At 32.8% G+C, this 51,492-nt stretch overlaps 8 protein-coding genes and 2 long non-coding RNA genes across 13 annotated transcripts; 5 read left to right on the top strand and 5 right to left on the bottom strand.

Annotated features, from left to right (window-relative positions):
- Positions 1 to 270: 270 nt before the first annotated feature.
- On the bottom strand, positions 271 to 2,021 carry LOC108839039 (E3 ubiquitin-protein ligase PUB22). Its single transcript, XM_018611884.2, has one exon. It carries the CDS (start codon positions 1,865 to 1,867, stop codon positions 557 to 559), a length of 1,311 nt encoding a protein of 436 aa, XP_018467386.1. The 5' UTR covers positions 1,868 to 2,021; the 3' UTR covers positions 271 to 556.
- Positions 2,022 to 9,309: 7,288 nt separating this feature from the next.
- On the top strand, positions 9,310 to 10,780 carry LOC108809940 (NDR1/HIN1-like protein 10). Its single transcript, XM_018582071.2, has 2 exons — positions 9,310 to 9,487; positions 9,693 to 10,780. Exon 2 carries the CDS (start codon positions 9,737 to 9,739, stop codon positions 10,646 to 10,648), a length of 912 nt encoding a protein of 303 aa, XP_018437573.2. The 5' UTR covers positions 9,310 to 9,487; positions 9,693 to 9,736; the 3' UTR covers positions 10,649 to 10,780.
- A 2,109-nt stretch (positions 10,781 to 12,889) lies between these two features.
- Positions 12,890 to 15,134, top strand: LOC108807388 (tyrosine aminotransferase). The gene is given in 8 exon segments (XM_018579669.2): positions 12,890 to 13,245; positions 13,484 to 13,572; positions 13,575 to 13,822; positions 13,921 to 14,139; positions 14,226 to 14,285; positions 14,410 to 14,565; positions 14,645 to 14,738; positions 14,815 to 15,134. Coding segments are annotated over 8 exon segments (1,260 nt in total). The 5' UTR covers positions 12,890 to 12,973; the 3' UTR covers positions 14,937 to 15,134.
- A 5,667-nt stretch (positions 15,135 to 20,801) lies between these two features.
- On the top strand, positions 20,802 to 22,750 carry LOC108807133 (uncharacterized). 4 transcript variants are annotated; one of them, XR_001942670.2, is made up of 6 exons: positions 20,802 to 20,960; positions 21,136 to 21,232; positions 21,358 to 21,475; positions 21,660 to 21,748; positions 21,926 to 22,209; positions 22,379 to 22,750. It is a non-coding gene; the product is annotated as an uncharacterized LOC108807133 (long non-coding RNA). The 4 variants fall into 4 exon arrangements; XR_001942674.2 differs by having other exon boundaries at positions 21,926 to 22,229; XR_001942671.2 differs by having other exon boundaries at positions 20,806 to 20,960; positions 21,130 to 21,232.
- A 3,234-nt stretch (positions 22,751 to 25,984) lies between these two features.
- On the top strand, positions 25,985 to 26,961 carry LOC108809217 (NDR1/HIN1-like protein 12). Its single transcript, XM_018581362.2, has one exon. The coding sequence runs from the start codon at positions 26,083 to 26,085 to the stop codon at positions 26,707 to 26,709; it is 627 nt and encodes a 208-aa protein (XP_018436864.2). The 5' UTR covers positions 25,985 to 26,082; the 3' UTR covers positions 26,710 to 26,961.
- A 1,245-nt stretch (positions 26,962 to 28,206) lies between these two features.
- Positions 28,207 to 29,326, bottom strand: LOC108809792 (uncharacterized). Its single transcript, XM_018581936.2, has one exon. The coding sequence runs from the start codon at positions 29,079 to 29,081 to the stop codon at positions 28,458 to 28,460; it is 624 nt and encodes a 207-aa protein (XP_018437438.2). The 5' UTR covers positions 29,082 to 29,326; the 3' UTR covers positions 28,207 to 28,457.
- Positions 29,327 to 32,129: 2,803 nt separating this feature from the next.
- LOC108808454 (uncharacterized) lies at positions 32,130 to 34,633 on the top strand. Its single transcript, XM_056987351.1, has 5 exons — positions 32,130 to 32,474; positions 32,588 to 32,909; positions 33,080 to 33,154; positions 33,514 to 34,242; positions 34,320 to 34,633. The coding sequence occupies exons 1-5, from the start codon at positions 32,130 to 32,132 to the stop codon at positions 34,631 to 34,633; spliced, it is 1,785 nt and encodes a 594-aa protein (XP_056843331.1).
- Positions 34,634 to 40,179: 5,546 nt separating this feature from the next.
- Positions 40,180 to 42,141, bottom strand: LOC108805792 (uncharacterized). The gene is made up of 7 exons (XR_001942454.2): positions 41,723 to 42,141; positions 41,509 to 41,584; positions 41,345 to 41,427; positions 41,190 to 41,250; positions 40,941 to 41,099; positions 40,606 to 40,869; positions 40,180 to 40,417 (listed from the first exon to the last, which is right to left on the bottom strand). It is a non-coding gene; the product is annotated as an uncharacterized LOC108805792 (long non-coding RNA).
- A 1,699-nt stretch (positions 42,142 to 43,840) lies between these two features.
- On the bottom strand, positions 43,841 to 45,167 carry LOC108810513 (transcription repressor OFP18). Its single transcript, XM_018582623.2, has one exon. The coding sequence runs from the start codon at positions 44,889 to 44,891 to the stop codon at positions 44,100 to 44,102; it is 792 nt and encodes a 263-aa protein (XP_018438125.1). The 5' UTR covers positions 44,892 to 45,167; the 3' UTR covers positions 43,841 to 44,099.
- Positions 45,168 to 49,899: 4,732 nt separating this feature from the next.
- On the bottom strand, positions 49,900 to 50,775 carry LOC108810857 (transcription repressor OFP18). Its single transcript, XM_056988130.1, has one exon. The coding sequence runs from the start codon at positions 50,673 to 50,675 to the stop codon at positions 50,178 to 50,180; it is 498 nt and encodes a 165-aa protein (XP_056844110.1). The 5' UTR covers positions 50,676 to 50,775; the 3' UTR covers positions 49,900 to 50,177.
- Positions 50,776 to 51,492: the final 717 nt, after the last annotated feature.

Raw genomic sequence — 51,492 nt, 5'->3', positions numbered from 1 at the left:
TGGTGATGCCAAGTAAGTAATGGCAAATTGGTTATAAACACATGAACTAAAGGTTGTTTTTAAAATGGTCTCCTCAAATAATAAAAAGGGGATTTGAAATTGTATATTGGATATCTTTTTATTTTCAAATAAAATTTAGTATTATTCTTTTATGTTTTCAATTTAAAAATTATTTTTAATGTTTTAAAAATTATTATATGTTTTAACATTATTAAATTATATAATTATTAAGATACAAGTTCTATATCCTCCCACTTATCCCACTACTAATTATTACTAAACTTCGCCTCTTATATTATTTTATTAATTTTTACACCTAAGATATATCTCCTCACTTATTCCATTAAGGATGCTCTAATAATTTCATATAACACCCGACTGTTATCTACATCTGAATGATATTACAAAAGCAAAAGAAATTCTGAACTTGGGTAAAAATAAACCACTATTTTTTTTTTGCTTTTGAATGAACTTATACGTAGATCAACTCCCAAATAATTGTTTGTATCTAATGAGAATTAATCAAACATATAAGTACGTTCTTCTATCTTGCTCTTCAAGCAGGATACGAAGCATACAAATTTCTTGGGACACAAGGTGATTCCCTCCAAGCCCTAGCGTGAAGTTTAAGCAATTCCTTTGCCTTTTCTTTAGTCTTGTTCCCGCAACTCACTTGAAGCACCAGACACATCTTCGCCACAACCCCCAATTGCAACATCTCTTGTAATAAACACGGCGTCGCACAAAACTTCCCAATGGAAAGCAAAACCCTAACAGCCCTTTCACTAGTTATCTGAGAGACCCTAAGTATCTTCTTAGACACAACCGCAATAGCTGCACCATGATTCAAGAACTCAGCTCTTCCTTCTGCACACTGACATAACATATCAAGAACTACCATAGCCATCTCCAAAGTCCTTCTCTCAGATGAGAAAGTCTCATCCATTAATTGCTCGATAATCATCGAGATCGCTCCAGCTTCCACAGCCTTGTGTCTGTTCCTTCCCCATGGACATATAATCACCAAGATCTGCATTGCTGACTTCGTTGCCTTATGAGAGATCTGGTCATGCAAGATCTGAACAACCTCGTTGAAAAGCTCGCGTTCCAACAATATGATCTGCATTGGATCCGCAACTTCAAGGATCTTCTTGAGAAGAAAAGTCGCGTAGGCTCTTGACTCGTAGATCCCACGTTGCATAATCTTAGTCAACGTTTTCACAAGATCTGTTCCCTTCTTGTTGTTTAAAAGACTCTTCCGGGCCGTCTCCGATGTGTCGATCAGATGATAGAGCAAGCTTAAGGCTTCGTCCATTAAGCTCCTCGAAGAATCAAACCGATTCTCTAGCATGTTTGACTGACACAAATCGTTGAGACTGGACGAAGAAAGCGAAGGAGAAGGAGAGTTGTAAGTATCTACCGAGTTGCTGACGATCTTGGCCAAGAATTCTGGAACGTTTGCAGCTTCTAAGCACCGCTTGTTCGCTTTATTCTGTGATACTATTTGACGAAGTCGCTTGAGGCATTTGACTTGGTTTTGATGTGAAGATGAAGAATCTTTGATGAGTTTTTCGATCTCGGATTTACAGATTGGAGGTTTTGGTGTTGGGATCCTCTCGATGCCGTAGGATGCGTTGAGAGTACACCAAGATTGGATCAGACGGCGAACAGTGTGGTTTGGTGTGAGATCAGTTTCGGTTATGACTTGTTTGGTGACAGGACATGAGTTTTTCTTACCGGTGAAGAGCCACTTCTCGATGCTGTCTCTGTCGTAGGTTATACCGGTGGAAACTATTACCGGATCCTTCATGATATCTAGAGAGATCGGACATAGAAAGAAAGAAGGAATCTCTATCTCTTGATCCATTTACTCGCCGGAAAATATGAAAAAACAAGAAAAAGTTGATGAATAAATCGACTAGAAAGGAATCTTTAAAATGAAAGTTTTGCTTCAAAGTGTAGTAGTTGAGATGTAGGAGATGTGTATTGGTTTGAACAAGTTAGCAAGAAGAGAGAAGGAGTGTTGGGCTTTAAATATAAAGGATTTGGAGAAATATTCAGAATTATTACAAAATGTCAACACACGGAAAATACAGATATTTGAAACTCTTTTTGGATAGATGTACCTAGGGGTGGGCAAAATATCCGTAAATTTTGATTCGATTCGTTATTCGTTCCGATTCGATCCGAAAAATCCGAATATCCGTAACTTAACGAATCAAAGCAAATACTAAAATCCAATATCCGTCAAAGACGAAGCAAATCACAAATACTAATATTTTTAGAAACGGATATCCGATCCGATCCGTTATATACATATATATGTATACATGTTTATAAAATTATATAATATACATACTTTTATATCTTTATATAAGTATTATAATGTTTTATTCACTAAATTAATTATTTAGTTATTAAAAATTTTGAAAGTATGTAATTTTCTTATAAAAAAGTAATGAAATATTATTATTTTATTTCAGATTTTCTTCTTTTTTTTTTTTTTTTTTTTAATTTTTTATTATTTTTTACGGATCGAATCGGATATCCGAAAAAAATCGGATATTCGCGGATATCCGAAGAGTTACGGATCGGATCGGATCGAAAAATCGAATATTCGTAAGACACGGATCGGATCACGGATATCCTTAAAATTCCGGATATCCGCTCCGTGCCCAACCCTAGCTGTACCTATTCATTATTGTATGGCTTTTATAGAACGAACGAGGAACGTATATAGATTTGACTTTTTTGGGGGTGTTACAAAACAACTAATAATAAATGTTTTTATTTATAATGGTAACGTATGAAGTGTTGACTTGTCAAAGAGATGAGATTACGGCGAGGAAAGTGAAAATAGTTGCGAAGTCATTAGCAGATTGGTCGTGTGGCGGTGTTGAAGGCAAATAGTTTGTCTGCTTTGTGTTTTTTTTTTTTCTTAACGCACATGCCATAATTGCTGATTCCTCGCCTCTTTTTTTTGCCAGCACCTATTTGACTTTATTAAAAAAAAAACTAAAAAGCAGGCCTATTTCGAAAATTTACTTATTAGCAAGTTGTAACCGAAAGGTGGAGGAAGATTACTGTTTTTTTTTAGTCAAAAACACACGATTATCGTTTTATTTTGGTGATGTAGTTATTTTTTGGTGCCGACAAAACCTAAAGTGCCATCATCTATCCGTTGTTGGATTGGTACGTTGTTTGAGGCTGCAACTTTGATGGTACATTTTGACCCATGCCTTGTTATGCTCTACTTTGTTTCTTTTCTGAATCCTTCCACAAATACTGCCTCTTAAAAAATATATGCTCTTTTGGGGGTAAAACTTTTTTTTTATAGTATTTATCTTTCTGGATCTTGGTGCCAGTGGAGTTGTCGTACATTGCAAATGTATAAAATTCAGAATTAATCTGGTATGGGCATGATGAATTTTTGTTTCGAATGATAATTTTGAAAAAGTTGCTATCTTTGTGACAAAAAAAAAAGTTGCTATCAAACTAAACAAAAGGTAATAACAACATTTTTTGAAATTTAGCATAAGATTTATTCAGTGCACTTTAAAAACTATACTCATTTAGTTATCTAATAAATGTATATACTGGTTATTTTTTACATGAGCGAATTGGAATATTTGATTTATAGATTTCGTGGTGGACATGCTATAGTATGGGAAAATGAATCCGTTCCACAAAAATTAAATGATTAAAAACCTATATTTGATCAGTTAAATGTCTATACGAAAAATAAAGGTAATTATTAATAGACTAAATAAATAAATATGAATAAATCGATGTTGAGAGGAACAAAAAGATGGATAGATTCATTTCTCTAACAGTAGTTAAAAAGATTCATTTCTCTTACTCTTCTGTAAAGTAGTAGAGAACATCTTTCGAACTTTTATTGGTCAGTTTAAAGTGAAATGAGTTGAATTATTTTCCCTATTTTCAACTCAAATGATAAATTTAGGAAAAATTTTAATGGTCCACTGACTGTTACACGTCCAAATAGTAAATGTTCAGATGAATGCTGAATTTCGCCAACTTCTATTCCTCTAAATGTATAACCATTTGCATCTACATAAACACAACTCTCGCCTTCCATAACATATACTCCATCTGTTCCATTTTATATCATGTTTTAAGTTATTACACATAGATTAAAAAAACACATATTTTATGTAGTTTATCTTAGTAACATAAAAATACATTAAATAAAACTAGTTTAACCAATAATAAAAAAATACAGTATTTTATAATTGGTCATAAAATTCAAATCATATTAAATTCTACCTAGATTAGTGAGAACATCACTTAAAATAGGACAAAATAAAAATCCTAAAACACCACTTAAAGTGGGACGGAGGGAGTAAATAATAGAACTCTCTTCGAAAGTTGGTAAAACTGAATTTTTTTTTCAACTATGGACAGGGGCAGACGTACGTACACGGCTACAGGGTCACGTGTCCCCTACTGTTTTTAATTTTTTTTTGAATAAGCTTGACTAATCTGATAAAAATTTATGCAGTTTAATAAAAAAGCATAAAATGTGCCCCTAACTCAAAACTGTTTTTGTTATTTTTAATAGTTTGCCCCCAACTAAAAATGTGTCTAGATCCGCCACTAACTATGGTCATATTTATTGCTATACATTGCAAATACTCTAACAAAGAATTTATATATATTGATGACAAAAAAAAAAAAAAAAAAAAAAAAAAAAAAAGAATTTATATATATTACTATATTAGTCTAACACTCTAACAGCCAAAGTAATGAACTCCAACCCAATTTCAAGTTGCTTTAGCCACCTCGGATTTAATGTACATGCTTTTCGTTTTTGTCCATACGAAACTCGAAAGCATGTAACATGTGTTCTCATGAAAGAGTACCGAAAGTAGGATTTTTGTATTGTTTCGGTGAGAAACCAACTTGCTAGATACCACTTTGGGTTTCGATGATGTATTGTTTCGGTGAGAGTTCAACTTGCTAGATACCACTTTTGGTTCCCTAAGCCTTTGTGATAAAATTTTTTTGCTTACATTATATAAAATGTCAAACAATATGCTTTGTACTTGGATAATTAATAAAATTATGATATTGGTTATTTAAAACGCTTATTACATTTTGAAGGAGAGTTACGTATAATGAAATAGCTTTAACTTCTATCAAAACTAGAAAAACTATTGTCAGTTATTTTCTAAATTATTTTAAAATTCCAGTCCCTAATACATATATTTTAAAGTTCTAAATGCTCTGACAAAAAAAAGTAAGCGTTAAATCTTGGTTAGAAACTAAACCATAAGTCCTAACCTTCAACCTCTTAAATACAAATCTTTAAATTCTAATCTAAACAAAATGTTTCATTTCCTCAATTTTAAAGAAAAGTTTTAATTGAACTTTCAAGAAGTAAAGTAATGGAATAAAAGTTTCTAATTAAAGTGTTCCGCTTCGAAAAAAAAAGAAACAGAGAAGAAGAACCATCCATAGATTTTGACGAAATTAGTTGGTTATGCTCAATACTTCTAACTTTTAAGATTACATCTCATCTGATTATTCTCTTGCCATTGGGCTTTTGGAGTTCCCTCCGAGTCCTTTATTATTATTGATTTAAGCCATTTTTTTTTAACATGGTCTTCCATACCCAAAAAATGGTCTTCTACCAGATACCTATGAATTTGTTTATTTCTAGATAAGAAAGTTGACAAAAAAAAATTATTTCTAGATAATGTGAGCATAGAATGTCGTTTTATGATATTGAAAATTTTAATAGGAAATAACTAAAACTATATTATAAGCAAACTATTTTCGTTTACTGTTCTATATATTATTGGAAAATAAGAAATAACTTAGGCAACTCATGAGCACGACCTAACATCATGAGCAAGTTGCAACTATGCTACTAATCAGGGATTCAAGTACACAATAGTAATTTATCCAAAAAGATAATCGTTTTTTTTTAAAGATAATCGTTTTCAATATTGAGGGTATATTTATTTGAGATATGTAGCTCTTTTTGATTCTTGAGTTGTGATACATAACTAAAATGTATTAGTATACGTATGTTTGACAAAACAAAACACATATATACATATGCGTATATACATAACATTGGTGTATTTGATTTAGCTAAATTGATAATTAATTCCTTGATTCAAGTCTAAGTAAGGATGTTTATTTAATAGATATTCGTTTCAATCAGTTAGTCACGCCTACATCTTTTAACAAAAATTCCAATACTATGACGTAATCAATAAGTTAGAATAAGTGAAGAAAGTATGTACAAGTAAAAGATGTTAATTCTACCGAAGAATTTTATACACAATTTCAAAATACGTGAGTACAATCACATAATTTTTTAAATAATTATGATCTATATATTTAAGCTACTTAAGAATTTTTTGTCAGTTGACGAATGAACAAAATCAAAAATATTTTCTTAGAAAGACAGCGACAATATTATCTAAATCAAAATAATAACCATTTAATTAACTACTTAATGTGACATATTTGACTATTTACACTAAATCTTAATAATCAATAAAGCTATTGATAATAAATAAATTTTAGTTTTTAAATTTTATTTATAACAAAATTTATTGAGAATAAATCTAAAAAATTTCAACCAAAATTTTTAAAAATATTTTTAATAAGATAATGCATTATAATTTCTAAATTATGTAATTTATTTAATTTAATGATAATTAAAAAAATTCATAACACACAATAAAAGCTATTTTATAAATTTAGTAATCTATTTAAATATGATCAACAGATTTTTTTAAATGGTTTCATTTAAATAAATTATCATTCATCATTAAAACGAGTTAAAATTCATAAAATATGTAACTATTTTTTAAAAACAATTATTGACATATGTTAAATTTATATCTACAACTATATATTATTATTTTATTTATTTCGAAACTCACATCAATATATTATCTATAAATAGTTATATACAAAAATATAATAGTATATAACTAACATTTAGCTCATGTATTATTTTACTTATAAATTTAATATTTGTTTTAATTATAACAAAATCTGTTGCGGAAACTAAAAAAAAATCTTACCAAAAATTTAAATATATATTTTAAAATATTGAACTAATTTAGTAACAAAAAATCAAAAATTATATAATCTTCCAATGTAGAAAATAATTGTGTAATTTTCTAAAATTATCTTTACAAAGTATACAATTTTATTAAAATAAATATTAAAAACTCAAAAGATAATATTCTAAATTTTATAAAATATAAAATCATAGATGCTAAAATATAACTTTTTGAAATGTAATACAAAACAAATAAATTATGTTTTAAAAGTAAAAACATAATATAATACTTCGAGATCTTAGTTTAATAATAAAAAAACAGAGAACTTCATACAATAATATTCAAAAAATCATATATCGATAAAATTTATTAAAATAATATGATAGATATTAATATGTATATAATTTAGTAAAATAATAGAGCTATATTGTTTAAACATAAACATTTCTTTATTTATGAAATCTTGCAAAATATTAAAGTGATAGATGTTAAAGTATTATTTTAACCAAAACATGGAAATAAAATTACTAGAGTGATAGATGTTAAAGTTTTTTTTTTGGAAAACGTCACCCCGTAGTTGTTGCTTGATTTGTAGTTTTTTTTTATTCGATCAACTTAGTTCTTGATTTGTAGTTAAAGTTTACTAATTTTAACTTTCTCTTCAACAACCCAATAAATGTTTCAGACATCTCTAACCGAATACCGATAATAAAACTTATTTTTAGTTATCCTTTTTTAAACGTCAAACTTATGTTTAGTGATCAGGGTATCAAATTCGTCCCACCACTAACGTGAATATTAGCTTCCAGATGAGGACGAATGTGAACAAGTACTGGATCAACTCAACTTAGTTTAATTATTTAACTAATTCCTACAAGACGGTCAAAAAATGACCAATACGTATAGAACAAGCAGCCGTTTTAAAACTAGTTACTGAAAATGTCTTTGTCCATTATGCCAGAAAAACGTTTTGATTTACAGAGATCGATGACTGGTCCTTTGAGAAAATCTTAGATAACTATACTCTTGGTCAAATAAGTATAACCATGATATGGGCCAGTGGTAAAACAAAACCGTGCAGACATGTAGAACACCACCAAGTCAGTTAAGTATTATCGTAGACGATGCAAATATTCAAACGTATGTCAAGTTGAGAAATGGAAAGCATGGTCTTGATCTCGGCTGATTGGCTCTATACAATTTTGGTACGTTGGATAATACACATTGAGGTAGTCTTATACAAGTTGATAGGTAATTCAAGTCTTATCCCATCCCATGAAATAGATTTTGCCACGGTGGAATATGTAAGTGGTACCTATAAAAAATTTAAATAGGAATGTATAGCGTGTAGATGAGTTATTTGACAAGGGACCAAAATGAAAATGAAGTGTATACAGCTAAATTAGTCAGGAAATAGACAGCTTCATACAGGCTACCACATGGGTCTCACATTATTGGCTATCCTACATCTTCTTGGACACATAAACAACAATTCTTTTATTTTTCTGTTTTAATTGTTCCTATAAAAAATTGGAGTTGAATTGAGAGATTCATGCAACTTGATTGGTTATGTAACATATCTTTATAGTTATGTATATACATGCGTGTAGTACGTCCCAGTTAATTTTTTCTACGAAAACGGCATAAATGTGTGTTGTGAATTCTCTTTTAGTTTTGTTATGCTGTGACTTGTGATATCAAAATGTTTAACCTATAGACGATCTTCAATATGGAGAAACATATATGAATTATATATATAACCTCTCTTTGATCAAAGGGTTCATATATAGCCGAAGAATATCCACGACTTTCGAGATAGCGAGAGCATATCATTTTAGACTTTATATTAGGCCATAATAGTTTCTCATATCTCAAATTTTAAAAATGTCAATACAACCAAGAGTTTTAAAAAGTACATAGGATAAAGATTAGGGTGATGAATTTAGTAAATCGATTCGGAAAAATGTAGCTTCAAGATCTATATAGTTTAGAAGATAAGAGAATGTAATGCGAAAAATTGAAAATCCATGCCTCGCATCACGGCAACAAAAGAGAAGACAAGTTTCTACAAGGCCCATTTGTTCACAAGTTGCTATAAGGCTTACGGAAGATAGACATAAAATACATTATCAAACACAACTGGGAACTTACTAAGAAGAAGGTCAATTCTTGTTTCTTGAATTGCAAGTTAACTTGCCCTGTCTGGCTGTCTACTCAAAGCATCCAGAAGTAGAGTTAGTTGAAAGATTTGTCTTCAATTTGGCAAAAAAAAATAGGCATGGGAAGTAAAACATATATTTAAACTGATACTAGCTTCTCCATCATTACGTAAAATTCTATAAGTTCCATCACATAACCAAATTTCAAAAATGTACATTAGAAGAAAAGCTCAAGGTGATGATGATGAAGTAGATTTAGGCTAGGTGTCAAGTTTCAAGGTGTGGTCTTCTTTTGCATTTTCGTTAAACTAATTTTAGCTCAGCCATGGCGGGTTTACTATTTTTATCCAACTTGATTAGTTTCATTCTTTTAACCAACAGAAAAAAATTCAAAGAAAGAGAAAAGAATGTTTGGTTAATCTTCGTGCCTTCCATTAACCTCCGTTTTATTTTTCCAAATCTTTTCCTGGAAATTTTTGATTAGTTTCTAACTTCAAGTCAGAGAGAGAGGGTGGAGATAACACAAGAATGCCTTCTCCTCCGGAAGAAGGAGCCCAACCCAAAACCGATGCGGGTTCGGGTCAAACCTCTGAACGCGATACCAATCAACCACCACCTCCTACACCACAACCCCAACCGCCTCAGCCGCAAGCACAAACGCAAACGCAGCCATATCCGCCGGTGATGGGCTATCCAGGATACTCCCAAGACCCGTACTCAAATTATCCAAACGCCCCTTATAATCACCACCAACAATACGCCTACGCGCAAGCCCCACCCGCTTCTTATTACGGTTCTTCTTACCCGGCTCAGCAAAATCCGGTTTACCAGAGACCAGCTCCTTCCGGGTTTTTCAGAGGAATTTTAACCGGTTTAATCGTTTTAGTCGTCCTCCTCTGCATCTCCACCACCATAACATGGCTCGTCCTCCGTCCTCAGATCCCGGTTTTCACCGTAACCAGTTTCTCTGTCTCCAATTTCAACCTAACCGGACCGGTTTTCTCCGCTCAATGGATGGCCAATCTCACCTTAGAGAATCCAAACACGAAACTGAATGGATACTTTGATCGGATCCAAGCATTCATCTACAACCAAAACGCCATCGGAGAAGACGATTTTCTGGCGATGTCCTTCTTCCAACCAGTTTCCGTGGCGACCAAGAAATCGGTTTCCATTGGTGAAACCCTAACGGCAGGAGGGAAAGAACAACCTAAAGTACCGAGCTGGGTAGGAGAGGAGATGAAGAAAGAGAGAGATACAGGAACGGTGTCGTTTGATCTGAGAATGCTGGTTTGGGTTACTTTCAAGACCGATGGCTGGTCGGCGCGTGAGAGAGGGCTTAAAGTGTTTTGTGGGAAGTTGAAAGTTGCGTTTGAAGGAGGATCTGGAAACGGTGCTGTTTTATTGCCTAAGCCTCTTCCTTGTTTGGTTTATGTCTGATCCTTCTTCCTTCATTTTTTTTTTTTAATTCTTGACGTCTTGTAATGTTTGATTGTTTATTACATAAACGTAGAAATCTCGTAAACCAAATTCAAGAGAGCAAATACTCGATTCAATTGCAGGTCTAGCTTGCGAAAGGAATTATAATCGTTATTATATCAACCACTCTAAAATCGTCAATAAACTGTGTGTTGGAGATTGGTAATTGAAAAAAAAAAAGAGTGCATCTCGAATAAAAACAGAAAAAATCATTTAAATCATTAGCTTTTGAATTTGGTTGAAATAAAATATATTTTTCGGTAAACATTAAAAAACTCAATTATTATTAAAAAATTATTTTAATCATAAATTTTAATTCACCATATCATTTTAATTATATCGTTAATTAACAATTATAATTGACTAAAAATATGTTTAAAATGGTTTTTAAAATTGATGATTTTTTGGTAAAAATAAAAATCAATAGTTTCTTTCAAAAAATTAGAAGTTAACTTTCAGACTAAATTATTTAATAACTATAAAATTTTATAAATAAAAATACTGAATAAATAATAGTTTTTCTTCAAAATAAAATTCAAATAATTTTCATATATATTCTAAAAGTTAGCTAACATATCATTAGTTTATAAATTTTTAGTAAATAATTGTAAAGAACTTTTATAATTATTTACGATAATTATGTCAATTTTGTAATTATTTAATACTCCTAATTGGATTATGTTTCATAACGTTATTGTCATTTAAAAAAAAACTCTTTTTGTTAATATAAATATATTTTTAATTCTTACAAAAATAAAATTAATGGTATATAGAAACATATTAACAGTTTTTAGTTAAAATTGTTTTTCATTAAATAAAATGCAGAAGGAACTATATAGCACATTTATGTAAATTAAATAAATTTTGTTTTGGAAACTCTTTTCATTTGAGAATAATAATTTGAATTAACATTTCACTAACAAATATTTTGACAGTAAAATTATAAAAGTTTTTCATAATCATTTTATAACTAATACTCAATTACCATTTTTTGTTTTAGTGTGAAATCGAAACACTCAGGAAATAAACCCTTTTACTGAGTAGATTGATTTGTTTATAAGACATTACTTACATCACACAAATTAGTCAATATAAATATACAATTTTATCTTGATGAATGTATATTTTTTAATTATCTTTAGTTTACGATGGCACTAATTGTTTTATAATAATTTGAAATCAATTATCTAAAATATTATTTGACAAATCAAATTAACGTTACCAGTTAGCTTTCTTCATTATATTTGTGCTTCATAAATACAGTGGTATCTAAATTCCATAATAATCATACACGTAACACTACATTATTTGGAAGTAAATCATATCACAAGTAAATTGATTTAGTTTATATTTTTTTTTAAAAATAAGTATGTTTATGTCTTCATTTGTTTAAATTTCCAAATAAAGCAAATATAACTAATTGTTATTTTTCCCAATAAAACCATTATCTTGGGAAAATATACAGAGTAAAAAGATATAACTGTCTAAGACATATTTTAAAACTAGATTGTGTAACACTATAAATATTCTCGAGTGTGCCTTGGTAAAGAAATAATTATGAATTCTTATTAATAACCTTGAATTGAATTGAAAATGTTAAATAATTATTGATAAAAAATGAAGTTTATCAATAAAATATAAATTGTAAAATTTTAAAATCGTAATGTGTAAAAAGTACAAAAATGTAAGATTCACTTAGTTTGGTGATATCACTCTTCAGCTAATTTGTTTTTTACGGTTTCCATTCAATAAACAATATTATATATGAAAGGTGTAAGTTCAAGATTTAAAATATTAAAATTTAATTGAGTAATCTATCCGACTCGAAAACAGTTGAATGAATTTAGTCATTTTATTAAAATTAATCAATATTATTTAAAATTGGAGCTGAAATTCCAAAAATTATGATCAATGGATATCTTATCTAATTTGTATATTTATAGAGGGGAAAATATAAGAAATACTAAGAAGAAATATGTTTGTCATATAAAGAATTTCAAAAAAAATGCTGGAGTTTTGATGCCATTGTTATATTTTAATAATTTTAGTTCAAGAATATAATTAATTTATATTTCATATTTGTCCTCGAATTTTAGAGGTTCTTGTAAACAATGACTATGTTTAATAAAGTATATTGGTGGGGGAAAAGAAAAGATATTTTGGAAAGAGAATCTTCTTACCTTTAAGGCTAACTCTGCCACTACCATACCAGTCACATATCACTAACAAAAATACAAAACTTTAGCTTCAGTTTCTTTGTGTTACGTCTCCGACCAGAAAAAAAAGATGGGTGAAATCGGTGCCAAGCGATGGAACTTCGGAGCCAACGTGGTGGTCGAACGTTCAAGCTCCCTAAGCATTCGTGAGTATCTTAATACCTTAATCAGTAATCTCAACGAAGGTGACACCAGACCCGTCATCGCCTTTGGAAATGGCGACCCTTCTCTGTTCCCGAGATTCAGTACTGATCCATCAGCCGTTAAAGCCATATGTGATGCTGTTAGTTCCAACAAGTTTAACAACTATGCTTCTGCTTCCGGTATTCCTGTCGCTAGGAAGTAAGATTACTTCTTTTTTTTTTCATTTCGTGCTCTTTTTTTTTGTGGGAAGCTATGGACATATATATTTGTTTTTTTAATAATATTTCCTTATATTCAGAGATAGTGCATGTAGTTTTGTTAGGCGCCATATCGTTATTCGTGGGTATCTTGTCTTAGGGTCTATTCTTGTCTGAACTCAAATCTTGATGACTTTGTGTTTCTCTTCCCCCCCCCCCCCCCACCCTTCTTCAAATAGAGCCGTTGCAGAGTACCTTTCTCGCGATCTCTCTTACCAGATATCTCCAAAGGATGTTCATATTACTTCTGGTTGTTTGCAAGCCGTTGAGATTTGATCTCCTCACTCGCGAAACCTGGTGCCAACATTCTGCTGCCTAGGCCCACTTACCCTATGTATGATTCCAGAGCGTCTTTCAGTCAGCTAGAGATTCGTTATTTCGACCTCCTACCAGAAAATGGTTGGGATGTTGATCTCGATGCTGTTGAAGCTCTTGCAGACGACAAAACCGTAGCTATAGTTGTTGTCAACCCTTGCAATCCTTGTGGAAACGTTTTTTCTCGCCAACATCTTCAAAAGGTGTGTGCACTTTGCTTCTTACTTCTCGTTTTTTTTTTTATCATCGCATAGTTGTACTCATTTTTGGTAAATGTATGTCTTCTTTACATGGTGATAAGATTGCAGAGACAGCTTGCAAGCTTGGAATACTTTTGATCGCAGACGAAGTTTATGATCATTATGCATTTGGGGATAAACCATTTGTGTCCATGGCAGAGTTTGCAGAGATAGTGCCTGTAGTTCTGTTAGGCGCCATATCAAAAAGATGGTTTGTTCCTGGCTGGAGACTTGGCTGGATGGTGACTCTTGACCCTCATAGCATCATGAAAGATTCCGGGGTTTGTTTCCTAGCAATTGATTTATATTTTGGTTACTCAATCAAGAAAGTATTTGTGATTTAAACTCTGCTTGTTTGATATATTAGTTTCTTCAGTCTCTTACCAACGTCATCAACATTTCGACGGACGCTGCGACGTTCATTCAGGTATATTGATGGGCTGATACATAAATATCTGTTAGGAAACGTGATTTTTTTTTTTTGGAAAAAAAACAAACTAAAAGTGGAAACGTGATTTTCTTCTCTTTGTTTCTTTTTTGATCTGAGCCAGGGTGCCATTCCTGATATCCTTGGGAATACGAAAGAAGAATTCTTCTCATTGAAACTTGAAAGGGTGAGAGAATGTGCAGAGATTTGTTATGAAGAGATTATGAAGATCCCATGCATCACTTGCCCCAGCAAACCCGAGGGATCAATGTTCACGATGGTAAAAGAACTGAGGCAATCAGGTTAACTCATCAGTAAAGCTCAACCTCAGAGGCTAATCCATTTGTTTATTGGCGCAGGTGAAGTTAAACCTGTCGCTACTCGGAGACATCAGTGATGATTTGGACTTCTGCTGCAAGCTGGCTAAAGAGGAATCGTTGATCATCCTACCAGGTAAAATATCGTAATCTTGTTAACGAGCTTTGTTGACAGTTACGGGCAGTTAAGATAATCAATGAGGTTCTTGCAGGTCGAGCTGTTGGGCTCAAGAACTGGCTACGTATCACTTTTGCGGTTGAGCTCGATCTCCTCATAGACGGCTTTTCCAGGCTAAAGAACTTTGCCCAGAGACACTCCAAGAAAAACCCATGATTGTTAAGTCTCTCTCTCCTTCTCAATAGTCAAAGCAAAATTTTGCTTAGAAACTTCTAAAACAAGACATTGTAATAACTAGTAAGCTTTGTTTTTCTTTGAACAAAAATATGAACCAAGTGATGCCAAGCAGCAGCTGTTACCATGAGTTCCTCTCTGTCAAACATTAGCAATGCAAAAAAAAAGCAGCCATCACCATGAGATATCCTATCTAATACTTCCTCCGTTCCTAAATAATAGATGTTCTGGAAAAAAATTGTTTCAAAAAGATAGTTTTTTTACATTTTCAATGTTTGGTTTAATGAAAAATTGTAAGTTTCAAAAAATTAATGGTGTTTATGGAATTTCTATTGGTTAAAAGTTATGGAAAATTGTTATTCACAAAAAACAATGTATTTACAATCAAAGTTTAATGAATTTTTTTAATGTATGTGAAAATTCTAGAATAACTATCTTTTAAAAATAGAGGGAGTTTCTGTTAAGACGCGAGAACCCAAATTAAAAAATAAGAAACAAAACAAAATGAATTAAAAACGATAATATAAGACGGTCAAACATAAAAACAGTTAAAGAAACAGACAAATATGTGGTAACACGATTTAATTTTTTCACCAACTCAATAAATCGCTTAGGTGTTTAAGTACGATTTTTAAATACAAGGATAAAACTACATGAGAATCTTTTGCATCACTTAAAATGTTATTGGTTTGTATATTTTAGTAGATTTAGAAATCCAAACCAAATCAAGTGTTATTGGTTTTATGATTTTAAAATTTATATGCAAATCAAGTGTTATTGGTTATATGATTTTAAAATAGATTTTGAAATCAAGTGTTATTTAATAACAAGAATTTATTTAAGGATTGATTTGAAACTATATTTCAATGGATTTGTAAGAGGTTTTACTCTCAAAATACAAAGGAACAAATACAAAGGTAAACCTTGTTATTTTCCTTGGATTTGTAATATTGACTTTTAAAAAACTCTCTCAACATCACAATTTATTTCCTGTTCACGAAGACATGAACCCCACACCACCTACAGCTACAACCTCATCAGAACACATTAGACTCTTCTCCATCCAACTTCATCATGACATCCTGAATAATAGGATGAAAGATGTACGTAAAATTACATGTTAAGTAAATTGACCACAATTTTTCAAGTTTTCTGCTGCCTTTGTTAACTTTTGTAGTGCTTGATTTTCTTTTAATATACAACGCTTTCTGAATTTGAAATGAGCTAATCAATAACACTCTCTACATTGTAAAAGTTAAATTTCCCAGATAAAATACAGAAAGGAGATTGTAGTTCAAACAATCCACTATGAATCTAAAAATGAACATTGACGGCTCACTGTTTAAAGAAGATAATCATTGACGTCAGCGACTCAGCGTCTTGCACGTTAACCATCTTCTGTTTAAACATTTTAAGAACTTCAAAGAGAGAGGTAGAGAGAGATTCCCTAATTTCTTGTTTATTTCTGTCATTAATCATTTTATGAGTAGTAGATGATTATTGCTATCTTAGTTTCTTCTCTGTTATATCAAATGATTATTGTTATTTAAACGTTTCTTTGATTTCTTTCTTCCAAAATGTTTCTTTGAGCCTATGGAGTATACATCTTTCTTCTCATATGAATTCAAACAAAAACAATACTAATAAGCTGGTCTCATCTTTCGTAAATTCATTTGATTGATTTATAATAAATCTACTTACTTGATTTTGAAATCTTATTTGAATTCTTATGAAATCCATTTATTTGATTTTACAATCAGTGGATTTATCAAAAATTTCCAAATCTGTTGAAATTTCTAAATCCATTAAAATACTAGAACCAATAACCCCTAAGATAGAATTTACGAACTTAACATCTACGCTTTTCTCTCGAGACTTATTCTAAAAGGGGTTTTCTGGAAATTTTCTTGTGAAACCTTGTGAAAGCATGTAGTAGTATCTCACTAAAAGAGATGTAAGATTTATATTTATCGGAGAGATTTACCAAGCTTATTCATAAATTAATTTAGACATTTGCCACTAAGTTTAGTAATCTTTAGTCGTATGTTACTAAGTTGTCTTAGGTTAGTCATCAAATGTATTTAGTTTAGCTATATGTTACTAAGCTGATTTAGTTTAGTTATTAAGATAACATAGTCACCAAGTTTACTTAGGTTAAACCATTTGTCACCAAATAAATTTAGCTTAGTCATCAATTTAGCTTAACAATTTTTTATTGTCCACATACAACACTTACATTTTACCCGGCCCATTGGTTTACAAAATGTGGCTGTCATTCTCCATATGAAATCCAACATTTACTTCACATTAGATTTAAATATTTATCCGGTCCATTATACTTGTAAAAAATTATTCACACATACTTATTTTACTCGGCCCAATACACTTTTAAATATAGTTCGAGAAATCCCCTACTCTAAAAATATGGAAGACTTGGAAGACAATGTATATTCGTCAGACTGGACTCAATGGAATTAACTAAGACTAGACATACAAACTTTCGAGAACTATATATGATATAGTAGCATTTTCAACATTGAACTACTCATTGTTAGTATCTGTCAGATTTACTTTTCAGGTGGTGAACATGATGTCTTGAGATGCCCAAATATTTATGTATACCGAGTCAATAGATACTACACATCTGCATTGTCTCGTAGAGTTAAGTTCTTTTGGGTTTATTTTGGCTGTGAACTTATCTGGTGTTTCATCAGTATAGTTGAGGGGGGGGGGGGGGGGGGGGAGGGGGATAGTATGATCTTCATCCTCCTAGAAACAATCACATTTCACACCCACTAGGTGATAGTCATATGCACCAATCATATACATAGAAAGTAACATGTTATACTTCATTAGCATGTAAATGAAGGTTATAGTTTTATCTCATCAAAGAAAATGCTTAACCTTAATTACTTACAAGAGCATTGTTATCATCTTGCGATATGGGTAGGTTTTTCAGTATTTTTATCAAATTTTGTTTTTCCTTTGAATCAATTTCTTGGGATATCCAGTATCATTGGCGGGGTTTCCATCAAACATCCTTAGTCATAAGAAATAAACTCAGTCTCTTCGATGATTTTAATAAATGATCTCTTGATAAACCTTTAGTAGATGGGTCCGGAAGGTTTCAACTAACTTTATTTAGTACATGGATATTACACAGCTTGAGATCAAGTGTCTAATGGTTTTATGTCGTCGTCTTATGTGACATGATTTACCATTAGAGAGAGTATTTGGTGCTTGAGTTATAATGGCTAACTATTGCAATGTATGTACAGAGCTGGGACTTGTTTCTCCAACAATGGAATATCTTCAAGAATTTTGATTTTTTTTTTGAGAAATTATAAAATCAATTATGTTCTTAAACTGCTTTATCTAAATTAATGAACTCATTTTATAGTGGATTTGGACAATAATGCTTGTTTGGATGATTTCCAATATTGTTGCACCTCCAAGTGTAAAGACATAAACTGCTTGTGGATTTCGAGTTTTAGAGTCGGATATCTCGTTTGCATCACACTATATCCTTCTAATATTTGTTTTCGTTATTTATCATAGTGCAGCCCATAAATTTTGGTGTATTGTATAAAATTCAAATCCTTGTTATGACTAGTATCCATTTTTCTCTTCTTTTACATATGGAATAAATCCCGCTTGTTTTATGAAATCTCTTTTTCTTTCTTGGATTAGCACATACCCTTTCTTAAGGGAGTCAATCTTCATTCTGTTTAAAGATAGATGCGGTGATGAGGCTCTTGAGTGAAGTTTCCTAAATAGAAAGGTGAAGGTGATGCTGGAGTAATCTTGATTGATTTGATTGGGATTTAGATTAATTGACATACTCCCTATATTGGAGATGGTCCGATAAGATCTTCTATTGGATTGATTCAGTAATCCCTAAAGTTATTATCCACTGAAGTTTGAGGGAGACTCCCATGAAAGTGGCAGTTTTGCTTGAAAGATAGGAGATTTAGGAGTTCAAAGCTTGTTCGGATACCATGCCAGTACAGCCAGTTATCTACTGGAGGTGGAGCGCTCCAATCTCTCTCATCCCATGCGGTGGCGCGTCAAGCGCGTGTAATGTCCAGAACTTTGAAGATTTATGTAAAAGAAGATGAAGATGCGTGACACTTTTAAATCATGATGAATACATGTGTTTTACCTGCGTGGAACTCGAACAAGATAACCATGTGGTTTAATAATATTTTGTTTTACATTAAGTTCAGTTATAGTGATGAGATATGGGCTTCACTCTCCTCATGTAATTGTCTATTGGGCTTTTTTATAATGAAATAATTAGTTGACAAAAAGAAAGTTTTAAAATCATTTTTTTAGGCATTTCCAATTCCATTCTATTTTTTACATTAAATTTTATAATAGAGTAAAACTTTTCTAACTTCACTTTATATCTCATTCAAAAATAGAGCAACTCTATTACTTACTCTATAGTTGAAGTAATTCTATTATAGAATGAATTTTTTTTTTTATACTTTAGTTCTTTTATTTTTCAATCTTTTTATATTTATTTAATTTAGTTATGCAAGCAACAAATATTATGTTTAATATATATATATATATATAATTTTATAAGATTGGCCAATAAAACAAATACTAACTTAAAATTAAGTAACTTAACATAAAATTAAAACAATAGATAATAATAACTTAAGTTCTGGTAAGTTGCTTTTAGATCGACCAAGATTCTTAAAATATTGTCCAAATAAGGTAGATGAAGGAGTAGCTTCTTGTTCATGTTGTTAACCACTTTTTTGTAAAATTTATGTTTGTTCCTCTTGAAATTATTCACGAATATCTGGATCATGTACTGGATCAAATCAAAAATAAATATTTGTTTGATGCATGCATGTAACTAAAATGTATAAAAGTGGATTGGTGAGTGGTGACCAACACATATAGACTACATGTATAATTCTATACAAAATGTTATGGGGATAAAAGGGATTTTTGCGTACTAATTTAAGTGGGAAGAGAAATTCCATCTCATTCACAATTATAATATTCGATTCGAAGAATTCTTTTGTCGATTTAGAGAAAATCAAAGATAAGAAACTCATTCACAATTAGAAATTCGTTAATTGATCATTTGTGGGAAAATATACTAATAGAATGTTTAAGTTAAAATGTATTATGCTACTAGTATAATGTAATGTAATTTTTAATATAATAAATCTTTGATTTAGGTATATATTTTTTATAAAGTATTGGATACATTAAGTATTCGAATTAAAAAAGACAAATAAATAACTAAGTTATGCAAAACTCCATTATTATAACTATGAGAAACTCTTAAGAGTGTCTTGTTTTCACTTTTGAATCTACGCTCAAGAAAAGACAAAACTCCAAATTTCTTTGAAATCAATCACTCGATCCTCGATGGAGTGGGGTAAGAAAACGATAAATTTTTACAAAAAAAAAACGTTAAAGAGATTTGAGTATATATCTAGAATTCTCGAATAAAGAAATAGAAGAATTGCAATGCTAGTAATTGCCTTTGTCAATATTTCTGAACTTTTTAGTCAAAACTTTTCCACTTCCAAAACTTAAAACACTTCTATCATCTATTTCTATAAAAGACAGTTTACTCACTCCTGATTGAAGACACGTCATCAATTCAAAGTCCCTCATGCCGACACGTGTCCTGTGGTCTCAATACGCCCGTTTCATTTACTCAAATATTCTGGTGAGTTGGGCTTCTTTGGTTAGACATACATTTCGAAGTTTTTTTTGGACTAAGGAATCGGATGGGTTTAAGTTTACAATATAGAGGCAGCCCAATAGCCCAGTATAGTTACGTGAAGAAATTTAGCTTTAGGTTTCGTCGTCTTTCTTCTTTCTTCTACAGCGACTCTTGAACTTCGTCTCTATCTCTGAAACGGTCCAAGTTATGTCTTCGTCGTCTTTAATCCTCTTAATTCAATCAACCACAATGAGGTCTTCAATGCATGGTTTAGATCGGTGGGTCGGTGTATCTGCGAGTATAAATAGGTCAGTACTCTACTCCTCATCTCGAAACCATCTTCCATATCTCTCTTAGTATACTTAATCACCGTTAGATGGCTAACTCGAGGTTATTTTTCTCCGATTTGGAGTCCGATTTTACATATGCATTTGTTTATGTCTGCTCTTTGAATCACTTATTTTTTTTTTTGTGAAGCAACAGAATCAATCTTCAGGAAAGTCGTCAATTGATTCCGCCATGGTGGAGATCGCTCCTCCTGCGTTTGCGTCGGGTTTGACAACTCTAGAAATCCAAAAAGGTGGAATCTTTATATCCTTTTTTAGTTTAAGCACCCATTTTCGTTGATTCCCTCGACAAAAAAAACCAGAGTCATACTTGAGCAGTTTCTTATAAATCTTATCAACTTCAATGATTGTGCTCCAGAAACAGAGTTCTTAAAACTCAAGAGTGTAGGCTTCTATGAAAGTAACGATTGTACATCGGAATGACATAAACAGATGCTGGAGCGTACCTAGAAAGAGTTAGACAACTCTTTAGTCAGGTATATATTCTATTGATAAATTATGTAATAGTCAGGTAGTTGCAACATTTAATGCAAACATGAATATGTAAATTTGGTTTCACCTGTTGACTTCACCATTCCATTCTTCCTGTACAAGCTCCATGCTATCAATTGCTCTAACTATTTTCTTTTGGTTCCAATTCAATTCGTTCATTCATTGCAGGAATCCGGAGTAGTTATACCAAGACCTAAGCTTTTACCAGGCTCGGTATGGTCTCATTCTCAACCGACATTGGCCTCCCACTTTGTCATGTGAGTCTCATTACCCAAACATCTGCATATATATTAGCTTAAACGTTACTGTCTAGAATATTTTGGTAAATAAATAAAGATAAATTACAGTTTGTGCTGACAAAAAAAAGTTAAATTTTTTTTTATTTGATTATGAAGCTCTGTTTTTCTATCCTCCATTTATTTTTGGCTCTACAGAAACAGCTCCATGGGCATACTCATACCTGCAAATTTGATCACTCGATGAGCTCTTCTTCTACACTAAGCTACAGCTCGACGGTTTCTTCACTCACCGACATGCCCCTCTCGCCTTACCCTCTTTGAGTCCTCATTGCTCAGCACATTAGCCCCATCATCATCATCCTCAGATGAAAAAGCACCGAGCTTCACTCTTCAAGCTCCATTAAACTCAATGAGGACGCAACCCTTATACAAAACGCAACGTTTTCTTTCCGATTTGAAGTCCTCCTTCCACAATTGAGGTCAGATTGATTCTGGGAAGGTTGTTCTGTTTTTAATCTTGGTTCATAACTTTTAAAACTTTTCTGGTGCCTTAAATCCTCATTATTAAGATTTCCTGTTCAGATTTTTTCTTGATTGAGAAAGTTTGACAACTTTTGTTGATTATGCTGTCTATTTCACGTGTTTCAGGCGAAAGAGAATGCTTTCTTTATCATCAAGACCGTCAAGCGTTGATGGATTTGGTGAACAAATCAGATGAGAGGGTGAGAAAAGAGGAATCTAGGATTTGAGAGTTAAAGGAACAAGTGAGAAACATGTCTGATGTAATGAAGAAGCGTCGAGTGGAATGAGACAAGAGATTCACATTGTTACAACAAGAGTAGTTTTTGTTGATTCAGTTTCAGTGAAAATTAAGTTATTGTTTAGAGAAAACAGGAGTGGAATGTTTTGAGGGACAATTGTCGAAACAACATGTTCACATTTTCGAAGTTTCATCTTTTCCTTCATTTTACCTTCATAAACTTTGATATAAATTTTACAATTTTGCAGATTCTTCAAGAATATTTTCAGATGAACTAAAATTTCCTAGCTTAAACTTTCCTTTGTTACCACGATCATGTGTTGTAATTATTTAAAACAGTCTGGGCTTACATATTATGTATAGCTATCTGTAAATAAAAGTTTGTTAGTATGGGTTGGAAAACTGCAGAGCCACTGTGAAAACGTTGTAAATATTGAGTCCCATTAGTAAAACAATTGAAAGGTCATACCCATATGCTAGATACTGGTTAAAGTGCTGAGAATAAAAAATAAAGACGATATGTAAACTAAGAATCAATCAAATTAAAAGTATAAACTAAAATATTAAACGTTTCAGGCTTTGGTTGACTACCTTAGAGAGCAGTTTCGCCAGATATTCTGATCCTATATTGCTGACTAAGTGACTATAGTTAGGACTGGTGTCTTACTATTCCCGTTCTTTTTTTCTTGCAAGTATCATCATGTCACATTCTTATTATTTCCTGCTTGAGGCTGATGAGTCCAACTCAATGATGTTGCAGTATGATAATTTCTCGAGAATCTTATCGAGGCAAACATTAATTTATGTTAGGAACATATTTTCTAGAAGAACATGAACACACAATGTTGATTTGGTTACCGTTAATTACCCAGAGGCCAGAGCCATGCGAACCTTATAGCTGCCATAAGCGTTGAAAATTTATTTTATAAAAACTTCTACATGTAAACTGAATTAAAAAATTAATTAAAATGTTTATTTTAATTGATAAATTTAAAATATTAATTCGACTTTATAATTGTTTTTATAGATAAAATATTCAAAAATGTAAAAATTAATTTGTTCTGGCTTTAAAAGTAATCAGAAACCACTTTGTATCATTCTATTTTTTTAATAATTAAAAACTGTCTTTATGTTCTTATCTAAGAAACTCAAGTGTTCATCATAAATCTGATTTTTCTTTATTCTAATCTTTTAATTATTTTATGCCATAGACTTTATATAAGATTAGTAAAAGATGATACCTTAAAATTTTTATAAGAATCTGATGCCGTAGGCGAATGTATCAATTTTCCTTACTAAGGCACAGCTCTGTAATACTACCCCAATGTTAGCATACGGTAAATAACAAATATCATGTTAGGCTCAAAAGTCAAAATAGACCATGTCATATAAAAGAAACAAAAGAAGGCAGAGGTGCTTACTTCTAATGCATTAGTTTCTTTGTCCATTAAATCTAATGCAATGAACACAATCTATGATTTGTTAGTCTCAGCATCATTTGAATCATTAATTTTGTCTTGGAGAAAATGTATTTTTTTCTTCTAAAAACCAATGAATTCAATAAATAAACATACAAAAATAAGAAATAATCTATAGTTAGTTGACAGAATTCAATCAGCTGTCATTCTAAAGATTTTTTATCCCAAATACTATCATAAGACAAATTTGTGATTTCTATCAAAAATAACAAAATAAAATATTTACATTTTCAAACGCTCATTCAGATAATAGTTGTTATATATTATTTTATAATTTTCTGTCCCGCCCGTAGGGCGGATTAACCCTAGTTTCATTAAAAAGAATGCTATTGATTAGTGGTATACTTCTTTTTTTCATAAGTGATATACTTTATTACTCTAAAAGTTTCATTACTTTTTTCTATATATAGCCTAATAGATCTCCCATGGTTTTTTGCATACATGTCATCAATTATTTTTGTTTTCGAAGCTTCCAGCCCTTGACATTTTGTTTTTGCAAGTTTCTTCCACGAGATATATATCCTAATAGATCTCCCATGGTTTTTTTGCATATATTTCACCAATTATTTTTGTTTTCGAAGCTTCCAGCCATTGACATTTTGTTTTTGCAAGCGTCTTCCACGAGATACAGTGTTTGTTCCACAATTTCATATTTGAATCAAAGATGGTTTTTAATTAAAAAAGTGTAATATTGTGGCAATTTCATACAAGATTAATTTTGAACACCGACATCAAGAATGACTTAGACATATCGATGTAACCAAGAACTATAGTATAACCACGTGGGAACATAAACCACACAATAATATGGCTTTACACTTTTCTTAAAAGGCAAAAAAAAAAAACTAAACCACTCTACCAAGCCCCAACCATAAGATGACACATACATCTAACGTTGAAATTAAATATACTTTTGATCTGAGTTCTCTTCATTTACAAAATTGCAACTTCAGAATAAGAATATATGCACATGCGCCATGTTCTCGTTTCGACTACCGAAACAAATAACACCAAAATAGACGCATTGTATTTTAACTATCAATCATGAGGGAAACTTCTTCCATCATCGCAACAAAATGAAATAAATAAACTCCACTATATGTCAAAGTACCATTTCCCAAAAATAATGATCATATCCACAAATTTTGTTTGTAGTATTTTTGTTTGTTAAAGATTTTTTTTGGGCATACGTATGTTATAACAACCGTTTGCTTATGTATCTATAAAATATACAGAAAATGTTAATTGATTTATACTCTACACTATAGTCTAAACTCCAAACACAACGCGCATAGTACATAGGCCATTGCAGACAGTTACAATATAATAAGTAGGCCTGGGCACGGATCGGATATCCGGGTTTTTGAAGGTATTTGCGATTTGCTTCGAATGTTACGGATATCTAATTTTCCGATTTGCTTTGATTCGGAAAAATACGGATATTCGGAAAAACGGATATCCGGAAAATAAATAGATATTTGCGGATACTTACGGATATCTCATTTGTTTTGATTAATACAAATAATCTTAAAAATTTGATACAAATTTTTTTGGAAAATATTTTTTTTTGCATGATATAAAAGATAAAAATTAAAAGATATAGTGAATCTACATATTTTGTAAAATTTTAAACTTAATTAACAATTATAATAACACAAAACTTAAGAAAAAAATTATAATTGTCATAAATGTTTTTTTTCTTTTATGTAATACTTTTATATAAGTAATAATGTGAATAGAATCTGTCGAATCATATGTTAGAATAATAATTTTATATATTTAAAATTTTAAATATAATCAAAATATACATGTATTTATATATTGACGGATCGGATCGGATATTCGATTCCCAAAATTTTAATATTTGTGATTTGCTTCGATATTAACGGATATTGAATTTTAGTATTTGCTTTGCTTCGAAAGCTTACGGATATTCGGAATTTTCGGATCGAATAGCAACGGATAACGAATCGAATCAAATTTCACGGATAAAATGCCCACCCCTAATAATAAGCACAACCATCTTTCTCCCATCATTACTTGTCACGACCCACCCACAAAGGGAAGAAATATATCACAAAGACAGAGAGAAAGAGGCAGCCCAGTGGTAAAAGATGTCAAAAGATTGCGGTAACCACGGTGGAGGCAAAGAAGCAGCCGTCCGGCGAATCTTAACCGCCGTAATAGCCTTCATCATAATAGTCCTAATCACCATCTTCCTAGTATGGGCCATACTTAGGCCCACCAAGCCAAGATTCGTCCTCCAGGACGCCACAGTCTTCGCCTTCAATCTCTCGCAACCAAACCTACTCACCACAAACTTCCAAGTCACATTCGCATCACGTAACCCTAACTCCAAGATCGGAATCTACTACGACCGTCTCCACGTCTACGCTACGTACCGGAACCAGCAGATAACTCTCCGTACGGCGATTCCTCCAACGTACCAAGGCCACAAAGAAGACAACATCTGGTCTCCGTTCGTTTACGGAACCGCTGTTCCCATAGCTCCTTACAACTCCGTCGCGTTGGGGGATGAGCAAGGACGTGGGTTCGTCGGGTTGATGATACGCGCAGATGGGCGCGTGAGGTGGAAAGTAGGGACGTTGATCACCGGGAAATACCATATCCATGTTCGGTGTCCGGCCTACATCAATCTTGGAAACAAAGCTGCTGGTGTTATTGTTGGTGACAACGCCGTTAAGTATACGTTGGTTACTAAATGCAGTGTCAATGTTTAGAACATTGACGGCGTTAAGTTGCTTTTCCCCTTTTTTAATTTATTCATAATCAATCATTTTCTTTTTAAGAACAAATTTGCCAAACTTCTTCTTCCACCAGCAAGATAAGGTTTCTGTTTCACTACTTTTGGTTGTTAAGGTTAGTGTTGATTATTATTATAGAACAATTACAGTCACGATGGTGTGTGGTTGGATTTAACTATATATCCACTTAAGGTGAAAAAGATGGATTGGGAATTTCTTTTGTGTTTATCTTTTAATGAAGAAATAATTTAGCAGGCATAACCTTTTTCAAGTTGTATAAGGCAACGTGAAGTGGAATATACTGTTGGTAGAGAGAGTTTTTTTAGTGACATGTTGGTAGAGAGAGTAATGATGCTTGAGCCTAAAATAAATTGCACGGACCAAATATATATGATCATAATAATTTTACAGGATAAAGAAAACTTTTTAATGGGAAAAGTGTTAGGTGGCCTGAAATGTATAATAATCAGAATGGTTAGTAAGGCCTAAAACCAGGGCCGGCTTAGCATGGAGGGCGGTCGACTGACCGCCCCAAGGCCCACTCCGATTTTTTTTTTTAGTTTTTAAATGGTATATAGTATACTAAATTTAAATTTATGTAGTATTATAAAATGTGAGTACAAAAATTTAATAAAAACTCAAATAAAAACATGCATATTAGTTAATTTATATAAAAATAACTTAAATATATTTCAAATTAGTCATTTTATAGAGCCTAATTTTTTTTTTTAATATAGGATCTAAAAATTATTTTTTCGCCCTAGGGCCCTTGATAGTGTTGAACCGGTCCTACCTAAAACCAAAACAGTTCAATAACTAGCCACCCTATTAAACCGGTTTGTGTATCCACCTCTGCTTATGCTGACATGGGTAAAAAAGTTGAAAACTATGTAATAGTTTTAGAATATACTATATAGTATCAATTGAAGTTGGTAATAATATACCCATAAAAGATGGGAAGAAAACTCAAATCTTGAACCTTTAGCAACTCCTACAACGAAATGCATCATCAGCCAACGTAGAAAATACCTTGGTATGACCGAAAAAATCCGAACAGATATATTCTGAGTGCTTACATAATAATCAAGATTAGCATGGTAATACGTTGACGTGTTATATTGACTTTTGGTGCAACCCATTGTATTGACTTTTGGTGCAACCCATTGTCTATGTCAAACCAATTTTTTTCTCGATTTTATAAGCAAAAAAAAAAAGAAAAGAAAAACAGAAACATAACCAAATTCTAATTCCGAGGTGCGAATTTAACCTTAATGTCACGATACAAAGTGATTAAATCTCAAGTCTCTAGCACTGCTGTGAATCTTGCTCCGGCGCATTCGAGCATGCTTCATTTTTGCTGTCATTTTATCATAGAGATTTCTCTTTCTTTTCTTTTTGAAATACTTAAAAGGTGTTTCTCTACTTTTTATCTTGTATACTTGATTATTTGTTGTGAGAGTTTGGTTAAACTCCTTATTTGTAAATCAAATGATTGAGTATTACCGAAAGTTGGGTTCCAAACAAAATTAAAAAACAAAGCCTAATTCATTCATCGATATGTTACAAATTCACAATAGGGTCTCGGTTCGGTTATGAAAGTAGTAAAAAATTACGGTTTAAGACCAATACGAAACCTAACCGGATAAAAACGAAACTCGTCCTGATTGACACTTTGACCGGGTCAACTCCCGATTAGTCAGAGGTTTTGGATTTCCCCAATAGTCTCATCCGTGTAAACTCTCCTCACGTAGCTCATTCGTGAGAGTGAGATCATCACGAACCGGAGAAGGCGACGGCGTGTAAAACGGCGGCGAAGCACACGGAGTAGAAAACGGCGGTGTACTTGTTCCGTCGTCGTCGTTTTTATCCGTCGCGGCGAAATCCTCTTCCAGTTTGTCGTCTTTCACATGATCGTCCACTGATACGCTTCCACGTGGCTCCATATCCGCCGTCCGATGATCAGTCTCGCTGGTAGAGTCTTCAGCGATGGTGAAGAGAGTCTCGGAAGGACCGCAGAGTAAAGTCTCTCCCCTGGTTGACCACTTCGACGCCGCGTCATCAGCCGGCGGTTCTGCTGAGGGAAGCGGTGGAGCTGTGGCGGATCCTATCGGGAACTGTTTATTTTCGACGCAAAAGAGGAAGAAGTAGAGAAGCTCCTTCGACGGCGGTGGTGTCGCCGTCGGGTCTCCGCCGCGGGAGGAAAAAACGTCGAGCTCCGATCCTCCGGCGATGCTCCGACGACGAAACCGCCGTTTCCACCATAGAACGTAGGCGAGCTGGGCCGTGACTCCGGTTAGACACAAGGAGAATACAGCTACAAGTACGGTTGCGGTTTGGCTTAGACCCATTTTCGTGATCGCGAGACAGAACAAGAGAAGAACACGAACTTGAGATTATGGGTTTGTGTTTTAGAGATAGGAGCAGAAACTCGAGAGGGTAGTTTTGTACATTACTACAAATATTTGTACAGTTGAAGTGTCACATCGGGAAAGAGTTGCCGGGTAGTTTCCGGTTAGAGAGATCATTAATAGTCAAAACGTTTGGAGTTCTAACTTTCTATAGTTTTCTTGTTGTTGATAATACACAGATAGTGACTTACAAAGCAGATGCTATGTAATTGCTCGTGAATTAGAAGAGGGGAGCAATCAAGTTCAATGACTATTTGATTCTTTAACAACTAGAGCTTTGGGCTATTTGATTATTAAAAAGCCCAAATAATTGGTAACTATCATCATGTTAAACGGCCCATTTTAGTCAACTGTTATGGTTTATGATTACATCAATTTTTGTTTCATGGAAGCGATTCTGACTGCGATTTTTTCGAGAGTTTCCGATGGTCTCGGCTTCAACGCCGGGCTCATCTCGTTCGACGGAGAGTAACAGAGGGGTTCAGGAGGTTCAGGATGATGATTCAGGGGTTGAGAAACAGATTGAAGGAAATCAGATACAAAGCGATTCAAAGAGTAACAGAGAGATTCAGGAGGTTCGGGAGGAAGATTTAAGGGCTGAGAAACAAATCGAAGGAAATCAGACACAAGGAGATTCGAGATGGGTGAAGGCGGCACATGATAAGAGAAGCTTGAAGAAGTATAAAGTTGAGGTTGAATCGGTGGATGGTAAACAAAGAGTGGTGATTCCAGATGCAATCCTCTCTAATGCCACTCCTCTATGGGAGGATTTCGTTGTAGAGAAGTTCCTGGATATTGCGCCACACATAGCCAAGGTTCACATGGTGGTGAATAAGGTTTGGAAATATGGAGATCCGTCAGCAAAAGTGGAAGTATATGATGTCAATGCTACTACGATGAGGTTTAAGATCAGGCGTGGGATGTGGAACATTGCTGGGGTTCCTATGATTGTCAAAAAGTGGTCACCAAAAACGAAGGAAGAAAAGCAGGAAGAGGAAGAAATTCTGATGTGGGTGCACTTGAGAAAGGTGCCTCTACAGATGTTCTCTTGGGAGGTTCTGAGTTTTATGACGAGTACAGTAGGAGTTCCAGTACATCTTCATCCAGAGACACTTGCTTGTTCAAATTTTGAGGAAGCAAACATCTTTGTGAACGTTGATGTTTCAAAAACTTTACCAAGAGAGATCGACTTTGTGATAGAGGGTAAGGAGTTCACCGCTGAGTTCTACTACCCTTGGCTACCTACCAGATGCAATCAATGTGAAAAATGGGGTCATGGGGAGAAGGTATGTAAGATGAAGAGAAATGAGAAAGCTCGGGTTGAGATGAGTGCAGGAAATAAAAAAGAGATTTCAGAAAAGAAGAGAAGTGAAGAAGGAAAGTCTGGAAGTGTAGTGGAGAAAATGAGTAACGATAAGGAAAATGTAGAGGAGTTGAGTAATGTTAAGTTAACTCAGAAGGAGGATTTGAAAGCGCAAGGTGCTGATATGGAAATGGATAAAGAATGGTCAATGGTGTCACCAGATAAGGTGGGGAGAGTTATTTTAAAGGAGTTGGAAGAAACAGAAGAAATCATTTCTGCATCTAAGTACTCAGTACTAATGGAGAATGAAGTAGAGGATGGAGAAATACAGGCAGAAGAGATGGAGGAAGGACAAAATGAAAGAGAAAAAGAGCAGGAAGAAACAGAGTGTGATATGATACAAGAAGAGATTCTGGATCAAAAATCAAAAGAGAAAGAGAAGTCGGGGGGATTAAAAGGGGGAAGGAAAGGACAGAAGCCTAGCGCTCAGGATGCAAATCCTAGGAGTAAAATATCTTCTCGTAGAAAATACTAATCATGGCGTGTTTCTCATGGAATGTAAGGGGTTTTAATAAAGAAGTGAAGCATTCCGTGGTGAAAGAGTGGATCGGGAATAAAGAGTTTAAATTTGGGAGTATTTTGGAAACTAGAGTAAAGGAGATAAAGTCAGGGAGGATTCTGAGTAATGAGTTTAAAGAATGGAGTTATATTACAAATTATGAAGAGAGTAGTGGAGGTCGTATTTGGTTCTTATGGAGAGATGTGATTAGAGTAACACCGGTATACAAGTCGGATCAGTTGATAACTGTAAATGTGGAGATGGATAATGAGGAGGGATTTTACTACACTAGTGTTTATGCTAGTAATCAGGTGGAAGAGAGGAAGTTGCTATGAAAGGATTTGATTCATCATCATAATTCTCCAATCTTCAAGAATAAAGCTTGGATGTTGATGGGAGATTTTAATGAGATTTTAGAGGGTGATGAGAGTTCGAGTTTTGAGCATGGAGGGAGGATTTCTTGTGGTATGAGAGATTTTCAGGAAATGATCTTGTGTTGTCGTCTTACTGATATGGCCTACCATGGGCCTCGTTTTACCTGGTGTAATAAGAGGGAGGAAGGTATAATTTGCAAGAAGTTAAACAGAGTTTTGCTAAATGAGGATGCTCTTCACAGATTTAGCAACGCTTACTCAGTACTTGAAGCAGGGGGGTGCTCGAATCACATGAGGTGTAAGGTACAGATTCTTCCTCCTTGTGAGAAGATTATGAGACCTTTCAAGTATGTAAACGCTATTGGGAGCCTTCCTTCTTTTCTGCCAATGGTGAAAGATTATTGGGAAACAACTGAGAACCTTTATCATTCAACTTCAGCCATGTTCAGATTTTCAAAGAAACTGAAGAACCTGAAACCTTTGATTAGGGAGATGGGTAGAGAAAAGCTGGGAAATCTATCCAAAAGAGCTAAAGAGACTTTTGATTCTCTGTGTGAAAAGCAGAACATAACGCTGGCAAACCCGAGTGAAGCTGCTGTTAAAGAGGAATCTAAAGCTTATGGAAATGGATTTATGCAGCTAGTTTGGAGGAGGATCATTTAAAACAGAGAGCTAAGCTTCATTGGTTGGAAATTGGGGATCAAAACAACAAGACATTCCATAGAGCCATTAAATCCAGACAAGCTCAGAACATGATTAGAGAAATCAGAAGAGTGGATGGGAGTGTTGTGAACACTCATTCTGAGATCAAGCAGGAAGCTGTAAACTTCTTCTCAGCCTTTTTAAATCGAGTTCCGGGTAATCTTCAGAGTATAAATATGGAGGAGATGCAGAGTCTTCTTGGGTTTAGATGTTCTGAAGAAGAAAGTCGTATGTTGGAAGAGGAGGTTTCTGGAGAGGAAATTAGAAAAGTAGTATTTGCGATGCCAAATAATAAATCTCCGGGTCCTGACGGTTATTCTATTGAGTTTTTCAAGACCACCTGGCCAGTAGTTGCTCATGACTTCACTATAGCAGTTCAGTCAGTTTTAAGCTTGGTTTCTTGTCGAAGGGGGTGAATTCAACGATATTGGCTTTAATCCCGAAGAAGGAGGATTCTTTAGAGATGAAGGAATATAGACCAATATCTTGTTGTAACGTCCTTTACAAGGTAGTTTCTGAGCTAATGGCAAATAGATTGAAAAAGCTTCTTCCTCAGATTATTGCGGAAAACCAATCTGCTTTTGTTAAAGGAAGATTGCTAATGGAGAATGTCTTGTTAGCATCTGAGCTTGTGAAGGATTACCATAGAGAATCAATAAGCCCGAGATGTGTCATGAAGATCGACATTTCTAAAGCTTTTGATTCTGTGAATTGGGAGTTTGTTTTGAAGATTCTTGAAGCGTTGGGATTTTCTGCAAAGTTTATTCATCTGATTGGATTATGCATTATGACTCCATCTTTCTCGGTGCAAGTAAATGGGGATTTATCGGGTTATTTTCAAAGCTCTAGAGGACTCCGTCAGGGCTGTTCCCTGTCGCCGTATCTATTCGCGCTATGCATGAATGTGCTTTCAAAGCAGCTTGATAGAGCAGTGGCTGAGAGAAGATTTAATTTTCACCCTGGTTGTCAAGTTTTATCCATACTCATCTCTGTTTCGCAGATGATTTAATGGTGTTTGTAGAAGGATCAAAGCAATCTATTCAAGGTGCTCTGTCTGTTTTTGATGAATTTGAAGGTTGGTCTGGGTTGAGTATCAGTGTAGAGAAATCTACAATCTATATGGCTGGAGTTGTAGAAGCAGAACAAAGAATATTCTGGAAAATTTCAAGCTGGCGGATGGGAAGCTTCCTGTGAGATACTTAGGCCTACCTTTCATGACTCAAGCTATGAAGAAGCACGACTATACTCCTTTTATAGAGAAGCTGAGAAGCAATATAAGTTCCTGGACTTGTAGATTTTTGTCTTATGCTGGAAGACTTCAGTTGATTAAATCTATTCTTGTCAGTATAGTAAATTTCTGGGCTACATTTTTTCGTCTACCTTGCAGCTGCATTAAAGAAGTGGAGCAAATTTGTTCAGTTTTTTTGTGGACAGGGCCAATGCTGAAATCGTCAAATGCAAAAGTAGCTTGGAAAGACATTTGCTGCAAGAAAAATGAAAGGGGTTTGGGAATCAGGAACTTAAGGGAGGTAAATAAAGTTTATGGTCTGAAATTGATCTGGAGAATGCTATCAGGTTCATCGTTATGGGGCGAATGGATTAAAGCTAATCTTTTAAAAGGGAAAAGCTTTTGGGAAGTAAACTTGAAGATGCAAAATGGTTCTTGGATGTGGCACAAGATGTTGAAGCTAAGAAGTGTTGCAAAGCTTTTTTATAAGGTAGAAGTTGGAAATGGGAGATCTAGTTCATTCGGGTTTGATCATTGGTCTGAGAAAGGAGTCCTCTCTGATCTGCTTGGTGACAGAGGTATTACTGATATGGGATTGTGTAAAAACGCCACTGTGGAGGAGGCTGTACTACAGGTAAGAAGGAGAAGAAGGCATAGGTCGATAGTTCTCAATGAAATTGAAGAGGAGATTAACTTCATAAAGAACAACTTCAACTCTGAGAAGGAAGATACTAGCCTTTGGAGAAGAGACTCTGGATATAAGAAAGATTTCTCCACTCAGGAAACGTGGAACCAGTTAAGAGATAAGAAGACTTTATGTGAATGGGCTTTAGAGGTATGGTTCTCGCAAGCAACCCCCAAATATGCTTTCATGGCATGGTTGGCTGTTCTCAATAGGATGTCGACTATGGACAGAGTGGTGAAATGGAGTCAGGGTAGCAATGAAGTCTGTGTTCTTGTAAAAATGCTTCGGAGTCGCGATCCCATCTATTCTTTGAATGTAACTTCTCAGCACAAGTATGGGAATTCATTGCTAAAGGGTTGTTGTGTAACTCTTATACTACTGTCTGGTCTGAGATCATTGCTATTATCTCGGATAAGACAAGGGAGAAGAAGAACCTGCTCTGTATAAGATATGCTTTCCAAGCGGTTCTTTATGCATTATGGAGAGAAAGAAATAAGCTGAAGCATGGAGAAAAGGGTATGTCGTTGGATGTTCTCAGAAGAGTTATTGAAAAGGGCATTCATAACAGAATCAGTCTGATCCGGAAGAGTGGTACTAAAGGGATGGAGGAGCTAATGATTTACTGGTTTAACACTAGATAAAAAATGTTACTGCATTGTGTTTTGAGGGTTTTACAACTTGGAGAAGAGGGTTGAGTTTCAGAGTGTGTTTTGTTCTCCTAGCTATGGGATTCTTACTCTTTTTCTCATTTAGAGTTTGTCCCATTTAGGTTTTTTCTAAACGGTTTTAACGAGGAGAATCTCATAGCATTTTCAAACTTAACTTGTGTCATATGGTTAAGTTTGAGGGGGATTAGGAGTTTGAAATCAGTTTGAGATAGGTTTTATTTCTTTGAGTTGTTTAGTTTTTTTGCTTGTATCTCAAGTAAACAGTATGCACTAGATTGTAAAAGGCTTTTTGATGAATAAATTTAACATTCATTCAAAAAAAAAAAAAAATTTGTTTCATGTACATAGTCAGCCATAGTCAAATGTCGTCGGCGGTAGCAACCAGCAACATCAATCAGATATCACTGTTATCGTTAGTTTTGATGTTGATATGCTGTTCATTTGATATTCGATTGGTCGATATATAGCTTATTTTGCTGTCTCTATAATTGATTGTTGCAATTTAGTGTTCATTGTTGTGTCGCTTGCTTGATTATAATTTATAAGTACGACATCATTTTATGTTTGAATTTTAAATATATGAAATTATAAAACTGACTTTGTATGCAATTTGTAGGGTACACCAATATATACATATATGAATTTCATACCGAAGTTATATAACAAACACTCAGTTTAGTTCTTGTTTTCTGTCTATATATATTTGATATTTTATTAGAATGACAAACATTGCGTTATTTTTAGGAGAATTTCTCAAATATGATTCAAAATATGATTTTAAATGCAAATTTATACTCAAATTTGAATCAAATACAAAACTAAGTTAAAAGTCTTGTGAAATTATAATCAACTCTTTGTGATTAAACAAAAAAACAAAAGTTATTTTTTACGAATATAGCTTCAGTAAATAGTCTGAGACTTCTAACTAAGCAATCTAATGGAGTTGATCTTAAAAATAATTTATAAATTTTTAAAAAAATATTTTGACAAGTGAAAAATTAAAATCATATAATTATAAACAGTTTTAAGTGATGTAAACTAAGATATAATAAAATTAAATATTTTTCAACATAGATAAATGAAAGTAGTTAACAATGATATTATTTGGTTTTAGGGTTTGACAACGTATGTTGTAGTATTGTATATATTTTTAGGGTTAGATTTTGGAAAACTTGAATGTTTTTTTGGAAATCTAAAATTTTGTTTATATATATTTATTTCTGTGTATAATAAATACTTTTTAAATTTAATTTGATTTTATGAAATGTTTAATTAGTTAACTAAGTTTATGGGTTATGTTTAGGGTCAACTCAAAATCAACTAATTTAAATGTTCAAAAAAAAAATCAACTAATTTTGTTTGCCCCAACCAAAGCTCGTTTCCGCCTGCGCGAGACGAGCTAACAAATTAAATTGAAGCCCACTATATATGCGCTTTCACGGAGCCCACAAGGAGAAATTAACTATGTATTTGAGCCGTTATATATAAACTTCTACCAAAAGAACATTATAAATTTCTTTCTTTTTTGTAAACTAACATTATAAATATCTGCTCGATGGCCTTCCTTGTTCGCAACGAAAAGATTATGGATTTTGTTTTGCATTTGAATTAAAAATTTATACAAAATTTAAAACATTTTTCATTAATCTTTAATGCTTCCATGCTGATATGCATAAACATGGTTGTGCAATTTGAATTTTTTCTTTTTACAATTACGGGGATCCGATGACCGATATCAACTAACTAATTCTACGAAGCCCATGACATTCCACATATTCTTGTGATTTAATGCTAACTAGATTTTGACCCGCCCTTTTTAAGGGTGGGTATATTTTTTGTTGGAAAATTATTTTACGTAATAAAATTTATGATTTTTGATAAATTATATATTTTAAAATTTTATGAAATTTATCTTAAATTTACTTATATGACTTATTTTTTTATTTTCAATATGACTAAATTTTAGAAGACTCTAAATAGTTCTAACCCGTAATATGATTTTATTTATTTAAACCGAAGTTAAACTTATTTTACACTGATTTTGTTTTAATTTTAATAAAATATTTTATATCTTCAACACTCTTGTATTGAAAAATTTATTTGTGCATTTCAAAAAAAAAATCTATAATTTTATTAAATTTATTTTATGTGATTTAGTTTTTATTTTAAATGAAACTTATTTTTACGAAGTTGAGATAATTCAGACCCGTCTTATAATTTTGTTGATTTAAACATTTGTTATTTCAACTTGATTTTATTTTAGAATTCATTTAATAAATGCTTTCAAATAATTAATAATGTGAAAGATTTTTTGGAAAGATATGGTGTAAACATTTAGAAATTTTTTTTTAAAAAAGGGTAATAACTGAATTATATTAAATATTTTAATGTAATTGTAAAATAATGACTTTTGATTGGTTGCAAATAATGTTGGGGAAAAAAGTACATGTATTTTTTGTAATTACTTAGAAATTTCAGGGGCAGACTCATAAACAGTCATCTGCTTTAATAGTATAGATGAAATGTATCTTAAATTTACTTATATGACTTATTTTTTTATTTTCAATATGACTAAATTTTAGATGACTCTAAATAATTCTAACTCGTAAGTATGATTTTATTTATTTAAACCGAAGTTAAACTTATTTTACACTGATTTCTTTTAATTTAAATAAAATATTTTATATCTTCAACACTCTTGTATTGAAAATTTCATTTGTGCGTTTTAAAACATTTTTTTATAATTTTATTAAATTTAGTTTATGTGATTTAGTTTTTATTTTAAATGAAACTATTTTTTAAGGAGTAGAGATAATTCAGACCCGTATTATGATTTTGTTAGTTTAATCATTTGTTATTTCAACTTGATTTTATTTTGAGTTTTTATTTAATAAATTTTTTCAAATAATTAATAATGTGAAAGATTTTTTGGAAATATATAGTGCAAAAATTTATGAAACAAAATTTTCAAAAATGCTAAGAACTGAACTATACTAAATATTTTTAATGTAATTGCAACATAATGACCTTTGATTATTTGCATATAATGCTCGGAAAAGGGTACATGTAATTTTTGCAATTACTTAAAAAATTCAGGGGCAAATTCATAAATAGTTATCTGATTTAATAGTATAGATATAATATAAAATGAAAAATGTATGGTTTTGTATATCATTCTGAAAATATATGAAGTTACTAAATATTTATAGGTTCTATTTGGATTTATTATTGTTGATCGTAAGTGCTGCTGGAGACATGCAAAGGCTTAAGATGAATTTTTGTTATCTTCAACGAATTTATTGTAGTTTCAATTGTTTTGTGGATTATATGACAATGATATTCCAATAAGTCGAAGTTCAATTTGTCGTTGGGAGAAAAGATGTACCAATCTCTTGGAAAAAGAACAAAACTAAAACTGTTTTCATAACCTAATAATTGTGTTTCTCTCTGTTTTTAATGCCTGTAAAATAGAAGTTTTAAAAGTCGATCGTCTGTTTGTTGTATCGTAAATTCGTAATAGGAAGGTGTCTCAAAGGCACATCATTCACAAACGCTTGTTTTCACCTATTTTTTATATATAAGCTGAAGTGAAAAATTTCAAAATAACACTCATGGCTTCAGGGAAAGAAATCAGAGAGAATTACACACCTCGAAAGAGTAGTGAACATGGAAGAGCCTGGTGATCCCAGAACCAAAACTGTTTATAGCATATGCATTCTACTAAAGGTGAAAGGGATTAGACCAAAAAAAAAGGTGAAAAGGGAAAAATAATCAAATTATTCATTGTTCCAATAATTTTGAAACAATGCGAAGAAGATGATGACACCATTTCATTAACTCTACCTATAAAACATTATTTCTATTTTTGTTTAGTCCATTCCTTTGCTTTCCTGACTTACATACATGAAAATTATTGACTTGTTGCAGGTTAACACCCTACATAATGCACAAACATAGTTAATAATAATCAATAAATAAAACATAGTTAAATAATATTTTCTGCCGTAGAGTTCATGATGTTAACATACTTAATACCTCTAGTAGTAGTCATTTCAATTTCGTAGCTAACTCATTTTGAGAGGATGTCTGGTATCGATCAGTTGGAAATATGGGTTTAAATTTTTTTGTTTCGTAACAAAATATGTGTTTCGATTTAGGTTATTATATAGTGAAACTAGGGTAAACCCGCCCTACGGGCGGGCGGAAAAGTAAATAACTAATAATACAAATTTATTTTTAAACATTTAATCTACTTTTAACTTCAAATAGAACTAAGGTTTGGAATTGTTTTACAGCAATTTTATATTTGTATTATTCTTCATTTATAAATGATAAACTCTCCGTGAAAAGAAATTGATTGTATATTATGTGTTCTAGGAGAAAAAGTTGCTTGTGGCGTCTGTTAGTGATTGGATGTGTAGTATTCAAAAGAACTGTTTGAGCGAGTTTAACTATATATTGCATTTAGTTCATTAGAATGTGTTCTACGGAGAGATCCTTAACTTATAGGCAGTTACGGGCTTGGTCAGTTTTGTTTCGGAGTCTGAAGAATAAAGGGTTAAATATTGTTAACATAGGATATAAAAATGCAGCCAGTACGTTTGGTTGGATATGAAGTTTGGAAAATGTAGTATGTTTAGTGATTGGCTGTATTTCATAGGCCCGTTGGAAGATTTTGTTTTTTTCTTGTTGTTTAAAAAACAAATTGTGTGAGTCGTTTAGAGGCAGCTAGTTACGTGAAATAAGGCTTTTGGATGTTGATCCAAAAAAGGCTTTTGGATTGGTTGTCTTTTAGTTAGGTTTGTGTGATATTAACTTGTTTGTCAAGCAATCAACAAATCTTTGACATGTTTTGTTGTAGCCAATTCGTGGCCAATTCCTTATTAGTGAAATTTAATGTTACCGTGTAGCATAAGTTCGTAGCTAGAGAAAAAATTAAAGAGAATTTGATTTGGTACTCCCATGACTGTCGGTTATTATGTTTCTGATATGATTATATATAGCGTGTGGGAAAGGAAATAGTAGATTATTCCATAATGTCGTAAATATATATATATATATATATATATATATATATATATGTGGATAACTTTTCAGCCTAATACAACCTATCAAATAGTTATTTGTTTGGTCTTCAGTTTAGTCTTTTTGGGTCTATTAAGTTTAAGTCTACCAGACCTTTTGCTAAGATCCTGAAATGGTCGTTCGTTTAAATAGCTTATTTTGAGGATGGAGTAATCAACTTTGCAGATAATAAGACTTGTCTCAGCTGAATCACAACTTTATCTCATATGGCTTTATATTCTCAACCGTATATTCTGCACTTTTTTCATTTGTGTACAGAGGGCGAGAAAAGCTCTGTTTGAACAACTCAGTCTTATTGGTTCTTCAAACCAAAGCAAAATATTTATCTAAAATCTTAGACATTAAATTCTTCCATGCTAATATGTTAAAGTGTCTTCGTATCTTGAGAAGTATTTGTCAGAAACAGTGCAATGATAACTAAAAACATCTGGGAGGAACAGAAAAATATCTTTGATAGTTTAAAAACCACAATTATGCGTAAGTATTATTTTAAAAGCAACTAAAGTGGCCAGATACTGCAAACTTTGCACCTAAGCTGCGTGTGGCTTCTTGGTCAACTTATTAAACGCTGGGTCCAGAGGTTTTTGTTGATGACACCACTCGAAGTCGTTTCGGAACCTGGTGAGAGCTGACACCAGGCATGTCATCTTCAAGGCCATCGTTGCAGCCGTCCTAAAACCATGAATTCTGTCAACTCTTGAAAATAAAAGGACAGGATAAAAAGTAATAAATTTGCAACAACAACAAAATCAGGAACTGGTGCACGTTCACGTTCATCCAGGATGAGTGAAAGGGTAAAGGTTTGATGCTTAGCACTGAAATTATAGGGGTAGCTTTGAGCTGGAATGTGAAAGTATTACCATCAAGGTCAACAATAAAAGGTGGGAGCTGGTTATCTTCTGGGTTCTCTCACTCTCACGCCTATTAGACCAATGGTTGTAATGTGAAACTATTAACATTTTCGCAATATGGTAAATGATGTTGTGTGGTTAGATAGCGGCATATCAGCAGATGACCAGCATCAGCAGCCAGCCAGGATATTGGTGAGCTTTGTTATTTCACCATCAAAACTTACAAAAACTGATTCGTCAGTGTCATTAGCAACAGTCATCTTGACATGATACCTAATAGACGGGTACAGTGTGCTTGTTATATCGATATCTTTATAAGAATAAAAACTGAAATGGCTGTGTACCTGAGAACACCAACGACATTAGGCCGATTGCAGAACATGCATACAAAAGATGAGGCACTCCTCTAGTCCTCTGTAATTTTACTTGGAGCAAGATATGTAGCACCATCCATTTTCTGTCTTGACAGAGGTGACTTTCTCAGATCAGGTAAATTATACTCTCTGCATTTATAAATGTTGTAAACCATGAACAGAGCTTAGAAGGGCTGTGATGATAAATTGGTTAAGCTCAGGTATTGTTAGTCGTTCTACCTTAGCATAGCCTCTCAACAATGAAGCTTCTGATGTATTTCCAGTGTCATTTGTGACCCACCTGCATTGATGAGAGTAACCCGTGAGAGTATGGTACATATATAATTTAACAGAAACTATAATGATGGAATAAAATATGAGCGATTAGTACATACTTGTCAAAGTAGCTCTCGCCTGCTTCAGCCTCCTTGTCTAAATAGAAATGAGTTCCAGACATTGGTATTGAGGAACATACGGACTGCAAATTGAAGGTCGGTTAGTTTCCATAAATAGCGTTAGGATGAAACTCGTAACTAACAAAACAGATATGAAGGGATACCTCCTATAAGCTTCGTATTGATGCATGTTGCCACAACCCCACGTGGATCAACCTTGTAGCCTTCGATCAACATTCACTGAAGAAAAAAACTAAAATCAAACACATCATATCGGAATAGGCCGAATCTGAGGCGATTTTGGACTCAGAGACACATATTCTTCGTTCTATCATGTAAAATTATATGGATCGGATAAATTGAGAAAGATAATTGAACCAGTATTTGTCGAAGAGGCTAAAGGCTTCTTTGAACTCGGCGATCTCCTCGTCTGTCAGTTGGTCCTCCGTTGACATTCCTAGCCTCCCAGAATTGCAGCAGCCTCGCCGCGACAGCGGACGAACACCTGCAGAGAGATCTGGAGATCGCGATTTCTAGAAGTGAGATACAGATCTATATACCCGTAATCGTTGACGGAACAACGCAACTGAAGAACTCTTAGTGTGAGTCTGAAATAAAGATGTAATAAACACAACATTTTCAGTTACAGAAACGGCTAGGACACTCGATCGTCACCGTATCCGCCCTTCCAAGAGCAACGAAGAACACACAGGCGTTCGTCACCAAAAATTAGGGTTGACACATAGTTTGACGTTGGGCTAAAACAAAGCATGAAATCAAGCCCAAACGAAGCCCGAATCGACAAAACACTCATTTAAATGAAACGCAGCGCTGCTGACGTGGCGGTACGGTAGAGACCCTATTTCCACGCTGGATCTGATGTGGAGGCCTTTAGGAGAGAGTAGGGATCTTCTTTATATATAAAGATGTAGAGCTAGTTGACTTAATCTTCCTTGATAAATAACAAATGAAGCGATTTATTAGGATTCTTGTTAAAACCAGTAAAGAAAATCTTATCACATAATTAGATGCTAATATTTCTTCTTGATATACTCAGAATATTCTAAACTGATAACTTATGGAAAAGATTATTAAATATAAAATCTATAGAGAGAAACATATTATACGGATTTTATGTATTTCGGAGGTTTTGGATATATTCTTTTTTATGTTTTAAAAATAAATAAATATGATGTTGAGGCATGTTACTTACCAAGTTTTAGTGGTTAGCGAAAATATACAGAAAAATGATTGATTTTGATTTTATTATTAAGATTCGGTTCTTTTTTTCTTCTCACTTTCGTAGTTAATATTTAATTTGTAATTACTTCTCCAAAAAATATTTCTGAAAAGAAAACCAAGACTATTATATTTGAATTTTACCTAGATTTTTATGTATTTAAAGTTACAATATATATATATATATATATATATATTACAGGAGTAAATGTCCAAAATCATTTTCAAATTAGTAAAATAATAGAATAATCGTATATGGTTGAGTGTAGTCCCAGAAAAAAAGGGTCGTATATGGTTTGAGCAAGCGATCGGGTAGATGGTTGATGTTGGTCTACTATTATTTACCTTGGTAAAGTATTAGAACACTTGGTAAAGTATTAGAATAGTCAAATAAAATTAATTGGGATTCCTTTTACATGCGCAGATGATTTGTTTCCAGGGTCAAATCCATAAATATAAAAGGAAAATATAAAAGCATAGATTTTAAATAAACCAGTGGTATTAACTCGTAAATATTAGCAAAATAAAAGATCACCTCAAAAAAAGATCTTCTGTTTTAATAGTATTGATCTAGTGATCAATGTGAATTGAATCCATATGGTTTTTCTTACTGGAGCCAAAGCTCCCTCAGATAATTACCACAGGCCAATGCGAGTCGGTTAAAAAAAGATTGTTCTTACTAGAAAATCTGTTCAAATTCGCTGATATTTATTGAATTGGTCAACGGTTGTGGTCTGAAAGCTTGGACACGTCTTCTCTGTTTCTTCGGACCTCTGTGCACGAGATCCAGCTGCATCTTGGCTAATACACTGCCCCACTTTCGCTCAGCCACATCCTAGTGCAGCCGTAGCAACTTTTGATAAGGTTTGTATTGTAAAATTATTTTGACATTGAGACAAGTATTTTCTTGAATGATGAGAGGAGGTTCCGGATCAAAGGTCAGTACATAATTTTAGCGTAAGGTTTTTTTTTTTTTTTTGATCAAGTAGCGTAAGGTTCATACCATATTAAATTAACTCCTTAAGAGTGAAGATCATTCCATTTCCAACAGGAATTTCCTCAATAATGTAATCTAAGAGGTTTTGCCACTAAACCATTGTTCGGTTGGTGATTGAGATAAATTTACGTGGAAGAACAAAATTGTTTAAGCATTATTAAGCTTATAAAATGCTATAAAAATGCCTGAAAAAGTATCAGTCGAGCAAGTGAGCTTCCTCTATATATCTGAGAAGTATATTGTTAACTTTAAATGCAACTTTTGTCAACAAGATTACTCTGGTTGACAAACAAAAAGAAATCACATTATCCTACTGATCGCGCAAAAATAAACTGGTTCGAGCCCTTTTTCAAAGTATTAAAAATAATAATAAACTGGTTCGACTTCTATTTACCGTTTTAATGCCACTGCTTATTATACATGGAGTCACCAGAGTTGTGTCTAGTCTTTTTTTTTTGTCTTATAAATTTAAAACATGACATAAATGTATATAAACATTTAAGAAGAAACATAATCACTCTAATCAATACTGTCCTTAATCTTTTCCTCCATCTCAAACAACGACGATAAACAGCAAACAACGTCCCTTCTCTTCTCGCCTATCAAATTCTCCGGTAAGACCCGGAGAGACGTCGGCGAGGTTTCATCTGAAGACGAGTACGACGTGTAGAATGATAATGGCGACGAGGGAGATTCCTCGACGAGGACAGGACGAGGTTCTTGGGCGACGTCTTTAGAAGATTCTACTGCTAAGTTTAAAAGCAAGTCGACAAAAGCGGCGCAGATGTATTTGTGGCTTGTCTTAACGTTGACTTTCAATAACAAGAAAAGAAGCTCCTCGAGCCTTCTCCAATCATGATGAAGCGCGTGCAGATCAACCATCTTTTCCATGGATTTCTTGAAATCCGAGTAAGGGTCGTTTGATTCTAATGACAAGAGCATGAAGCCTTCTTCTTCCTCAGGGGCATCTTCTTCTTCATCTCTCTTAGTAACTTCTTCTAGTATAGAGTTTGATCTTCCTCTACGTTCAAAGATAAGTCTTTTTGACGATTTTAGTCCTCTAATCACATTCTCTATACACTCTATCTCCCGTGGCTTTTCCATGTTGTTGGTGGTGGTAGAGGAGGAGGAGAGGCTGCGTGAAGGTGGCTCGGGTTTGTTGACATTTTTAGGTTTGTTAATGGTGAAGAAATCTCTGAAAAATATTTTCTTAGGGTTTTGTTGATGACAAGAAGCTGATGGCCATGAAGAGGAAGAAGATGAATATGAAGTGATCTTGTTCAGAAATGGGAGCTTCACTTTCTTCCCCATTTTTTCTTGTATTTTGTTTGATTGTTGAGAAAATAAAACTACAGAAGAGTGTAGATTTTCTCTTTTCTTTTTGGAGTTGGGTTCAGAATGTGATTAATGAGTGAGAGGGAAGGAATATTTAAGGCTTTTGAAAAGAGAAAAGGAGAGGCTGCACGAAAGGGTGGGTGCGTCTTTTTCTGAAGAGAGGCTTATTTGTTTTGTTTCAAGGTTTGTTGTCTTTTTGTAATGGTATTTAATTTTTTAAAAAATTATTGGCTTCGATATTTATTGTTTGGTTGGGATCATTCAGTTTATCTGAGTCATATCCCGGTTAAGATTTTGCGTATTAGCTAAAGTGTCCTTATTAGAATATAAAAAAATCAAATATTAGAACATTACATTAATACTCTTTCGTTTCATTTTAGTTATCATTTTACATCTACAAATATAGATTAAAAAAACATTTAAACTTACATATTTCCAATTATTATCTATACAATTAACAATATTTCAATCAATAGAAAAATAAACGTAAAATTATTGTTAATAAATTTTGTATTGAAATTTTATACGATATTTACTTTTAAAACGAAAAAATTTATTTTGCTCCATAACAACAGTTAAACTAAAACGGATGGAGTATAATTTATCCGCTTCATGAACTATATTTCCGTTAATAGTACGTGAATTTTACTTTCTAAAAATATTAGGTTAACTTGTCGATGAAAATGCAATATCGCTTTCCAAAAATAAGTAGTACTCTACATTTAAGTTTCTCTTAATTTAAGTCTTTTTAATCCAATATCGCTTATAATAAATTTCAAATATTTGATTACTATTAAATAATATAAAATATACAGAACTAATTCCCCCTAGTTGCGTTGACCACTTTGATTAAGTTCTCATAAAATATATTTGTCGATCAGCACTCTAGCTTTGTGTCAAAAAAAAAAAAAGATCAGCACTCTAGCTTTCTTAAATAGGTGTGTAGTTAGATCAAATAGATGGATGAAGATACTTTTAAGATTTGACTAATTTAAAGGCAGATACGGTTGTGAATGCGAGAAATTTTAAGAACATATGTAATTGTAAATATCCAGAACACAATTTTGATTCTGAAAAATATATTGATTTTGAAAAGTTTGAAGCAGCACAAAATTGTAAATTTTTTATAACTGTTATCAAACACCAATAACTATCATCACCCACAAACACTACCAATCAACCTCTTGATTTCTAAAGTGAGCAAAAAACTATCTTTTTATTTTTTGCTAAAAGCAAAAAAAACTATGTTATATGAAATTACAAGAAGAAAATCGAAATTATTATTTATGGTATATGCAACGCAACTAGGCAATGACTTAGTGTCTGCAAAAGCCAAAAGCTACGTCAATGTGTGTTCGCTTATTAATTCTACAACAGCACCGAAATAATTAGTTGAAACTTGATAGCTGTACCCGAAGAAAATATCCAACATGATAGTAATTAATATTTATAAATATTTCTTAAAAAGTTAAAATAGACTAAAAGTTTGCATCGTTAAAGAAGTTGCACTTATTCGGTAACAATACTAAATAATCTGAACGTATGATCAGTACTTATCTCCAGACCCCTGGAGTAGTAATCAAATTATCTGTTGATAACTAAATTGTAATCGAGCTATGTTCTATGCTTGGTAGTCGTTTTATTAAAGGTCAAATGGATGGCGAACCTTTTGATATTTAGTGTTAGAAAAGGAACTAGTGCTTAAGATATTATAGTAAAAAATATATAAATATTTAAATTAAAATGCGAAACGAATTAAGTTTACATATAGGCATGCATGTGTACGTATCTCAGACTTTAAATATGGCACACATGAACTAAAAGAGAAGAAATAGAAAGTAAAACTCAACTAACAGTCGAACAAACCAACTAACTATCAAAGATTCAAAACATATGACGTCGATGCTAAAAATATTTAAGTTCCGTAGCAGTAGCTTCTGCTGAAAATTTTCCCAAACATTAATTATAATTAATTCACATCTCTTTCCAGAATCTGATACAGTTTTAATGCTAGGACCTTGATAGTTAAAGCAATCGGCTTGGATGGCCCTGTTTAAATACGAACATATCTACAAGAAATTTGGATTGTTCTGGTTCACGAAAGTTTTAGCTTACAGATTAGTCTTGGCCGTCTAGTACAAACATAATATAGTTTAGTTTTATTACTGATCAAGTTTAAAGTTGTAACGCGAGAAGACAAATGTAAAGGAGGGAAATTGTGAAGGGACAAAAGTTTTTGTTATATTTTTGCCGTTTTACCGAATGAATTCACGTACTTTACAAAAAGAGAGAGAGAGATAAAGGACAATAGTCTTTTTTTTTTCAAAAAAAAGGACAATAGCCTATAATGCATACCTTCACGTATTTCCTCATGTGGCAGACTTTGGCACCCACAAACATAATGCTATATCCCGAATCTTTTAAAGCAGTTTGAAAGGATGTAACTTTCTGATATGACCATATTTGATTTTTATTTAGTAGATTTTACATGCATATAATAATAACTACAAATTTCCTCTCATTACTCAGTGTCGTTTGATATATTTTATACATGTTAGCAGTGTTCAAGTTTCTATCATACCTTTCATTAATTTTCTTATATTTTTTTATAAATTTATCTAATTAATAACTTAAAAGATACTAATATATATAAGTGGAATTTTGTTGAACATTTACAATGAAAAATACAAAATGACATTCTTTACGAAGAAAACAAAAATAAAATTGTTGCTCAAAAACAATGAAACTATACTTACACCACTGCCTTATTATATAAAAGAGAGCTGTATTACAAAATTTTCAGCAGAAGAGACACATAAAATTAATAAAGTTCCTTAGAAACTTTGATGGGTCATATATATGTTGATACTAAAAACAACAAGCAGCACTAGGGGTGGGCGTTCGGATACCCGTTCGGATATGGATCAGGTATTTCGAATTTTCTAGTATTTCGGTATAGGAGTATAATACCATTCGGGTATTTCTGAACTTCGGGGCGGGTTCGGATATTTAGATTTTGACAGAAATTTTTTTAAAAAAATCATTTTTAAGGTTCTTTTATTTAAAAATTTAGTTTTCGATTAACTGACTTTTTATTTTTTTAATAAATTGAATTATTGGAGGTAAATTTCAAAAATAAATAGACATTCATTTGGCTATTATTTTTAGAATTTGGATGTAACTTTTGTTAATACATGAAACAAAAAGCTTGATATTCATTTTAAGTGAATATCAAATCATTTTCTCCGTAATTATATGTATATTATATAATTTTAAAGTATGTATAACATCAATATATTGTAAATTATATAATTTTAAAGTATGTGTAACATCAATATAAAATATTTTAAATTAAACGAAAGATGAAAACTAGAAATATAAGGATAAGTATATATATGTTCGGTTATCTTCGGATATTCATTCGGGTTCGGGTATTATCTTTTCGGGTTCGGATATCCAATCTCTCCTAAATCAATATCTGTTTGGATATTTTATTATTTCGATTCGAATTTCAGCTCGGGTACGGCTTCGAATATCGGATAAAGTTCCCATCTCTAAGCAGCACTACAAGAGATAATACGGGGTCTTTGTCGATGTCATCCTTGCATATGATCCACAAACAAAAATACCCTGTCCCTCTCTATAACGAGACAAAATAAAATGGAAGTAACTACGGATGGATTCAAAGATAAAATCTTCCGATCTTCTTTTTGAATAATGTGCATCAAAACATTACACATGCATGCATGGTACGCTCCTACGAGGCTTATCAATATTTTTTCAAAGACAGTATATGGATCCCACCACTTTCTACGCTAATTATCATATAACTACTACACTTTATTAGAACATACCAAACGAATATCTACCCATAGATTTATCAGTATACATATAAGTGTATGTATATTTTAATATTAATAAACTTTTTTTGTAAACTACGGAAACGAAAACTCAACTTATTTTTGGATTAACCGTAGTTTAACCTCACAATTAAATGTTAACTATTATTTGATCTGCGTTCCCACGCAAATATTTAATTTAATGTATTTAGAAAATTGGTGTGCACGTTAAATATATTCCCTTTTTATATCTGAAGATATGATATATTAAAAATAAAATCTAAATTGAAATGTTAGTTTTCTATATAATTATATTTGGAAAGTTATGATTTCAAATGATTAAGTTTGGTTGTAGGAAATATATATGTTGATGAAATCTATTAAATATATTGGTAAATATTAGTTAATATTCGTACAGATGATCGCAATATTTGTAAAATAGACAACACTTCACCATCTTGTGATACATCAATTACCACACTAACTGTTTTAGAAACAATCTTCTCCAGTAAATTTTCTAATTATTTTATAACAAATATTATATTTGCTATTATGTATGTTGGTTTTGAAAGACAAAGTTCTGTATGATATTATATATAATCATATTATCCAAGTAGTATAATAAACCGGTCTGATTTAGTAACATTCGACCGATTAGATAATTCTGTTATAACTGATAATAACATAATACCGGTTTAATTTAAATGATTAACATTCAAGATATAAATATCGATATGGTTAGATAAACTTTGAAATTCTACACCATTTATTTACAGATTTAGACTTTTTCTTATTTACGGATCTAACAAATGCATTTAGAATAAATTAAATATTTCCATCCCAGGTGAGCATGGTGTGTGGCACATGCCCCACATTCTTTTTTCTAATAATTAAACTAAATTTATTTACATACTCTTAATTTATATATAAATTATACAGTGTGTCCCATACTAAATAAAATTCTAAGTCCGCCTCTGAATACTTAGTTTAATAATATAGATACTAATATATACATATATAGTTGTCAGCATATTGAGAAATCCATGGGTAAATACTCATTGGTATCGTTAACGACAACGATCATTGGTACTCACCTGTTGGTACTAAGCCATTACACAGAGTCACAGACTGATGGTTTTGTATTGCTTTCGGAAAGAAAATTCAGTTTTAGTATTGACAAAGGGACAAATACAAATAGATTAAATTAAAAAATATAGTACCAGTATGAGTCACACGCACTGGAAGCAAATAAAGAAGAAGGGCTCACGAATATACTAACTGTTTATATGGCATGAGATGAAACCTCCGAAAAAGATCTATTGGGTCCGTATCAATCTCTCTAGACGCAACTCTTATAGATTCTCACACAAACGTCAATTGTGCATTGCATGTTTACCTCCCGTCTGTCACGACGTATCAAACGTTATTTGGTCATCTTCATGATACATTTTGAGGCTTCTCTAGCCGTGATGAAGGGTGTGTACCTCAACCATCTCCACCACGAATCGTTTGAAATTGTAGAAAAGGTGGATTGATTCCAAGGATAAGAGCATGAATCCTGGTTCCTCATCTCTTCGAGTATAGATTTGGATTTTCCTGTTCGTTCAAAGATGAGTCTTTCTGATGGTTTTATACCTTTGATCACATTCTCTATGGACTCGGTCTCCGGAAGCTCTTCTATGCCGTCAGCCATGAATGATTTGGACGAGAATGAGGAGGATAAGATGATGGTAGAAAGTGGCTTCTCTTCTTCTTCCTCTTCCTCGTCAACGTCATAAGGGTTGTTTGCGATACTAGTCGCTCTAAAAGATATGGTTCTAGGGTTTTGGTGACAAGAAGGCCAAGCCCATGATGATGAATTTAAGTTTGAAGAAGATGAAGATGAAGATGAAAAATTCTTGTTTAGAAACGGGACTTCCATTTTGTTCTGTGTTTTCTTCTTCTTTTTGGTTTTGTTTGGATGGGATTCAGATTGAGAAATAACTTAGGGGAAGTATAGAGTTCGGAAGTATAAGGGTCAAGGGTTGGGCTGTGGGATATATACTGAAACTTACTAGTTCCTATTTATATCGACTTATATATACATATATATTGATTTATTATTTGTTTTTTGAGAAAGTTCAAAGTATCTGGCGTGTAGAGATCTAACCGACTAATTTACCTAAAAGAATGATGTTGATCGAAATTGTCCAAGCATTATATCCTGAAGGTTCTGGTTATGTAAAGAAAGCATGTGGATTGTTGTATACAATTAGGGTATTTTGGTCTTTGGATACTTGGTTATCCTCCGATGTCTACATAGTACATACGATAATACAAACATGTTTCTTTTAAAATAGATTATTTATTCTAGAAATAGAAATTCAAACTAATGGAATACCTTAAATCCAAAAAAACATTATGGGATGCATTCAAAGACCTAGAATGGTTTATATTGAAATGACAATTTTCTTTCGATTAGACATGAATTTTCTGGAAACTCCATTGCAGAATGCTCTTCTTCACATCGGCGATCTGTGTCTTCTGCTCTTGTGGCTGAAGCTCTGGCGGTTAAAGTTGCAATCACTGCGGCTGTCTCTCTCCATGTTAGCAGTCTCACTGTTAACTCCGACTCAAAGAACCTCACTATGCTCTTGAAGACTCAATGACATGATGTGGCTCTGAGAGGCGTACTCCATGATATTCATGTGCTAGCTCACTTCCTCGAATCTATCTCTTTTGTTTTTATCCCGCATTTA

Source organism: Raphanus sativus, chromosome 6 (genome assembly GCF_000801105.2).
Source record: "Raphanus sativus cultivar WK10039 chromosome 6, ASM80110v3, whole genome shotgun sequence".
Taxonomy (NCBI): Eukaryota; Viridiplantae; Streptophyta; class Magnoliopsida; order Brassicales; family Brassicaceae; genus Raphanus; species Raphanus sativus.
Note: the sequence above shows the minus strand (reverse complement) of the source record. Positions and strands in the feature narration are given on the sequence as shown.

Excerpts from the sequence above, each read along its gene's own strand:
- LOC108839039 (XM_018611884.2), bottom strand. The coding sequence starts at position 1,867 with ATGGATCAAGAGATAGAGATTCCTTCTTTCTTTCTATGTCCGATCTCT.
- LOC108809940 (XM_018582071.2), top strand. The coding sequence starts at position 9,737 with ATGCCTTCTCCTCCGGAAGAAGGAGCCCAACCCAAAACCGATGCGGGT.
- LOC108809217 (XM_018581362.2), top strand. The coding sequence starts at position 26,083 with ATGTCAAAAGATTGCGGTAACCACGGTGGAGGCAAAGAAGCAGCCGTC.
- LOC108809792 (XM_018581936.2), bottom strand. The coding sequence starts at position 29,081 with ATGGGTCTAAGCCAAACCGCAACCGTACTTGTAGCTGTATTCTCCTTG.
- LOC108808454 (XM_056987351.1), top strand. The coding sequence starts at position 32,130 with ATGATTAGAGAAATCAGAAGAGTGGATGGGAGTGTTGTGAACACTCAT. Across the intron at positions 33,155-33,513 it reads TGTTTTTGATGAATTTGAAG|GGCCAATGCTGAAATCGTCA; the intron begins GTTGGTCTGGGT and ends TTTTGTGGACAG. Across the intron at positions 34,243-34,319 it reads AGTGGTGAAATGGAGTCAGG|CACAAGTATGGGAATTCATT; the intron begins GTAGCAATGAAG and ends GTAACTTCTCAG.
- LOC108810513 (XM_018582623.2), bottom strand. The coding sequence starts at position 44,891 with ATGGGGAAGAAAGTGAAGCTCCCATTTCTGAACAAGATCACTTCATAT.
- LOC108810857 (XM_056988130.1), bottom strand. The coding sequence starts at position 50,675 with ATGGAAGTCCCGTTTCTAAACAAGAATTTTTCATCTTCATCTTCATCT.